We start from the raw sequence: 72,089 nt of genomic DNA, 5'->3' as shown, positions 1-72,089 counted from the left end.
TTCAAATTCATAGGCATGATTTCCATTGGCAAGTTTTGAATTCTCCCCTCCTATCATTGACTGCACAACCACAATCCATGCTCTAATTGGCTGCGAGCCCCCACAATGTATTAGATTGGCAGCAAGCCTATATACGTTAGAGCAGTGTAGCAGATAACTCTTTTCTGTTGGAGATGTGAAGAGACAAGCAGCTGCTGGCGGGCTTCTCAAATGTGCTTCTGAGTGATAGAGCTATCACACAGAGAAGCATGCAACATGCATATGGCCGAGTTGGATCCCGTGCCAGGTGGGCTGAAACTGTTGAGACTGGCTTGGGCACTGCAGTATCCAGGGTTAGCTGGGCAGGGGTGGTCGGGTTGGGCTGCTAAGGATACAGGGTGAGTTGAACACTGCTGGTAAGATTGGGCAATACAGGATCCAGGGCAAGTTGAGCAGGGGGGATCTGGTTGGGCTGTGCTGGATCCAGAGCAAGGTGAGCAGTGTCCAGAGCTGGGACTCATGGGGGGGACATATGTAGTTTCAGGTACAGTGCCCCAATAAATTGGACTGGAAATGTACAGTATTTGGGCATGTTCTTCCTTATCCATGTCGGTCTCGGATTCTTGACTTTAGGAGGTTTAGGTGCTGTTTTATTTTCTTTCCCCACTTTTGCCTTTCTGTCTCTTGTTGCTTCTGCTTTTCATTGCCTCTGGATTTTGGCTGGAATGGCAACAGCAAGCAGGTTCTTACGTCTATAGAAGTGATATCGATCCATTGCACAAGATAAAGTATTTGAAAGTAACGATGCAGCAACTTGTATCTCTAACCTGCTGCAACACATGATCTGGTGAAATGTGGACCAAATGTCAACAGTGCTTGGCAGGGGGAAATGGCCTATCACAATTAACACAGCGTGGGTCCCTGCTTCTTAATGGGACTTCTGCTGTGTTAGTCCTACCAGGCTTCATCAGTCTAAAAGGGACGTGCAGTGAGAGTAAACAGAATCAGTCACTCTCTCTGCACACCTTTAACAGGTGATTGTATAGATTTTATTTTGTTTTAATTACATAGTACTGAAGCAGGGGGTCTTTGGTGCTGAACACATTAATTTTAGCTCCAGGGACCACCTGCTTCCCAAGTTACAGGCTAGCCACAGGTAATAAAGGGGTTAAACCAAATGACCTGTTTTATTGGGAGTGTAAGGAGTGGGGGAATGCAGCATATATGGTCTGTGATGCCACATTTGATTGACAAATGGTACTTCCACCAATCCAATTATAAATAAAGAGATCAGGAGATTCAGCAGAGATTTCAGAAGTTAGAATATAACATTATATCAACAAAGCAAAAGAAGTTCCAGAGAGATAAGGAGGACAATCCCAGAAATAAAGTAAGAGACTGCCCACATTTAATAATAATGATAACCATACTGTGAATTCTAATAGATTTCAAAATAATGGTTCATCCAAAAGAACTCCATATAGGAACCCTAAGAACAACTATTTTAACTGAACAACTGATTTTAATGGCTATCACAAAGGAAGGAACATTATAAAGACACTAGAAGCCCTATACAATTTAGAAGGGATAGAGGAGAGAGAGAATTTACTCATAGAGAAAGAGATACATTGAAACACTTATATAGAGAATATGTAACTAAACCTCAAGAAGTTAGAAATTTCAAGTACCATTCTATGAGGTACCAAGATAGATCACATTTTACTGATACTAATGACAAGGAAAGGAAACCTTCCAATTCTGATTATAGGCATTTTTCTTTTTTAGGGACCAAACAATTGTATCCCCCAAATATGACTGTATCAGTGTGCCTCTTAGTTAATGCTTCCCACACCTTAGTGGGGGCTTAATACTCTTATATAATCATTGTGTAATTATATGGCTCTCTGTTGAACAAGTGCGATTTGGGCTTCTAACGTTCTTGTTAAAGCGTGGCATTATGTACACCTTGTTTTGTAGTAGGAGTGGTAACCCTTTTATTACCATAGAACATGCTCCTATGCTCTGTTATTACATTAAGGTCAATGCATCTCCAAATTTACTTTAAAAATAAATATTAGAATTTTTTTTTTAATAGTAGGATGGTACAACTAATTAAGACATCATCTTATCAAACTAACAGCATAATACATTTACATGTATTATTATTATTATTATTATTATTATTATTATTATTATTATTTGTTTTTAACATTTCCATTATACCACTTACATTGTTCTATAAAAACAAGTTTTCTATGGCAAAGTTGTGTTTTTTTTCCCCTTTAACTGTTTACCATGTTCACTGTATATTTTGATCTTGCCATTGTATTTTACTATTAATTTATATTGTGGTACAGATGTAGCCAGACTTCAAGTCCACACAGTTGTGGTAAGATACAAATATTGGATATATATATATTTTTTTGTTGTCTACTGTATATTCTACCATGCAAGTGTTCTCTGTTTTTGTACTGTAATCTTAGCCCATCACACCCCATTAACATGGAAATAGATTTTGTATATCATTTTCTTTTCTGCTATTGTATAACATTTTTCCTGCCATTAGAAAAAAAAATAACTGAAGACAAAGTGATGTTTTAATGTACTGTGCAATGCATTCCAACTGTGTTTATCATCATTCCGATACCGTTTAATAAAAACAGTATGTTAGCAAGATTTGCTTAACTTAACGTGAACTGAAAAACAATATTTGCTGTTTTTTTCCAATATCTAAATACATTTTGTTGTCTTAAGGATTGATTTGTTTTATGGGAAATATTATAACTAAAAAAAACATGTAAAATAATACCAAAGTTTTGAATACATAATCTATCTATCTTTAAAGCTATGAATGGGATTTATTTGGGATTTGCATAAAATAAATTGTGCTCACTGTTTCCAAAAGGAGATCAAGCCACATCCAGATAAATATAGAAAGCAACAACTAATACTGAATTGTTAACTCAGTACAGTGTTTATTTACTGTATATTACAGTTCAACATAAAAACCTTATTGAATATTGCCAATATAGACATTGTTTTAATTAATCATTTTAAATTGTACAGCACAAAGTAAGTTATGGTGTGTAAAAAGTGAAAACAACCTCCACTGAACAACAACAAAAATACCACTTTGAATGTGCTAATAAGACTTTGTGACCTCTTTGGTTGTGTGTTTGTGTTTATGTTCATGTGTTCTCTCTCCACAAGACAAACAACTTCACTAATTCTGATGAAACTTTCAGGGTTCTATGCAAAATCTAGGGTGGCGCTCTCACGTATTTAGTCAGGTGTGGCAAGGATAATTAGCTAAATAGCCCAATACAGTACATCAAACATTAAAGTGAACAATAAACAAGCTTTAGTGACCAATCGCTTATTCAGTGAGTAAAGATAAACAATGTGTGTTGCATAATATGGCAACGATAATCGTAACAGAAAAATAGTGACAAGATAACAATAATATGCAAGACATTCTATTACCAGTGCTTAAGGTGAACAAAGTGAAAAAATAAATAATGCCACACTGGCTATAATTAAAAATCCTCCACTCAACCCTTAAATATGAGACATGTGTTCCTCATATAGGTCCCTGACAAATCAGGACCTCAAACAAGTCCCAGGGGGGTCGGTCCCGGGAAGGGAAAGCCGGCCATTTTGGAAGGTCAGGCATACCGACCTGCCCATTGGGCGTCAGACTCCCACTCGGGGGACCCCGAGGGGAGCTCTGGTTTTTCTTTTATTTTTTTTCATTATTACAAAGCGATTTAACTTATGTTTCCAATTTTGCTTTACCCCTTATGTGTTTTCCCTTGTACTGTCTCCTCCCTCCCTACCCCTCCCAATCCTTTCCCCACCCGGCCGGGGAGGATGCCGACCTAGACGGAACACAAGAACTTTGCCGGATGGTAACACCAAAAACGTCCGCCAGTTGAACAAGGGACAAAGTGGACAGGGTGAGTCATCAAACGTTAGTTTGTTACACTTCTCACACATTAAGTGATGGCATTAACCCTTATATCACATAACGTTAAGGGCTTTATTAGCCCAACCAAGAGAAAAATAGCTTTCACTGACTATAAATGAAAACACGCAGATGTCCTAATGTTACAAGAGACTCATTTTAGCAAGACCAACGCGCCTAAATTCCTAGACAAAGACTATGCCCAGTTCTACCTTTCCTCCGCACCGGTTAAAAAACGTGGAGTGGCCATCTTGTTCCATAATAAAATCCCATTTGTAGCCCAAACTATTAAAAGAGACACAGAGGGACGCTTTGTTATACTAGTGGGCACGATACGGGAGCAATGCATCACAATAGCCACAATCTATGCCCCCTGCGAGCAGGACGCAGTCTTCTTTGAAGACTTTTTTCGGACTCTACGCACCGTCGCAAGGGGCGGCGTAATACTCGCAGGGGATATCAACATGGTCATGCAACCAAATCTAGACAGATCAGGGAATACGGGCACAGTACATAAAAAAGTGGGGACCTCTTTACGCAAGGGCCTCAAAGACAACCAACTGACTGACATATGGAGAGAACTACACCCGACTGATAGGGACTATACGTTCTATTCCCACCCACACGGCTCCTACAGCAGAATTGATTATTTTTTCGTCTCTTACCAACTGGTTCCTATGGTCTCCCGAGCTGGGATCCATGATATTTCATGGTCTGAACATGCACCGATAGAGCTAAGGTGCGAGCACATCCGAACAGGCAGACCAGGAGCGAACTGGAAGCTCAACGAATCAATCCTAAAAATTCCTGAGATTTATGAGACAATAAAGGAAGAAATAGTTCAATTCTTCCACACAAACACAGGCTCTGTAGATTCCCAGTTTGTATTATGGGAGGCTCACAAAGCGACGCTGAGGGGCATACTAATTAGCACCACAGCTAGGAGAAAACGGGAAAGGGACTCAAAAATTATGAAGCTTCAATCGAGATTACATTCCCTTACATCACTCCATAAGAGTAACCCAGACCCGCAAACCCTACAAGAATTGAAAGATACCAAAATTGAACTAAACATGTTGTTGACCTCCAGGGCAGATAACGCGCTGAGTTGGTCTAAGAGGAAATTTTACGAAAAAGCGAACAGGCCGGATACTATGCTGGCTCGAGCGTTAAGAGACAGACAAGTGAAGTTTAATATCCAAGCTATACGCTTAAAATCAGGTACCCCCACGGCCAACCCTAAGAAAATAGTAGAAGAATTTGGTTCGTTCTATGAAACACTATATAATGGAGAGAAAGTGGCACATAACGCTAAAACGAGCGAGAAGCTGAGAGATTTCTTAGCCAGCTCAAAACTAGGGAGATTGACAGAGGCAGAGAGAGAGGCCATGGGCGCTGATTTCACTATAGAGGAGGTGTCACAAGCCATTAAGGAACTCAAACCCTCAAAAGCCCCAGGGCCAGGTGGCTTCTCGGGGCTATACTATAAGAAATTTGCCAAAGTACTAGCCCCTAGGTTGCTCCACGTGTTCAATGCAATATTAGCAGGAGCCCCCATCCCCAGAGAGATGTTACAGGCGTCTATATCATTAATCCATATACCAGGTAAAGATCCGCTGGACTGCAAAAGTTATAGGCCCATATCCCTAATCAATACTGATATTAAAATATACGCTAAACTATTGGCCAATAGATTATGTCTAATCCTACCCAGACTTATACACCCAGATCAGGTCGGATTCATTAAAGGCAGACAGGCAGCGGACAATACCCGGCGATTTATTGATCTGGTAGAATTGGCCACTAAAAATAACACACAAAGTATGCTGTTAAGTCTGGATGCAGAAAAAGCTTTTGATAGGATAGACTGGCCTTACCTGAAGGAGACGCTTGCGGCATTTGGCTTTGGGGATCAGGTGAGTAGAGCGATTCTCTCGCTGTACTCAGGACCTACCGCCAGGGTAATACACCAGGGCTTTCCATCTCTCCCCTTTCAAATTAAGAGTGGCACGAGACAGGGATGCCCATTATCCCCTCTCCTGTTCGCTCTATGTATAGAACCACTGGCGGCGCAAATTAGAGGCAACACGGACATCTCAGGGTTAAACGTATATTCTCAAACACATAAAGCGGCCCTGTACGCAGATGATATCCTACTAATTATTTCAAAGCCCCTCACCTCCTTGCCAAACCTATTGGATTTATTGGACAGATTCTCGAGCATTTCGGGATTTAAAATAAATCAAGCTAAATCTGAAGCCCTCAACATCAATCTCCCTAGACACGTAGAGAAGTTATTGCAACTGAATTTTAACTTCCACTGGCAACAGAAATTCATAAAATATCTAGGAGTCCACATAGCCAAGAACACCAAAGACATCTACAATGCAAATTACCCCAACCTAATTCGGACGTTGATAGCTGACCTCCATAAATGGTCCTCTATACGAATATCCTGTATAGGTAGGATACATAGCGTCAAAATGAACCTACTCCCCCGTATCCTATACCTTTTCCAGACGTTACCAGTGCCACTCAGACTGAAGGATTTGCTCTCACTTCAGTCTGCAATCTCTAAATTTATCTGGGGAGGGAAAAAACCGAGAGTCAACAAATTAAATATGAAAAGATCTGTCCTAGCAGGGGGCCTAGCGGTACCCTGCCTGCTCTCATATTACAAAGCGGCTCAATTAAGCCAAATTGTTCAATGGCAATCCAGTCCACATTTAAAACGGTGGGTGGAATTAGAGAGTGCTGCCTGCGCTCCTTTAAAAATACGCAACTTGATTTGGCTACCTAAAACAGCACGACGATCTGCTAACATGCCGCTTTCCTCAATGACCAACTCGTTGTCTATCTGGGAGGCTAATAAGACTAAATACTCTCTCACAACGAGTAATTCTTCGATGTCCCCAATTTGGAACAATCCCAAGTTCGCTCCTGGCCTTCTGGAGGGAGATGCATCAATTTGGAAACATAAAGGTTATATACGAATTAAAGATCTGGAGGGTTACAATAGCAAGATTAAAACGTTTGATCACGTCAGAGAAGAAAAAGATATACCCCACTCAGAATTTTTTAGGTACCTCCAGCTTCGAGCATTTTATAACAAATTTGCCCCATACCCCCCCCTGACGTCATTCGAAAAGCTCTGTCTGGCAGAGACCGACACAAAGGGACTCACATCACAATTGTACAAGGAAGTAGTTGATTCTGCGAGCTTTAGACAGCAGCCACCGTCATTTAGAACCCAATGGGAAAGAGACCTGGGAGAGACATTAGAAGATGACGAGTGGAACGCTATATATATGGCCACGGCAAAAAGCTCCATATGTACCACACTAAAGGAGAACGCATATAAGGTCCTAATGCGGTGGTACCTCACCCCAATGAAATTAGCCAAGTTCGTGCCTGGATCCTCCTCACTATGCCCCCGGCAGTGCGGAGGATCGGCCGATCTGTTACATATGCTGTGGTCTTGCCCGCGGATCTCCCCACTATGGGAAGAAATTAGACATTGGATACAGAGAGTCTTCGACCTCACTATTCCCCCAGACCCATGGCTATTCCTCTTGAATAGACCACTAACGGGCCTGTCCAAAGCAAACAATAAACTAATAGCACATTTTGCAATAGCCACACGGAGCGAGATAGCAGCACTATGGAAACGCCCCGAAATTCCAAGTATCCCAAAGATTCGAAATCGATTGTGGTTTATCTGCCAGATGGAAAAGTTGACGAGTCTAGTTAACGACACTGGCACCAATTATCTCAAAGTATGGACGCCTTGGCTGGCGCAGACGGTTATCCCCGGGGTTGAGAGGAACACAATCTGGCTGTGATAGATGTAGGTGCGTTCTCCTTTAGGAGCGGAAACTCAGCTCACGACGACTACACAGACAAATAGACAGAACGCCTACAGAGGTGTTAAACTGGAGAGGACGCAACCCACAAAGAACCTTACTAGGAGCGGTGAAGAGACCTAGCACGAGTCGATGCTCCTCTTCCGGCCGCGCCACCCCTTTACCCCCTTCCTACCCACCTCCTTTTTTTTTTTTTTTTTTTTTTTATTTATTTTTTCTTTATTGATTTTGTGTTTGTCAATTTGAATCAATCGTACTATGTGAATTATGTTATTATCTTTATTGCTAGTCTACCCAAAACAATCCGGTCGAGTAGGGCCCGAAAAACCGGGATATGTCTCACAAGCTGACATACGGTACTGTCTATAGCGGAGATTAACACTAAAAATGAATGTAATGTATACTGTATTCTGTATCACTTGTTTGGAAAAATGCAATAAAATTTAAGTTACAAAAAAAAAATATGAGACAGCTTCAAATGTCTCCTCTTGCGTGATGTCTTCAAAGTATAGGGAAGCAGGAGACAGAACCATAAAAAAGCACACAAAAGGCACCATAGATTAGTGACATTTCAGACTGAATGTTGAAGAGTCTGATAAATCCCAAATTTTGTTAGACTTAGGTAAAAATTTCAAGTACATCGCAAAACATTTCAAACTGTTTGATGAATGCTCAGGTGGGTATAGTACAGTTTGTATGGTCACCTGTTTATCCTTGTTGACCAAATGCATAACCTTACATTTACCTGTATTAAACCTAATCTGCCTTTTACCTGCCCAAGTATCCTGTTCATGCAAGTACTTCTGGAGAGAAATTACATCCTGCTCTGATTTTACTACCTTACACAATTTAGTGTCATCAGCAAAGATGGAGACTGCTCTCTATGCCAACCTCAAGGTCATTAATAAAAAGTAACAAATTGATAGAATTTAATAAAAATGCTGGGAATGTTTAATAGGTTTTATGGTTCTAAAGTAGAAAACTCCATCACAGGAAGATAGCAACATTGTAATTACAGAATTGACCTTTCTCCTTTTATGTTTTTCACCTATATACCTCATTATAATTTTAAATATATTTATTATTCATTGATATACTGTGATGATACTGGCAACATATTTTTTTATTTTTCTCAAATATTCTTCAAATGTAATGTATTAAGAATGTTCATTTTTTCTTTTTTTGATTTTAAGTTTGATATAAATTTCAATAAACCCAAATAAAAAATGTAAAAAATGAAACAAAGCCAAGAAACACAGAAATTGGTTTAGCCAGGAATAACCAAACAATCCATTGAAGAAAAGCTTACGTACTGTATCAATTTAGGTTGTGGGAAAAAATTACATTTGAAACAGAAACAAGATGAACTAAAATGTTGATTAAGGAAAGGAACAATGCGAAATCCTCAAAATTAAAAAACCACGACGGGAAAATTCTGAATATTAACATAGTGTAAAAATTATCACAATTTTAATAACTTCTTTAAGAATAAAAAACATAAAATAAAAGAAATCAACTTAAATAATTATATTAAAATTACATTTAAGTTATTCCCCATATTTATTTTGTGAGCAGACGTTTTTGGCAAGGAACTTTGCTAAAAATAAGTACAGATCTATATTGCCAGATGCTCATGTGGTCAGTCTGCTTCTGTTATCAACCTCGAATATCGATTCTAATATTGAGACACAGTTGAATGAAATACAAGTTCAGAAATCGCATTACGACATTTCACATTCAGATTCTCCTTTTTATATGTAGCCAGGACTGGTTCCTTGGCTACCAGTCTGCCCCCTCCTGGCAGTAAGCCCAGGTAAGAGCAGGCTGGCCAGGAGATATCATGGGGTTTCCCCACTCATAGTAGCTTCTTGATTGACAGGGGAGGCGGTGGGACTAGGCCTGTGTTTATCCAATCATGGATTCAGACCTGGTACCTACTTCCCTTGTACTTAAGAGCTGCACTGCTACATTTAGTCAGTGCCTCTACCTCCTTGAGAGAGGGTGGTCTACCCTAGTACTGTGCAGGGCTCTGTCAGTTTGGAGAAGGAGACTATACCCTTTACTCCACCAGGGAGTAAGGGAAGAGCATGGACTGCTTCAGGTGCCCTTGGCCTGGAGGGGAGGTTGAGGGTACATCCAGAGGGTGAAGCCCCACGAAGTGAAGTATGCTGTGTATGCTTTTCCATCTGCCAGTGTACAGAATAAAGTGATCCTGTTCAAAGATGTCTTCCTGCCTGAGACTATAATCTATCAGGGGGAGAGGAAGTAAATTCTCCTGCAGTGATTGTCCCCACATCCCTGGGGCCTGCAAGAGATGGAAGCGCTGACACAGAGAGAAAGAATCAGATCTTATCCCAGAAGCCTATCCTGTTATCCTCCACAACTCAGATCAACTGTAAGCCAGCAGGTATGCACCACATCACACCATATAGTAGGGAGATCTCCCAGAGGGTGGGGGAAACACTGATTCATACGTATAAAATTAGGATTTCAATGTTTTTCTTCTCTTTTCAATGATAAATGTTTGTAATATTGTTATGTTTCTATTATACTTGGTTGCTATCGGCATTATTTAGTTTAGGTGTAGCTATTCATTTAAACCAGACCTATTTATTAAAGCAAAAATGATGCAATACTGATGCAAAAATATGCATAATATTTATTAAGGCAAAAGTGGTGCAATTCAGAGATTTGTGTCTTTGACACATCTGGTGCAGTTTATTTTCCCCCAAATTGCACATAATAAATAAACGGGGGCAAACTTGGAGAGGAAAAGGACCCAGTAATGAGCACTCTGTCACAACACTGGAAGATTTCAGATACATTTAAAACAATAGCTTTATTGAACCAATGGATAAACTAATGGGCATTAAAAACAGATTAAATGAAGCATAATACCCAATAGGAGAGATGACACTCCGGATAATGGACCATGCCGGATAAAGTATATAAGTATACACTAATTATCCTATATTGAGACCTTATGTGAAAGGATATACCTGTAATCTCAAGAGTAGGGTGGGAAGAGCAGTATAACGTGCTGTTAGTAGAGTGCCTAAAACTAATTGGTGATAAATAAACTATCTTGATAATATACTAATGCAGCGGCCGTTATTCGAACACTTCACGGGTCATGTACATCGGAATCCCGATTTGAAACCGCGGCATGAATTCCAGCCTTCCCGCACTAAGATGCGAGCGCAGCGAATGCAGAAAAACGAATGTTAGTGTTCTGGCTTTTAAAAACATGAAATTGACACAGTAGCACAGTAGCACAGTACTGTACACATTACCATTCATCCATTTTATTGCAAACGAAAAACAGAATCCATGAAATTCCAACAAAACATCCGTGATAAGCGCGGGTACCTGGGGCGATTGGCCGCGTTCATGCTGCTTGGGGAACAGCAGAGTACTCAAAACCGGCGCCGTGATGTGTTCGAATAACGGCCGCTGCATCAGTAAAGCAACAAAGTACTTAGGTGATCAACGGACTTGTTCGAGAACAAATATATCTGATTTTTTTCAACTGTTTATCACAAGGCCCGTTTGCTTAACGTCCATTGTAACCCTCAGCATCTTTTTACCACATATTCACCATGGAGGGGGCCTCTGATGCAATATTTACAAAGTTTTAGTATTGTGTTTTTTTAAACCACATGTTTTTCATAACCATATTTAGTGGCATTATACCATTCCCTATAAAAACATGCAATTTTCAGCCATTTTTGCAGCTAATAAGCTACGTGGATCTCTGAATGCTTCATGAATGAGAGAGAGGGAGACAATTTTCCATTCAGAGGAGGGAAAGATACAGGAACACTGCGACAGAGATCACCTAACACTTGTTCTAAAAAGTCTGGTGTGTACCATTAGACATTTTGGTAGTAAAAGGGTTACTTGCCATTAAGATCATTTTTTGAATAGTATCTCGCTGCGGCAGTCGAGTGGGTGTTCAAAATGGATTTCAATAGTGGTTTCACTGTGTGGAGAGTACCTAACGAAGACAAAAAAAAATGATAACTATTAGATGTTGAACATGGTGAGGGATTAGTCTGTGCAGTCTAGTGCACTCAAGACTACAATTTAATTCACTTTGCACCAGCAGGAGAGAGAATCATTAGTTTCAATAAGCATTAGGCATCAGATATTGTGGATGAAAGAGATGTTTTTCTAACAGCTGCTTATCTGGAGTGGGAGGGAGTAAGACTATTTTGAACAATAAAACATGTTGAAGAGATGGTCTTCATCAATATTTAAAACTGTATATGGGAAATCCTGCAGCGTTGTCTGGTATACTGTTTAAAAAAAAAAAAAAAACAACAAAAGATAAAACAGATTGCATCATAAAACACTAGGGTTTTCAAGAGGATAAGTACTGTAAATCTCTGCAAAAGAAAAATACAGTAGATTTAAAAAAAGGAACACAGATTATTTTGAAAACGTTGTTAGATACAAACTAATTATGCACTTAAATTACACTGTTCCGTCAATTTGTTATAACATACTGAACATAAAAAGTTAAAATATTACCAGATACTTCTACAGTATGGAATTATGTCTCTGCTCACTGGAACTTGCAATCTGAAGATTGAAATCATGTTTCTATTTTGTCACCAAACTTATTTTGGTGTTTGATATCTTAACAAGGTAACATAACTCTTCTTGAACCATCAGCTATCTATAGACCATTTTTAATATTATCTATACCTAACAAATATTACATATATCAACGTTGTTCCCCTGAAACATAGTAAATATTATTGCATATTAACTGTAAATATACTTATAGTTAGAAGATAAAGTCAAACCGCGCTCTTGCTTCCTAACACGATCTTGGAATAGACCAACTCTTCCCTTTTGCAGCTGATGTGGTGTGAAGGCACCCCTCCTCCACAGGTCCCGTCGCAGGATGGCTCCAACCGCCGGGCAGCAGCAGAAAATGAAACACAAGAGCGCACCAAGGGTCAAGATTTAATAAAAACAAATAAATAATAACAGTAAAAACTTACATATGGGGGTAAGTATATCCAGTAGAACAGTGCAGGGGAAACAGTCCTGGTGGTGTCCTGGGCACAGGGAAATGGTGCTGAGGCTTACGAGGTAGACCCGCGCGCTGGGGCTGCCTGGCTCGGCACCACGTTGTTCTTCCTTCCGGGTTGCGGCTTCTCGCAGGACCCGTGGATGGTTGCCCGCCTCATACGCCGGTTCACAGAAAAAAATTTTTTCCGGTTCACGGACAGTCTCTGGATGTTGATGGGACTACTGAGGCTTAGTACACCAGTCGGCTAATCTCCAATTGCACTGTTCTACTGGATATACTTACCCCCATATGTAAGTTTTTACTGTTATTATTTATTTGTTTTTATTAAATCTTGACCCTTGGTGCGCTCTTGTGTTTCATACTTATAGTTAGAATAGTGTTAATTAGATTTGGGTCAGCTTCTTCTCCCTAATTTTAGTGTAGCCCTTTTTAGGATCATGTCATTGTACAATGCTAAAGGGATATGTCCGAACCACACATATAAAATAGATTTTATGAGTATAGCTGATCTAGCTACAGTTAGTGAGGTGGAACCAAATACCTTTCACCCTGCTTAGGGGGTGAGGGAAGAGCTAGCCCCACTCTGGATGCCTTTGGTCCAGAGTGGCGGCAGGGACATCACAAGGGAGAACAGTTAGTGGACTGTGCATCAACTGTACCTGTCGGCTGCTGCTGCTGCTGCCCAAGAGAATAAAGAGAATGCTGCTTTTACAGATAATCCTTGTGTGAGACTGGAATCTCTCATCTAAGGATTCCACCCCGCATTCCTGGGGCTTATTATAGATGGAGGCGCTGCACCAGTGAACCAGAACGAAGGCATCCACCCCAGTAATCTGTTCCTGTTATCCCCCATGTCATCGCGGGAGACTCAGGCCCTCCTGTTGCCACCAGGTATGCACCACACAGAGACACCTAGCCAGACCCCAGAACACCTTAGGGGACCCGATCTGCGATTTAGGGGGGGAAGATGGGCTAGATTTGGAGGCACTGCTGAGATTTGCTGAGAGCAACAGGACAGGTTTTCAGAGAAGCAGAGCTGAAAGATGTATGTACACTTTCAGAGCAAGTGCTGCAGAAGGAAGGGCATTTCTGAAGACTAGGGGTAGTCAGGAGAGACAATCCTCTCGCACAGTACACCCTAGGAGGATGATGTAAATTTGGGTACACTTGGATATAGCTGTTCTAGTCGCCTTGAGGCAGATAGTGTAGGATTCCTGTGGGGGTAGCCTGTTAAGTAGGTCAGGGACTTCAGCATAGGGTCTGCACTATGAGTGGCCAAAAGTAGGTTGACGCCCAGTACTTAGGAATGCCAAGTACACTAGCCAGTATCCAGAAAACACACCACAGAGTGCTTGTAACAAACCGTCAGCGAGTGCGGTGTACAAGGAGAGAGTTCTGCTTAGCCTGGGGTATGTCATGCATTATATTCATTGGTTAGAGCACCATTAAGTGTAGTAAGTGTCTAGGAACGAGTTACACCATAGACACTGAGAGTAGCGCTATTGTGCGTTTTGAGGACTCACTAAAGATGGCGGCGAGAGATACATGTGCTCTGCGGGGCATGGAGGAGGTTAAAATGGCAACAGCTGCGTCATTCACTGCAACGCGGGTGTTGCAGCGTACATGCAAGGATACACGCGGGGTCTCTTGACAAGGCTTATTTATTCAGCCTTAAAACATACAGCACACAAAACAAAATAGCTTTTCTTCAGCAGACAAAACAAAACAGCTTATCTTCAGCATGGCAAACAAAACAGGTTTTCTTCAGCATGCAGGACACAACCGTTCATAAAAAAAATGTACTTTGCAAACAGACCTTATCTCAGTAATCTCTTCAGTAACTCACTCCTGTCTCCTGACCAGCTAACTGCATGTGTACACATCCTGGGGTTTTTAAAACACCTTGATTAGGCAGCTGGGATTCAACTAATTGCCATGAGCTTCCCAGCTGAAGTTAACCTCACCACTGCTGCACTGCAGACTAAACATATGTCTGCCAGGCATATAGCTGGTGGCTTTAATTTACCCTGTCACATTCCTCCCCTGTTAGTGCGTGGCTGGGGCTATGTACGGCTGAAGCCCGACCATCCACCTCTTCTCTAGAAAAGAAATCAGCATTTGCGTTCTCTTTTCCCGGCCTGTGCTGAATCTCAAATGAGAAGGGTTGGAGGGCCATATACCATCTAGTTAACCTAGCATTGGAATCTTTCATACTATTTAACCACTTCAGTGGAGCATGGTCCGTCACCAGAGTAAAATGGACTCCTGCCAGATAATGCCGTAAAGCCTCGATTGCCCACTTTACTGCGAGGCACTCCTTCTCAATCACTGAGTAGTTTTATTCCCTCAGGAACAATTTCCTACTCAGGAAAAGGATAGGGTGTTCAACTCCCTCAAACTGTTGTGACAACACTGCCCCTTGCCCTATCTCTGATGCATCTGTTTGAACTACAAAAGGCCTGTTGAAGTCTGGGCTTCTAAGGACGGGACCCTCTGATAGACACCTTTTTATGTCCTCAAAGGTTCTCTGACACTCCCTTGACCATACCACTTGTGTAGGGGCACACTTTTTGTGAGGTCCGTTAAAGGGGCTGCCACTTCCGAGTAGTTGGGGATGAACCGCCGGTAGTATCCTGCTAAACCCAGCAGAGAGCGTACCTGCATTTTTGTTTGGGGGGTCGGAACTTCTTTCAGGGCAACTACCTTGTCGACTAGTGGCCTTACTTTTCCACCTCCCACTGCATACCCTAAGTATTTGGTTTCCGCCTTACCCAAGGCACATTTCTTATGGTTGGCTGTGAGCCCTGCCTCTCTTAGAGATTTGAGGACCGCTTTCAGCCTATTTACATGGGCCCGCCAGTGTTTACTATAAATGACAATGTCATCTAGGTAGGCCGTGGCATAAGTCCTATGGGGTCTCAGCACCTTATCCACAAGTCTCTGAAATGTGGCTGGGGCTCCATGCAGTCCAAATGGCATTGTCACAAACTGGTATAAACCCATGGGAGTGGCAAAGGCTGTTTTGCACTTGGACTTTTCCTCTAAGGGTATTTTGTTAAGTCCAGCGTGGATATATATTCCGCGTTACCAAGGGCGTCAATTAACTCGTCCACCCTTGGCATCGGATATGCGTCAAACTTGGATACCGCATTGACCTTTCAGAGGTCCACACAAAATCTTACCTTCCCATCGGGTTTAGGGACCATAACTAATGGACTACACCACTCACTGCATGATTCCTCAATCACTCCTAAGTGTAACATTTCTTGTACCTCCTTCTCTACCAGGGCCCTATGACTTTCAGGCAACCTATAAGGACGGGAACGTACTTTTACTCCAGGTGCTGTCTCGATCGCATGTGAAATTAAGTTAGTTTGCCCTGGTAAATCAGAAAAAAACATCATGGAATTGTGTAATTATTGCTAACAAGTCCCCTTTTTGTTCAGAGGACAACTGTTTACCCATTGGGATTTTATCATCACCCATGATGTTCTCCCATGGAGGCTGAGGACCCAAGTCCGTTTCCTCCTCCACCGTGTGGATGAATAGAGACTGCTGCATCTTCCAGGGTTTCAGCAAGTTCACATGGTAAATTAGTTTACACTTCCTGGACCCTGGTGAGCGATCTCGTAATCCACATCACCCGTTCGGCGGAGTACTTCGAATGGGCCCTGCCATTTGGCCAGGAGTTTACTCTCGCAACTGGGTAATAACAACATCACCTGGTCTCCCGGGTGAAACACTCTCATGCGAGCATTCTGATTGTAATGTCTCTCCTGACTGTCCTGGGCTGATCTAAGATTCTCCCTAGCAAAATAGCCGACCACATCTAGGCGCTTCCTAAGGTCTAGTACATATTGCAGAGAATTTTTAGAAGGGGACCGCTGTTTCTCCCAGGACTCCTTTAGGAGGTCTAGGATACCCCGGGGTTGGCGGCCATACAGCAGTTCAAATGGAGAGAATCCCGTAGAGGCCTGGGGAACTTCCCGCACTGCAAACAACAGAAAAGGGAGAAGTTCCTCCCAAGCTCTCTTCTCTGAATCTACAAATTTCCTCAGCATCCCTTTTAGAGTTTGGTTAAATCTTCCACCAATCCGTCAGTCTGTGGATGGTAGACCGATGTCCGAATAGACTTGACCTCTAGTAATTTTAAGACATCCTGCATCAGTTTAGCCATAAAATTTGTTCCTTGGTCTGTCAACATAACCTGGGGAAGTCCAACTCGTGAGAACAGTTCCAACAACTTGTTGGCTACTTGCTTCGCCGTTGCTGTTCTCAGGGGGAATGCCTCAGGATATCTTGTTGCATAGTCAACAATTACAAGAATAAACCTGTGCCCTTTGACAGAAGGTTCTAGAGGTCCTACCAAGTCTTCCATAATCCTCTCAAAAGGAACTGACACCAAGGGTAGAGGAACCAAATGGGCTGGTTTTTGTCCCTTCGGACTAGTTAGCTGGCACTCCGGACATGCCGCACATAATTAGCAATATCACTATGCATCCCTGGCCAAACAGAATCGGGACGAAATACGGTCCAACGTTTTATCCCTGCCCAGGTGACCACCCCAAGGGACAGTATGGGCTAGAGTGAACACACATTTAACAAATGCCTTGGGAACCAATATCTGTCTGGTGACCTCCCCTGTTTGTGTCTGCCTATTCACCCTATACAGGATATCATTTGATAATTAAAAATGGGGGAATACTATCACCCCCTGTGCATTTAAAATTTGCTCATCAATTTTCACCACCTTGTCATACTGTCTAGCAAGGACTGGGTCTTCCCTTTGCTTCTGGCGAAAGTCAGGGAGGTACATGTCTGGTAAATCTCCAGGGCCAATATCCCCCTCCCTCTGGCCATCCCCAGCAATCACTTGTGACCTCTGGCTACTAGAATGGTCACCTTGAGACCCAGATTTCTGCAACCAGTCCTGTTTGTCAGAGCGTCTTTGCTTCTTAGTCTTTTTAACCCTGTGTCTACTGGGAAAAAGGTCTGCCAAGAAGTGGAACAGTTTGCCAGGGTTCTTCTGAGCCATAGAATAAGGCTCCTCGTGAGAGACTGGAGCCATTAGGTCCGAAAAGAAACGCCAGTCCCGGCTGAGCACAACGGGGGCAGGGAGCCAAGGAGCGACTCCTACTTCGAGGCAGGCCTCCTGACTTTTTACCTGTAGCCGGATTTTGGCCGTCGGATACCATTTTACATCGCCGTGTATACATTCTATACTCCATGGGGAGTCAAAAGAACACACGTTAGGTGGTAACAATTCCTGTAAGACCAGAGTTTTCCCAGAGCCCGCATCTACAAGAGCCTGGATGGTTTTTCCCCCAACCTGGGCTGGAAGTATCCAGGACTTGTAATTTTCTCCAGTGAAGGCCGAGGCGACGGTCCTGCTGAAGGAACAATCCATCTGTGGTCAGTCCATCTGCCTGTGGCCTTGTTCTCCGCAGGTGGAACATGGAGAGGGTTCCCTCACAGGAGGGGGCCGTGGATAGCACTCCGCTAGACCGGATACTGGATACCAGGCATCTGGTGGGTCTTGTTAGCGACGTCCTCGGAAGTTCCTCTCATTTTGCGACGAGCCGACATCAGGAAGGAGATGAGGGTCTCGGTGGGGACCAGCATTTGGACTCCGCCCTTGCTGGAATGACTGCTCCTTCCGTTGGACTTGGCGGTTGCGCGTGGACGGGCCGTAGGTTCCCCGTTGATCCAACCTCCCTCTTTGGGCGTCCGCAAGTTCCGGTGGAGTCGGATCCATCGGGTCCAGGACACTCGCCTGCTCCTCAGCCCCTAGGAAGTTCTCCACGAGTCAGACCGCCAAAGCTAGGTTTTCAGCAGCGTGGCGTTTTACCCACAAGCGTGCGGAAGGGGGTATTATCTGTAGGAATTGTTCCAACACCACCTGCTCAAGAATTGCCTCCTTAGTGCACTCCTTGGTTTGTATCCAGCACGTACACAAGTCCAATAACCGCTGAGCGAGGACCCGGGGTCTCATCTTAGCAGAGTACTTCATGTTCCGGTACTGCTGCCGGTAGGTCTCTGGAGTCAGACCTAAGCGATCCAGTACGGCAGCTTTTACTTGTCGGTAGTCCATTACCTGATCTGCAGGGAGGTCCTGATATGAGGCCTGGGCTTCTCCTATGAGGAGCGGGGCCAAAGCAGTTGCCCAGCGATCTGCAGCCCAGCCCTGAGGTTCGGCAACCCTTTCAAATGTCAGTGAAAAAGCCTCTGGATCCTCGTTTGGAGCCATTTTCCTCAGGAGTATCGGGGGTTTGTTTGCAAGTTCTGGACTGGCAGACCCCTGGGTCAGCAGCTTGGCCATCCGCTCATCCTGTGTGGTCTGCTGCTGGGTTAGGAGCTAGGTTTGCTGCTGCAATAGTAGTTGGGCCTGCTCCTGCATTAACTGTCCCTGCTGTCTGGTCTGTTCGCGCAGAAACTCTTTAAAAAATTCTTCCATTTTTCTCATTCTTGATTGTGTGTGTGGCCCTTCTACTGCAGGAGTCTTTTGAAAATCCCGGCACTTCTGACACCATATGTTGCAGCGTACATGCAACGACACCCGCGGGGTCTCTTGACAAGGCTTATTTTTTCAGCCTTAAAACATACACTGCCGACACAGTTTATCCGAGTGCGGCTCATTCCGCAAGCCGGGAAATGTCCCGGCTTGCGAGCCGCACTCCCTCAGCGTGCCGCGCATCACCGATGCGCGGTCACGCATCCTCGGGTGCCAGCGCCCCCTGCACGCGTTTCCAGGGCTCCCTGAGGGAGCCCTGGTGTCCCGCGATCGCGGGACGGCGGCAGGGGGTTCCGGGGGACCCGGCGGACCCGGCAGCGGTAGGGAGAGCGCCCCGATCGGAGGGCGCTCTTCCGCTGCTTCGGCGCGCGCCCGTCACCCTGCGGCGCGCGCTAGGATACTGCTGCGGCCAAGAACGGGCAAATGCTCGAATAAACTTGGCCGCAGCAGTACAGCACACAAAACAAAATAGCTTTTCTTCAGCAGACAAAACAAAATAGCTTCTTTTCAGCATGGCAAACAAAGCAGGTTCTCTTCAGCATGCAAACAAAACAGGTTTTCTTCAGCATGCAGGACACAACTGTTCATAAAAAAAATGTACTTTGCAAACAGACCTTATCTCAGTAATCTCGTCAGTAACTCACTCCTGTCTCCTGACCAGCTAACTGCATGTGTGCACATCCTGGGGTTTTTAACACACCTTGATTAGGCAGCTGGGATTCAACTAATTGCCATGAGCTTCCCAGCTGAAGTTAACCTCACCACTGCTGCACTGCAGACTAAACAAATGTCTGCCAGGCATATAGCTGGTGGCTTTTATTTACCCTGTCACAGCGGGTTACAGCCGATCCAAAATGGCAACTCCCGCCAAGCCTAGATCGCGCACGTGCTGCGTGCAAGCAGGCTGTAAGAGAAATGTGGTGAGAGATGTGCAGGGGTTTGGCGCCAAACCCAGATCCCCAGCCAAAAGAAGGGAGCGGCGCGAAAGCCGAAGCCACACCCACCTGTGCAGTGACTGGCCGACGGACGAAGACACGTCACACAAAGAAAGAGAGTGCCCCTCCTCTGGTTTCCACCAGAGGTTGGGGGCCACACCAAGAACCAATCCCCACAGTCCTCCCCAGCGGAAGGAGGACAGGAAGTGAGGCTGAGGAACTTCAATTCTGCTTGACTGGAGAAGGAGCTAAGTGTGAGACCAGTAATCTGAGCGAATCAACCCATGCGCAAAAGATGGCTGACTTAAGCGTGACCACTTATCAGCTTCCAGGAGGCTTCCTGGTTGTGGAGGTTGATGGCCGAGAATATCTGCGGTGCCTGTGCGTCCAATGCAGGTCACCCGGACCGGCCCCAAGTACAATGGCACGGTGCCAACAGTGTGGTACATTCTACCTCTGGCCTATCGAGCCATGCCCTATTATAAAGACCCCACGAGATGCCTCTCCAGCAACGCTGATCGAGATAGAGGAGGCGGAGGCTAAGGCTGCCCTGGTTCCTTGTGTCACCCGTGCGGTAGGGACCCAGGCTCAGGCACCAAGAGATGTCCCGACGGAGGAGAGTGCGACTGCAGTGGAGGTACCGGAGCGGGCCATTTCGTACACATACCTACTGGCGGTGCCGCAAGGACTCGAGGTGATTCCCCAGCGGAGGAGCCATTGCAGTCCTGTCATCGGTGGTGATGCGTCGGCCGACGGACCACCCCAGCTGTAAAGAAGAAGTCCCACTTACCCGTGAGATGGAGCAGACGAGACCGGAGACACCCCAACAGCGAGCGATGGTGCAGCCTGAACCACGTAGAAGTCCCACGGCCGTGGTGACTCCCTGTGTGGCGGAGATGGGATCCGAGACAGCTCCGGAGGTACCGCAGAGCATCGCTAGACAGCGGAGTGGTAAGAGGACACCACCACCCCCTTATTCCCACTAGGTGAAGGAGGAACCTGTGGAGAGAGAAGGGCTTGAGGCCTACCTGCCCGCCCGCGACCCTGATGGTCCACCATCGCCCCTTCCGGTCCTCGATGCACTTCCGGTGCGAGACCAAGGAGCAGATGGAGATTCCGCGATGACCAACGATGACGTCACTTCTGGGTCAGACTGGTGCAGAGGCCTGGAAACTTTGTTTGCTTCCATAAGGAGAACTGGGCTGGAAGCCGAGTTCGAAGAGTTTAAAGCCCAAGTAGCCAAGCGAGGAGCCCGAAATTCTGCCAAAAGAGCCAGTAAGAAAATACCTACAGGTCATGGCATCGCCCGAATCAGAGACACTGTAATGGACTTTGGCAATCCCATGGTCACCGCCCCTAGCGCCATTGCCCCGGCCACTGCCCCTGCCCCGTCACATATCGTGCCACCGGGTCCTAGTGGGAGTAAGCTGGATAAGACGCCCAAGTTTTCAACTGATTGGTGGGATTGGGTGACAAGTGATGAGGGTTCTGATGGGAGATACCATTGTCAAGTGTTGTGCATGTACCTAACCTCACTGTGTTTAATCCTGTTCCTAGAGGTAGGGCCCGAGGGTCCCAGTCTACTACAAAAGCAGGTCCCATAAGTCCCAAACCACGTAAGATGAACCCCACAGTCTATAAGAATGTCCTTAGAGGTAGGCGTAAAGGCTCGCACTCTACAGAGGCAGCGACATCCGGTATATCTTCCAGAGCAGATCTGAGGAAGGTATGAGTGTGTCATCCTCATATGAGCACCGAGATAAATGGTGGGCACCGTTATTCACAGGGTATCATGAGGGGGTGGACCGCACCAGATTTGTGTTAATAAAGAAAGATATTGTAGATCACGGGTGGGACGTAGGCACCTACTCTCCACAGGAGGATGCCGACGAGTTAGGTAACAGGTGGAGAGAAATTATGCAAAAGGTGATTACCCCCAATGGTTCATCTATTCTGTACGATGATGTTGCGCCTGAGGAGCCAAAGTTCTGGGTACTGCCAGAAAAGGCTGGGAACCGGAACCTTACTAAATTAAGTAGGGCAGACAGAGCCATAGCGGCGAGATACCGGCAATCTCATGGATATGAGTTTCAATACGTGCCAGAGCCGATAATGCAGGAGATCGAGGACCAGAGAGACACCTGGCTCAGAGATGCAGTCCTTGGACACTTGAGGATTAAGTTTGGTAGCACTACCTACATAAGGGAGGATAAAATATGTTCTGTGATAAAGGCTTGGAGTACAGGCAGGAATATATTTATGCATAACATCCTGTACAGACCGGAGAATGGGTCTGTACAACCCTTCTTTGTTAAAATTGTGGATCACAACGGGCAGGAAGGGAAGAAGCCTGATCCCCGTCATTACTATTGAGTTAGGGTTCTCCATGTTGGGAGTTTCCCATTGTGTTATGTCACCATCGTGGGTGTTACAGTCTAGTGTACACAATATTGATTAACTATGTTTTGTATGTTCACAGATTTTTCACCTGCAGGATGGTCCAGCAAATTAGATCCAAGTGGGGACCATTGGATTCCACCTGAGGGAGAGTGTAGCCCTGGTAAGAAATGGGGCTATAGTTCTATCCTCCTCCTGGTATAATCCCTGGTAAGGGCAAGTTGCCAGGAGTTATCATGGGTTTCCCTCACTTCAAGCACTGCCCTGAGTGGTGGAGGTAGGTCACCTGACCCTCTGTCAAAGCAAGCGACACAGGGTGCCTGCTGAGATCATAAAAGAGCAGTGCATTTCCGATTTAGTTTGTGTGTGTTCTGTCAATCTGACAGTAGTGATAGTGAGTTAGGAGGAGAGGAGTGATCAGCTCATGAGTAGAGCTGATCTAGGTACAGTTAGTGAGGTGGAATCAAATACCTTTCACCCTGCTTAGGGGGTGAGGGAAGAGCTAGCCCCACTCTGGATGCCTTTGGTCCAGACTGGCGGCAGGGACATCACAAGGGAGAACAGTTAGTGGACTGTGCATCAACTGTACCCGTCGGCTGCTGCTGCTGCTGCCCAAGAGAATAAAGAGACTGCTGCTTTTAAAGATAATCCTTGTGTGAGACTGGAATCTCTCATCCCTGTGGGGAATCTCTGTGGTAAGGATTCCACTCCGCATTCCTGGGGCTTACAATAGATGGAGGCACTGCACCATTGAACCAGAACGAAGGTATCCACCCCAGTAACCTGTTCCTGTTATCCCCCATGTCATCGCGGGAGACTCAGGCCCTCCTGTTGCCAGCAGGTATGCACCACACCGAGACACCTAGCCAGACCTCAGAACACCTTAGGGGACCCGATCTGCGATTAAGGGGGGGGGGAGATGGGCTAGACACATATAGTGCAAAAAGGTTTTGATGAATGTGATATCAATAAATTATATATAATATCACTCAGTCATTCCTACCACCCATTGTAACCAAGCACTGCATTCTACAGCACTTATTCCCTCACCTGCTGTCTCTGTAAGTCTCCCATCATGTCACTTATGCTGCGTCCATAGAGGTACAGCTATGCGGAGGCGTGCAGAGGCGCGCAGAGGCTGAGGGAAAGCGGGTGCTTTGTATGCTCGCCGTCCAGGGGCGTGTCTATGGTCGGGCCAGTGACGTCACAGAGCAAACCACGGTTGGGTACGGTTGGGCGAACCACTCACGTGATCGGCCTATTGCACGAGAAATCAGTTTTGACTGATTTCACGCGCAGCACACGCCCCAACCCGCTTCCGCGCCCACATGCTGTATAGACGCGATCACTGATCGCGTTTGCGTGGTCTGCACCTGTATGGACGCAGCCAAAGATTATAAGCTCTTCGGGGCAGGGATTTCCTTTCCTATTGTTTGATTTTTCTGCGCTTATTGTATTATTATAACTCCCCATACTGTATTCTTTGTGAAGCGCTGAGTACACTTTTGGCGCTATATAAATAAAGACATACAATACTCACGTTCTCCGTGAATGATCACGGCTTTTTTGTTATCAGGAGTGAGCATCTCAGATGCAGGTTTCAGCAATGATGTCCGCCACCATACAGTCGTGCAGAGAGACAGGGGGAGGAGAATCCCATACAGATGCTGTAGTCGTTATTCGAACAAATCTCGAAATGAATTTCGAGATTTGTCCGTGATCCTAACTAGTTTTGCCGCAGCAGACATCATGGCCCATCGGATTAACACAGCAGGGGTCCCTGCTTTGTGAGTCTGACAAGGGTCTGCCTTTCTGTAATAGAAACGCAGTAACTGTGCGCATTTCACTGGCGATTGCGGGGGTTTTATTTAATTTTAAGCATTACAGTAATGTAGCAGGGGGTCTCCAGCGCTGAACAGCATTGATTTCACCCTACTTCCCAAGATACAGGCCCCGTTACAGGCTCCCGATCACATGATGCGAGACATTTCCATGCATAGTAGATACCAGCATCCCATAAAGTGGCCTATATCTGGGGGAGTAGGGGGTCCCTGGCCCTGCAACCAACGCGGTTAAGCTCCAGAGACCCCCTGCTACATTACTATAATGTTTAAAATTAAATATCTATTAAGCATCAATACACAACCCACCCCGTGCCCCAAATACTGTAAAACCAATATTTATTTTTATAGACACAGGATTAATACAACAGGCTGGCGTGGGTCCCCGGGTGGTCCCAACAGGTGTTCGCAGGAACCACAGTGCACCTTGGGGGGTACTCACAGGTGTTGAGGCCTCCAGGTGGTCCCCACTGGGCACGGTGGCCACCAGGTGGTCCCTGCATGCCCCAACAGCGTCCATGGGTGATCCCTGTGGGTGTCTGGGAGTCCCCGGGTTGTTCCCACAGGTATCTATGGGCCCTTGGGTTGTCCACGTGGGTCCCCGGGGCCCCCACAGCTTTGGGGCCCCCGGTTCGTCCCTGTGGGTGTCTCCCATGGGTCCTCAGATGGTCCCTGTGGCAGTCGTGGGTTCTCGGGTGGTTCCCATGGGTCCCTGCTGGTCTGCGGTACCAATCCTGTATTTAAAAAATAAGCATGGCCTACTGGACATAACAATAAAATATGGAAGGTGTGTGGTGCTTCAAAAACAGCCTATTATCTTGAAAATAAACTTGATTGAAGATTCCTGCAACTGTATACTCCCCAGTGGATAAACACAACAAACTATGTCCCAGATGTGCTAAACATTCAAAGCTCCATAATAAACCGAATAGTGGACTTTTGTCCCCACATGCACTGTAGTAAGGGATCTCACAGTGTCATGTCATTTTACAAACTGTAGAATGGGTAGCATAGACACATTTAACTACATGGGTATAGAACATGTGCCAAGTCTGGTCAGAGGTGGCAATAGAGTGGAGCTCCTAGACAAGCGTGAATTGTACTGGATTTTTACGTTAAAAACTAGAGTTCCCTCTGGCCTAAACTCTGATTGGGACTTGGCACCTTTTCTACATTGATTCAGATATTGTGATATTGGGATAAGAATATATCCCTTCTTTTCCCTCTTTTCCCCATTTCATACATATCTGTGTATATGTTAACGAAATTTAAATTTGCATTTGTGAATCAAACTATTGTTATTGCTATTGTTATTAATTTTTATGAATTAATTCAATATTTTTTCATGGGCACAATTTTTTCCCTAATTTTCCCTCATTTCAGCTTATCTCAAATAACATCTTAAGTAATTTACATCATTTATATGTTATCCAACAAGATGAAATATTTTGATTATCTCAATTTGTTATCCTTTATTTGAGTATAACAATGTCACTTCCAAGTACATCACATTATACTATTTCTGTCTCTTCTTTCTAATGGATTATGACGTTTTAGTTGCATAAAAACTCTTTGGGCCTCATGCTGTAAGCGGCGGAAAGGCAATTCTCACCACTTTCCCACCTAAAAAGCCTATCCGTATTCAGAAAGGGGACAGAAAGTGGCGAGATTAAAAAAAAACGCCAGTTTGGCTGGCGTTTTTTTTGTTTCCGCCGGTGGCGGGGCGAAAAGGCACTTTCCGCCTAAAAATCCAACTTTTTCCGCCACGCTGTATTCTAGTAGAGGCGAGTAGCTAAGCGGAGCTATTCGCCTCTCTAGAATACCGTTTTGCTGGCGGATCAGCCACGCAAGAAAAAGATGGCAAGTTGCTGCTCAGAGGCAGCGGATGAGTGGCGGATCGGCACTTAGAAAAAATTCAGGCCTTTTTCCTGGCTGGGATTGATGCCGGGGGTCTCCGGAGCTGATACCATTAATATCAGCACCGGACCCCCCCGGCATGCATCCGAGGCAGGAAAAATGCATTTAAAGCCCACTTCATTACCTTAGCGGCTAACCGCTAAGGCAATGAAGGGATTAAAGAGCTGTGCCAGGTTTATTGTGGGTAGCGGGGGTGGGTGAAGGGGGTATTTGGCCCTTGTTGTTTGTTTAGGGCTTTCGGGGGGGTTGCGGGTGCACTTAACCCCTTCACGACCGTAGCAGTTAATACCGCTACGGTCATGAAGGGGTTAAGGTCTCCCGCTACCAACTCGCAAGCCCTAAACAACCACCGTTGGGGCTAATACCCCCTTCACCCACCTCCACTACCCACAATAATAAAAAATACACACACCAGCCCCACACTAACTAAATAAATATATATATATATATATATATATATATATATGACCCCAACAACACCTATACCCCCCTAACATACAGTATAGTAATGGGCACAATCACTATTATCTACAAATGGATAATAGTGCAGTTGTCCATTTAAATTCATACACAACAACAAAGACATTAAATACATATAGCACTCACCCATATGCGGCTGCCACGATGAAGGCCATCCTCATCTTCATCCTGCCCATGCACCATCCGCTTCTGCAAAACAGACACAAGAATTAAAACATCCAATGTTATGTCCCCTAACCCCTTAATCACCTTAGCGGTTATTAACCACTACAGTCATTAAGGGGTTAACCCACCATCACCCACATACCCTCCCCCACTAACCCCCCCAACCCTGAGGCCTAACCACCCTCACCCACTACCCACAGGGGAGTCCTACCAAATACCCTTGGGGCCAATACCCCCTCCCCCAGCACATACAGTACAATAATGTGCCAAATAACTATTATCCACATAGGGATAACACATTATTTGGCCATTATTAAACACATTAAATACCGTAATAAAGTAAAGAAAATTGTACTAACCTCATCAATAAGAAGGCTCCGTCGCCAGCATCATCCTTGGGGTCCGTTGCCAAAATAATAAATAGCCAATACATGTCAATTACATTAACATACCAATGAACCCCTTAATCACCTTTTCGGGTACTAACCTCAAAGGTAATTAAGGGGTGAAGCCATCCTGCAATGGCAACACCACTTATGCATAACATCCTCAATGAATTAAAAAGCAATTTCCTACACAAATCTCATGTAATCATTCAATCTGAAGCCTCAAATGCCACTTAAAACATTGCATTTACAGTGTATACATGAAGCATAACATGTAAACTACATGTACACGCTGCAAATCAATGTTAACAATACAGTAATCCAACTCAAATAGCCTGACATCACAAGAAGTATATTATGTAAGCAAATAAAGTCACCATCAATGAATAAACACACATGAATTACATCCCTAAACAATTAAAATACCATCCATACCAATTACACAATTAACTATAGCTATCGTAACAGAGAACAAGTTCAAAACATACAAAAAAGGACACCAACAATTACAATGTACTAAAGCAAGCCTCTCCCTAACCTACAGTACAGCATAAAGCCCAAAACTTACATCTCTCTAATAATAAAATACATTTAACACACATCTATGCATAGCAGCATAGCCACAATCATTTATAATACAGAAAATCAAGCTTTAACAACACTATTATTTCTTACCCTGTATGTATATATCTCTCTAGACATACATACATACATACAGTGGCAAGAAATGATATGCATAAAAAAAAATTAACACATGAAAAAGCAAAAAAAAAAAAAAATTCTTCTTTCTTCAGTAGGAGGTCCTTCCTCCTCGGCGTCTGGCTTCAAAATGAGACGACATAGACTTTTAAAGGCCTATGACGTCACATTTTCATCATATGGTTCCCACGGCCCTGATTGGGCCGTGAAAACCATGTGTTTTGGCCGATGAAAAAAAAAATGATGATGTCACTTAAAAGCAATGACAGCACAGCCAATCAGAATGGCTTTGCTGCAATTGACTTTAAGATGACGTCATGAAAAGACACATGGACTCAAATGGTAAGGCAGCCAATCAGAGCGTGGGAAGTCTATCCCTACTCTGATTGGTTCAAGTACCATGTGACCCTGCAGAGGGATACCGGCACCTCATAAAGGGGGCTGTATCTCGGGGAGCAGGGGGTCCCCGGACCTGAAACCAACGCGGTTCAGCTCCGGAGACCCCCTGCACATCTACACTATGAATAAAAATGTATTTTAAATGTATTTATTTATATTCATTTATTTATTTAGATTTATTTATTTATTTTTTGGGCGGCTGCTGTGTGTGATTTTTTTTTATTGTGGGTAGTGGGGGTGGGTGAAGGGGGTATAAGCCCCAACGATGGTTGTTTAGGGCTTGCGGGGGGGGGTAGCGGTAGGGGTTAACCCCTTCATGACCGTAGTGGTATTAACTGCTACGGTCGTGAAGGGGTTAAGTGCACCCACAACCCCCCCGCAAGTCCTAAACTCACACCAAGGGCCAAATACCCCCTTCACCCACCCCCGCTACCCACAATAAAGCGGGCACGGTGGGTTAACCCCTTCATTGCCTTAGCGGCTATCAGCTATGGTAATGAAGCAGCATTTCTGTATTTTTAATAATATTATACAGGAGCAGGGGGTCCCCTGAGCATTAATTTCTGGCTCAGGGAACCCCCTGCTCACTGTATACTGTATACTGTATATATATATACTGCATTACAATTCATGATTTTATGCCATCTGGCAGACACGCGAAGCATTGCAGCCTTTTAAATCCTGAACCTTTATAAATTAACACATCAGCCGCGCATCAGCCGGGCATGACCCCTGGCTGGGAAAGCAAATGCAACACGGCATGTTCCGGGTGAAAACTGTCACATTCCAGGAACCAGCCAGGGACAAACCGGGTATTTGTTAGAATAAAGTTGGTCGCAGCAGTAGTGCTGTTGCTTCTCCCAGTCGCCTTGTCGGACAGTCATATTGCGTAACGTTATGCATTTCGTTGCAACAGTATTGGCGACTTCATCAGGGTTACGCAATAGGAATGTTCACCAAGGAGTCTGGGAGATGCAAACAGCACTATATTGACAGGAGCTGTGGAACCAGCAGAGGTATTGTGATTGTGCTGCGCATATTCTATCTACTTTTGTGAGTGGCCTTATTTTATCTTGTTTTTATTAAAATATTGTACTGATTTATGCTATGGAGGCTGCAATGTCCTTTTTTGTTTTATAGTGAATTGAGGAAGGTGGTTGTTCATGTGGTTAGCTGTTCGGTATCACCAGTGTTTTTATTATCATTTTTGGGCATTTTTTGCTGTTTGCATTTTCTTCCCCTCACATTTCTGTATTCCCCCCTCCAACTCCTCTCTCTTTTGTCCACCTTCCCTTGTCTTACATGGTTGTCTGTCTGTTTGTCTTGTGCTGTTTGCATCTCTCAGGCTCACATACCTAGCCATTGTGATTAGATCCACTTTGATATTAACACCTTTCCTACCTCTCTCATTTTCCCTCTAAAAGCTATATTGATATATATCCATTTATCTTGTTTTGGCGCTGAATTTTCGTTTGTTTTAATATATTGAGATATAGATGGAGAGGGAGAGGGAGTGATGGAGAAGGAGAGTTAAAGGGAAAGGGAGAGATAGAGAGACATATGCTAGCTAATCAATTTAAGGCTTTAACATAAATGTTATACTATTACCTATTACGTCCTAAAACCTATATTGGTTAAAACATATTTGTGTTTAATCATAAATATTATATTAATAAACTTTTAACATGGTTTTTTTTATTACAGCTTCACATCCACCTCACGACACAGTTATACATGCACCAACTATGATAGGGTTGTCCATGGCAAGCTAATTTATACAATCTAATTACTCCTCATTTGCATAAACTTAGCATGGTAAATGTATGTCAGAGTTCATTGTCTCTAAAGAAAAAAAATCTATGCAAAAATCAATGTCTGTCAACAACAATGATAATGTAATAATGAGCACTAATTAAGTTCTAGCCAAATTGTGTGCAGAAATAGAATTTCTTTCACAAGCATTGAAAAAACAAAAGATACCGCAAACAATATACAAAAGAGAAAATGTAAACATTTGCATGGGATATCAATACAACAGTACAGTGAGATAATGTTGAGATACAGTGAGATAATGTTGAAATATTGCATACAGTACACACAATATGGAAATCTTCATACTGTACAAAATCCTCAAGAGTTTCCTTTGCATGGTCTTTGTTACCTGATATGACAGATGATACAACATCTATACATACTGATGCTATGAGACACCTTCAGTGTCCAATCATTGAAATTTCTCAACCACAACTGATGAAGGCAGTGCTAATCTCATGAATTATACAACACAAAAGAAAAGAGTACTTCTTTCATTGTGAGAATTAAATATTAATTGAAGAGGTCTTACACAGAAATATTACTTGTATAATGTATATAATAACCATTAAGTAAACACCAAGAAATAACAGTCTCAAGATTGTAAATACACAACATTTAGGTACCACTTTATGAGCTATTTATAAATGACTATTGTCATAATTGATGATAGCTAACATAATTAGACCGTACAACTTGTTACAGTAAATTATCTTGCCTATCCTCGCCCCTTCCTAAAGTCTCTCGAAACCCTCCAAAGTCACCCACCTCACCAGTCCAATTTCCCCCACTGTAACACACAACACCATGCCACGACAAGACTAAATCCAGATACCTGACTCCAACCCCTGACCACCATCCAAGCAAGCTTTCAATGCATCTAACCCATAGCCTGACCATAATGTTCCCACCCCAACCTACCACAATGACATTTTTAAAATTACTCTATATTCTGATCTATATGTAACCACACCTTTATTTTACTAACTAATGTATATCACCCCGGATAAGGGCGCTATATAAATGTTGTTATAAATAAATACTAAGAGCAAGATTGCTAATACTTGAGCAATGTACTGTAGTTATGGCACACAACACTTTAGCAATAGGTAACATTAAAAGAGGTTGTGTTTTTAATTCGATTGTATGAAAGTAATTGTGGCTATTTTTTATTTCATTCATAGGTGACCAAAACATTATAGCAAACTTTTTGGCGACTTACAGTAAATTCAAAAACAAGTATGCAGATTAAGACCAATATCTGGCAAAGGAATATTAGAGTGAATGCAATTGGAGTAACCAAGAGAAAAATAATTGATTTAAAAAAAAAAAAAAAGATGGAATGACATGAAGAAAAGAACCAAAGACTACAGTACAACCATCATGAAACTAGACATAATGGTTAGTAACGTCCAACCTCACAAGCTCTGACTCTCCATGAGCATATCATTCAAGTAAAGCTCCATCTTAACCAAGTAATTGGTGTTGGTACTGTGAATACAAATATGCTTTGACAAATCACTCAAGGTATTTAATTAATACGATACATTTTGATACATTATTTTCTTCATTAAATTTCAGGAAATAAACTATATAATTGAATACATATTGGTTTTAGAAATGTATGCATTATAACTGTAGCAGGGCCACCCCTGACTACTATATTGCCCTAGGGCTGGCAGTAAACCCTGGTACTATCAGGTTGCCAGTAGTTGTATGGGGTTTTCCCCCTCACCTTTGGTACTGCATTTGAGTGACAGCAGGGGGTGGTACATCCTGTTGTAGCTGGGACAACGTGGTGTCCGCCTCTGTCTGTACTTAAGGGCAGGACCGCCCTAAAGTTAGTAGTGCCTTCCCCCACTTGAGGAAGGCAGGTCACACATTAGAGAGGCTGCATATTGGGCCTACTCTATTCCTCTTCCTCCTAGGGGAGAGTGAGTGTGTACCTTACCTCTGCCTCCGCTAGGGAAGTGGGGAAGAGTAAGAATGGCTGCGGGTGCCGTTGGCCTATAGTGACGGTCCAGGGACCATCTTCAGTGATAGCTGACCTGACAGACTGTAACCGGCAGAAGACTGCTGTGTAACTGTTACTGCAGTGTGTAGTAATAAACCCGTTCCTGTTTTGCAATATACCTCCTGCCTTGTGCATGACCGCACTGGGGGGAGAGGTAATAAGTTCTACTGTGGAAGGTCACCTTCAGTTCCTGGAGCCTACGGCAGATGGAGGCGCTGCACTGCTAAAGAGATATGTGGGGTATGAACCCCAGAAGTCTGATCCTGTGTCCCCACTACCATAGGCGGACGACTCAGCCCTCCTGTTGCAAGCAGGTATATGCACCATACACCCTGTAATGGCCCCTATCTGTGATTGGGTGGGGGAAACACTGTTACATAATACTTACCTGTTGAAAAATGAAAAACAATGTATAATCAAATATTTAGGAGATAACATTGCAGTTTAACATATATACAGGCATACCCCGGTTTAAGGACACTGACTTTAAGTACACTCGTGAGTAAGGACATATAGTCCAGTAGGCAAATGGCAGCTCATGCATGCGCCTGTCAGCACATCCGGAACAGCAATACCGGCTCCCTACCTGTACCGAAGCTATGCACAAATGGGGAGACTATAGAGCCTGTTACAAATGTGTTATTTACATCAGTTATGCACGTTCAGTATATGACGATTGCAGAACAGTACATGCATTGATAAGTGGAAAAAAGCAATGCTTCCCTTTAAGTACATTTTTGCTTTACTGTACATACATGCTCTGGACCCATTGCGTACGTTAATGCAGGGTATGCCTGTAATATAGGAATCACAATTCAGCAGCACCCCATTGTAAAAAAATACCTCTTCAGATAATTGTATTATCCAAACTATAGATCAGACTTCTTTAAAAACATCATCATAATCATCATCAACAGCAGCAAAAAAGAACAAAACCACAAAAAGAACTGAAATGTTTCCGGCTAACTGCTCAAGTGATCACGATGTGATCTAAAGTGACATCATGGGCAAAGACGCACTTCCTGTCATTCCCATGGCAACCCCCGACAAAACATACTGTAGGAGGAGCCTCCTCACTATGCCGATACCCTATGAGACCTCCTCTATTCAACATCTCCCACTGTTGCTAGGCAGCAGATGCCATAAGATCACTATAGAATCCCAAGGCCGAGTTCAGGTTGCCAGAGACAGGAGTTGGAGGGCGGGCGTTCGCGTTTGCGGGCGTCAGTCTGCTAGGCGATGTGTGCACATCATCCCCAGCAGCCTTTTCAAGCTTTCAGGATGCGGGGCGACAGACAGCAGCTTAGGGATCGGTGTTGCTGTGTTTAAATCATTTTCAAGAATGATTTCATTGGCTGCCGAAGTACCAGTGACGCTGCTGCAGCTTCAAAAAACAATTTGGGTTATTTATTGAAACTGTAGCAAGCGTCAACTCCGTACTTCGGCGACAGGGCAGCTCCTACCCTGACAACTGCTATTCAGTTGAAACAATTTGTATCTAACGTCCGCCCGCACGTAAGCACGCCCCCCCCCCCCCTTCGAAGCCGGCACCCTGAACGAAGCCTGAGTCACAGAAATAGTACTACACAGTTGACCTTATGATATACAGTCAAAAAACAAACAGTACACTGCTAAACATTTCTCTTATATACAGTAGGAACTCCACTTCGAACACCAGACCCCGTCCTAAAAGTCAAAAGATAAATGCATTTTGGTACCCTTAACTCCTGTGCATTTTCCAATAATAATTGTGGGCGTTACTTTACTAGGAAACTAATTGGTCATTATTCATGAGATTAATGTTTCCTCTCTCTTCGTGTAAATAGTTGCAAATATGGGTACATTACTGTGCTGTTGCAGGTTGAGTTTCTCTGTACAGGAAATAATTCCCTTTACTTTTGCAGGACAAAAACATACGTATAGCGAAATCTTTGGTGCCTGAAGCATCACAGAAGGTCACAGTATTCTTCATAAAGTGACAGGCTCTGCAGTTGCCACATTAAAAAAAAATATATATATATATATTTTAGCTAAGAACATTCTACAGCTGGATGAGGTATAATGGTTTGTGAACCAACATATCATGTAAATTAGGTATTTACTGGTCATAGTAACACTATCACCAAGAAGTGATTGTAAATCCACATCTGAGAGAAAGATATGGCAGTGTTTCTGCAATATTCCAGCAATTTCTGTCACTGTGTGTTATATGTCCCAATAAATCTAATGACCCATTCACCTGTTGTCCGTTTAGGGTCAAGAAACTTTCTATCTGTGCATTTTGATCTCTGTGAAGGCCATTATTAATGCAGATATTACTGTAACCTCTAGCCTGTAGTCTGATTCTGAGTTCAACAGCCTGACTCTCAAAAGTATTCTCCCCCAATCAGTTTCTCTTGGGTCTCAAAAACTGACTAACAGGAATCTCATTTAGCTGTGGGTACGGATGTGCACTCGCTGCATGCTGCAAAGAGTATGTAGCGGTCTCTTTACGTTGGACATCAGTATCCAGCTGACCATTAGAGTTGACTGAGATCCCAAGATCAGGAAATTCCACATGAGTAAAGCTACACTATACTGTATGATACAATACAGTACACTTGATTTTAAAATCTCTGTGGTTGAAATCATCGACAAAACCCGGATATTTTTAGAGCAATGCTGTGATTCATGTTGTCAATGCGGTCATGTTTTGTTGTGGTTTAGATACTTCGACAATATCCTGATACTGTGAGATGGCAGAAACTACCTGTAATATTGCAGAAACACTGGCATACCTGTATATTACTCTCGGATGAGGATTTACAATTAGCTCTTGATAATAGTGTTACTATGACCAGTAAAAGAGCACCTAAATTACATGATATGTTGGTACAACTTCTTACCTGACAGAGAAATTTAAAAAATGTCAATTACAATTTATTTTACTCATCTTGTGTGCTCCGTCCAGAATCCCAGTATTAATGTGTGCATAAGTCTTGGTCTCCTGTGACAATAGGCCTAGCCCAGGAAGCACTGTTCCCTGGATACTACCTTCTCCTTTGCCTCCTCCGTCAGGACTGACTCGCAGGCTTTTCGCACGTGGAGGATATCCTGTTGCTCGCATCACATTGGCTGTACAGTCCCATGTGCTGCAGTCCCTCCTTCTAGTGATTCTGGGACTTGTAGTCCCACAGCTGCATCTGCAGAGCTGTCCAAAGATGGCTTCCATACACTGGCGACACACTTTATTCGAGCTTGGCTAGTCCCACGAATTCAGGTATACCCGGGTGTATTGAGGTTTGTGACTGTTTTCTGCCCGAGTACATTGAGTTATTTTTCAGGCAGGGATTGAAGCATTTTATTCCCGCTGGCTGCAATACTGCACAGTATATATATATACACTGCATTACAATACATGAATTTATGCCATCTGGTAGACACGCGAAGCATTGCAGCCTATTAAATCCTAATCATCCTCATTTAACAGATCAGCCGCCCATCAGCCAGGCATGAACCCAGGCTGGGAAGGCAAATGCAACGGGGCTTGTCAGAGGTGAGGAGCGGCGCATTCCAGGTATCTGCCAGGTACATACCGGGTATTTGCTCGAATAAAGTGTGTCGGTGCAGTACTCCTTTCACTGCGCATGTGCACCTCGTTGCATTGTGCATGCCCGATTGCCAAAAGGACCGCCCCCACACTCCCGATTGCACGGAGCTCCGGCCAACCATTTGACAGCTCCCCCAACCGGTGGCAGGGTAGGGGGGCTTGGCTACATCCTACCCCTGGTGAAGACCTCAACATCCCAGCTTGAGAACACATATACAATGCTTTACATAATGGAAAATGCATATTATACACAACTTAACTTTGTACAATACATCTAAACCAAATTGAATAGTTCATTTAGCATGGTCATTACAGAGGCAAACCAGCTCTGAGACAGCTGCTGAGACTCATAGTGAAATGCCCCTAACGAATCATACACCAGTCTCGTTGGAGGGTGTCTCACTATTTGAATCCGTCAAGTCTCTTCTTCAACGTCTTCTTGGGTGGAGAGGCTACCATCGGCTTGAGGCCCTGGCCCTCTCATAGGGTGTGAATCTTGAGCTACACAGCCTGTAGTAGGAAAGAAACTCTGACTATTTTGTTAGAATGGTCGGCTTATTGAAGCTGCTGGGGATGGTACATGGAGGACAGGCCCATTACACACTACTTCTTCTGGTGATGCCCACCAATCTCCATTTGCAGTGGAAAACATTACAGCAGTCAGAATTTCGCTGGATTCTTCCTGTTCACTGGAAGTCATTATTGGGGGTTGTTCAGGTTCATCTTCTCCTACTTGAGAAATAGTTAGCAAGTGATTCCCATGCCAGAACTTTACCCTTCCCTCTGAATATCTGATGTGATATACTGTACAGGGAGGCCAGGCATCTGTGACTCCACTTCAAAGGGAGCCTGTCACCAGCGGTCTGCTAACTTGTGCTTCTCGGGGATTCCTAAATTCCGCAAGAGAACTGTGTCTCTGGGCTGAAGTTCCCGATTGCATACCTTATTGTCATACATCAGCTTATTTTCGTTCAGCTTGGCGGTGGTTCTTTCCGCCAGCTGATATGCTATACAGAGGTTATACTGGAGCCTTTGCACATATTTGTAGTGCGTCATGTTCGGTAAACCGTTGGAGGATAATCGGAGACAAATGTCCACAGGTAGTCAAGCCTGTCTGCTTAGGCTGACCATATTTCTGTGAGACAAAAACGGGACATTGGGATGGCAAAATGGGATGGGGTTATGTAATATTCTGTATTCACCCCAAGTCCAATCATACCTCACCAGTCCCATTCAGATGATCTCCCCAGTCCCTTTCAGTAGTCCCCTCATTATCAACCCCCTCCCCCCACCCATGCCTACCTGATCGCGGCAGCGGTGGCTACAGAAGAAGCGGCGGTGGCAGAAGAGGCGGCGGCGATGGCTGAAGCATTGGCGTATAATCTGCTGGTGTGGGCTCGGGGGGCGGGGGGGTTCGGAGCACTCCTTCCCTACCGATGATTGGGGGGGGGGGGTGGAGGGGGGACGAAAATGGGACAACATAGACATTTATATTGAAAAGACGGGACGGTAAGGAACTAGGGAAAAAACGGGACTGTCCCGTTCAAAACGGGACGTATGTTCAGCCTATACTCTGCTGAACATCATACAGTAAAATAGGGTGTGTACCCTGTGGATTCGTGCCTGGTGCAATTGTAGGCATGTACTAAAGGATCTACATGCTTGCTCCATACGGCCTTCTCTGAGTCTTTCAGAGTGCCCAACATATCCAGTAGAGTTTGATTGAACCTTTCCGGAAGAGCATCTCCTTCAGGATGGTAGGGAGTCGTACGAGACTTCTCGATATTGTGCAGCTTTAGGAGTTCTTTGATTAACTTGCTCTCGAAGACTCTCCCTTGATCAGAGTGCATCCAATTAGGTAACCCCTAATGGATAAAGTACTTCTCCTACAGTACTTTTGCTGCCATGAGAGCTTTCTGGTTTTTGGTAGGGAACGCTTGAACGTATCGAGTGTAATGGTCCGTTACTACGAGAACGTTCCCAATACCTTTCGAGTCTGCCTCAATGCAGAGGAAATCCATGCAGACTAGGTCTATGGGACCAGAGCTCTTTAAGTGGCCCATTGGGGCTGCGCTTCTAGGCAGTGTTTTTCTCTGTATGCACCAAAGACACCTCCGGCAATGGCGCTCCACCGATCCCTGCATATTGGGCCAGAAGAACCTATCTCTTACAACTACTAATCTTTTGTCCACTCCCAGGTGTCCATGATCATCGTACAGAGATCATAGGACATGATACTGCAAGCTTCTGGGCAGGACGAGTTGTCTCCTATTGGGATGGCATCCTATTGGGATGGTTGTGATAGGGTATATCTCGGTAGAGGAGGTCCGATCAATGTGGAGCTTGTCCCATTCCCTCATAATAACAGCGACCGTGTCAGTAGGAGCACGCTTCACTAAGGAGGGGTTGTTTTCTTGGATGGCCTTGCATATGGCTCTAGCCACCAGGTCTCGCATATGGTGTATCACTATCTCTTTTCTTCTCATTATGGTATCTTGCATGATGGACATGCCTTTGAGGTGGTAGTATGCTACTGGAATTGCTTTTTACTGACATCCCAATGAGTCCACCACTCTGAGTTAGGAGAAAAGTACCTTATCCTCCACTATCGCCACTGTGGAGGACATTGCCTGAATCCTGGGACCAGGAATTTCTTCCCACTGGCCATCGTCTGGTGTTGAACTCAGTCCAGGCCTTCTGGACAGAGTGTCGGCTCCGATGTTCAAGGGCCTGGCTTGTATTTTAGGGTAAACTAATATTTAGACAGGGCAGCCAACCATGTGTGCCTGGTGGCATCCAACTTGGCGGCGTCAAGATGTACGTCAATGGGTTGTTGTTGGTTCGCACTTTGCAGGAGACCCCTTATAGATAATCATGTCGTTTATCGACTACAGCCTACTTGAGCATCAGAAAGTCCAGTTTTTGAACAGGGTAGCTTTGTTCACTTGCCTTCAAGCTGCGACTCACATACGCTACTGGGCAGAGACCGGTAGGGTATTTTTGATGTAACACGGCTCCCAGCCCGTTAAAGCTGGCATCCACATGCAGGATGTATGGTTGCTCTGAATCGGCATAGGCCAAGACAGGGACTTCAGTGAGGCTTTTCTTATGCCGATAAAGGCTTTCTTGTAGGCGGAGGTCCATTTGTCCACGAACGGTGTTCACAGATTTTTGCCGAGGTTCCTTTGGGTAGATTTTCAACAGATTTTTGAGGACTTTGGCCTTGCTGGAGTATCCCTCTATAAATCTTCGGTAGTAGCCACAAAACCCCAGGATGGTGCGCACTCTCTGATGTGGTCTTAATCGGCTGTGTAATTGTGAGGATTCAGGGATCGCGGCATCCGCGCCCTGGTCCCCCTTCTCCTGCGGTTACTCCCGCTACCGTGGCGCGCGCCTCTCGCTGGCGTCACTCACCTTCGGCGGTCCTGGGGGTTCCCCGCCGTGCTCTGCGTCCTCGGATGCCCGCGGGGTCTGCAGTCCCGCATGCGGCCGCCGTGTTCCCTAACCGCGCGCGAAGGACTCTCCCGTTGCCTTGGTCGGGATTGATAATCGACCTCCCACCCCGGCTTATATCTCCTTAGAGACCGGACCTATCACCCTTTCTACTCATTCTCACAAAGAGACTCTGGGTTTTGATGTTATTCATGCCCCAGGAACACCTATCACGCTTGGCTTGCCCTGGTTACAGAAGCATAATCCACTCATCGATTGGGTTTCTCCTAACCCTATTAACTGGAGGTCAAGGTCAGAGAAACCTTTTTCCTCTATAAAGCAACCATCCTTTCTATTAGCCAACACATCAAGTTCTCGGAGGGAGTTACCTTCTCCATACGCCGAATTCTTGGACGTTTTCAGCAAGGCTCAGTCTGAACTTCTACCTCCTCATCGTTCCTACGATTGTCCGATTGATCTGGTACCTGGTTATACCTTGCCTAAAGCCAAATCTTATCCTTTCTCGTTGCCCGAGACCAAAGCTATGGACGAATATATTCGTGAGAATCTTAAGCGGGGTTTCATACATCATTCCAATTCTCCTGCGGGGGCTGGATTCTTCTTTGTCAAAAAGAAAGATGGTACTCTCAGACCATGTATTGATTACCGGGGTCTGAACCATATCACGGTGAAGAATCGTTATCCACTCCCACTTATCTCCGAACTCTTTGATAGACTTCAGGGGGCCAATCTCTTTACTAAACTGGATCTCCGTGGGGCATACAACCTCATCCGCATCCGGGAGGGCGATGAATGGAAGACTGCCTTCAACACCCGTAGCGGGCACTACGAATATCTAGTGATGCCCTTCGGGTTATGCAACGCACCGGCAGTTTTTCAGGACTTCATCAATGACATCTTTCGAGACGTTCTTAATATATTTGTCATTGTATACCTGGATGACATCCTTATTTTTTCTCAAAACTTACAGGATCATATCATCCATGCGAAGTTTGTGCTTTCACGCCTCCGAGAGAACCGGTTGTTTGCTAAAATGGAGAAATGCATTTTTCATCAGTCTACCACTTCTTTTCTCGGATACATCATCTCCAACACAGGTTTGGCCATTACCCAGAGAAGCTAAAGGCCGTCGTGGATTGGCCACAATCCAATTCCCTCAAATCTGTTCAACGGTTTTTGGGTTTTTCTAATTATTACCGGAAGTTTATCCGCAACTTTTCTACCATTGTCGCTCCTATCACGGCACTGACCAAAAAAGGTGCGGACCCTTCATCTTGGTCTCCAGAAGCTGTCACGGCATTCGAGACACTGAAACAAACTTTTGTCTCTGCTCCCATCCTTCGACACCCTAACACGAATTTCCCCTTCACCTTAGAGGTTGACGCTTCGGACTGTGGGGCTGGGGCGGTTCTGTCGCAGAAATTTTCTTCCCAGGATAAACTTCATCCTTGCGGGTTTTTCTCCAAAAGATTTTCATCGGCAGAGAGGAATTATGACGTGGGCAATAGGGAACTTTTGGCCGTCAAGATGGCTCTTCGGCGGTCCTGGGGGTTCCCCGCCGTGCTCTGCGTCCTCGGATGCCGGCGGGGTCTGCAGTCCCGCATGCGGCCGCCGTGTTCCCCAGCCGCGCGCCTGAACAGCGCGCGCCGGGTGAGGTTAATTTATTCACTGCTCTTGCAGTGAAGACCCGCCCCCAGCACACTAAGAGGACCTCCTACCAAGACAAGAGTCCTCACCTGCCTGCCAATCAAGGGGACCTATCTAGGATAGCTCCACGCAGTCCTCCAGGCCTGCCCCAACCTCTGATTGGCCAGTCACACTTTATAATGCCAGTTCTTCCTCTCACTCATTGCTCGACATAGTTTTCACTTGGATTACTACTCTGGCGTTTTCTCTCTTATTCTCTCAGGTTACGACTTGGCTTGGCGGACGTCTCTCTCTGGCGACCTTCCGGAATTCTCCAATCCCAGACTTTGGCTAACGGCAACGACAACGGCATTTCTACACCGGTACCGGCAAGTATTGCTAGCTAAATACACCTGGCCTGGCAACGCCAAAATCACCACACTCCGGACACGCTCCTTTTGCTGCGGGTGCGTGCTTCTATACGTTCTTCACCTCAGTGAAAGGAACGGGTCTGGTCTGCGGGCAGCACCGGCGTAACATTATGTCGAGCCCACAAGACGCAGACCATACTGTGGACTCTATGATGACGGCCATGTACCAACAAATACAGGCCTTAACGGATCAAGTGGCTCTCCTCTCCCAACAGGTATCGGACCGCCCTTTACAGGCTCCGCCTGCGGCTGCACCCCCGGCGCAGCCTGACTTATCTTCCACTTCATTTTCAGTTCCGAAGATTCCGGCTCCAAGGCCCTACGCAGGGGATCCACACGCCTGTCGTGGCTTTCTCAACCAGTGCGAGATCCAGTTCGAGATGGCTCCCCAGTTGTATGCTACTGGCCGGAAAAAGGTAGCCTACGTATATAGTCTGCTCACAGGTAATGCACTGGCTTGGGCCTCTCCGATCTGGGAACTACGCCCTGATATTACCCGCGATTACGCGGCCTTCAGACGGGACTTTCGACAGGTTTTTGATATCCCCGCACGTCAAGAGACTGCTTCTGATACCCTGCTAGAGCTTACACAGGGACGTCGGCCTGTGGGTCAATACGCCTTGGAATTCAGAACTGTAGCAGCTGAGACTCATTGGGGTCAGGAGGCTTTAATCGCCGTCTTCTGGAAAGGTCTATCGGAGTCTCTGAAGGATGAACTTGCTTCCCACACCAGGCCAGAGTTACTGGAGGGTCTCATCACCCTGGCTACTCGTATGGATCAGCGCCTTCAGGTACGCCGCGCTCAGCGTCAGCTTCCCCAGGCTACGCCTTTCCGTGCTTCCTTTTCCAGGTTCTCTACTAACCAGAGACCCGTCGTATCCCCGTTACCGGCGCTGGAGGCTCCAGAGCCGATGCAACTTGGAGTTCAGCAACCTCGGGTACCGTCACGACAACTTCGCTCTACTGGGGAATCGTGCCATCATTGCGGAGCTTCTGAGCAGCGTACCCGTAACCATCCTCCACCTCCGGGAAACGACTAAGCCCAGTGAGTACGAAGGGGCGCTCTCTGGGTACTGAATCTCCTTGTCCCCCTCCCAGAAGGGAACTTCCCAAAAGATTGACTATTCCCGTCTCCCTTTCAGGACCGACTTTCCACACCTCCACTGCTGCATTTATCGATTCCGGCGCAGGAGGGAATTTCATAGATCAAACCTTTTCTGAGCAAAATCAAATTCCGCTTTCCAGGAAGGACTCTCCCGTTGCCTTGGTCGGGATTGATAATCGACCTCTCACCCCGGCTTATATCTCCTTAGAGACCGGACCTATCACCCTTTCTACTCATTCTCACAAAGAGACTCTGGGTTTTGATGTTATTCATGCCCCAGGAACACCTATCACGCTTGGCTTGCCCTGGTTACAGAAGCATAATCCACTCATCGATTGGGTTTCTCCTAACCCTATTAACTGGAGGTCAAGGTCAGAGAAACCTTTTTCCTCTATCAAGCAACCATCCTTTCTATTAGCCAACACATCAAGTTCTCGGAGGGAGTTACCTTCTCCATACGCCGAATTCTTGGACGTTTTCAGCAAGGCTCAGTCTGAACTTCTACCTCCTCATCGTTCCTATGATTGTCCGATTGATCTGGTACCTGGTTATACCTTGCCTAAAGCCAAATCTTATCCTCTCTCGTTGCCCGAGACCAAAGCTATGGACGAATATATTCGTGAGAATCTTAAGCGGGGTTTCATACATCATTCCAATTCTCCTGCGGGGGCTGGATTCTTCTTTGTCAAAAAGAAAGATGGTACTCTCAGACCATGTATTGATTACCGGGGTCTGAACCATATCACGGTGAAGAATCGTTATCCACTCCCACTTATCTCCGAACTCTTTGATAGACTTCAGGGGGCCAATCTCTTTACTAAACTGGATCTCCGTGGGGCATACAACCTCATCCGCATCCGGGAGGGCGATGAATGGAAGACTGCCTTCAACACCCGTAGCGGGCACTACGAATATCTAGTGATGCCCTTCGGGTTATGCAACGCACCGGCAGTTTTTCAGGACTTCATCAATGACATCTTTCGAGACGTTCTTAATATATTTGTCATTGTATACCTGGATGACATCCTTATTTTTTCTCAAAACTTACAGGATCATATCATCCATGCGAAGTTTGTGCTTTCACGCCTCCGAGAGAACCGGTTGTTTGCTAAAATGGAGAAATGCATTTTTCATCAGTCTACCACTTCTTTTCTCGGATACATCATCTCCAACACAGGTTTGGCCATTACCCAGAGAAGCTAAAGGCCGTCGTGGATTGGCCACAATCCAATTCCCTCAAATCTGTTCAACGGTTTTTGGGTTTTTCTAATTATTACCGGAAGTTTATCCGCAACTTTTCTACCATTGTCGCTCCTATCACGGCACTGACCAAAAAAGGTGCGGACCCTTCATCTTGGTCTCCAGAAGCTGTCACGGCATTCGAGACACTGAAACAAACTTTTGTCTCTGCTCCCATCCTTCGACACCCTAACACGAATTTCCCCTTCACCTTAGAGGTTGACGCTTCGGACTGTGGGGCTGGGGCGGTTCTGTCGCAGAAATTTTCTTCCCAGGATAAACTTCATCCTTGCGGGTTTTTCTCCAAAAGATTTTCATCGGCAGAGAGGAATTATGACGTGGGCAATAGGGAACTTTTGGCCGTCAAGATGGCTCTTCGGCGGTCCTGGGGGTTCCCCGCCGTGCTCTGCGTCCTCGGATGCCCGCGGGGTCTGCAGTCCCGCATGCGGCCGCCGTGTTCCCCAGCCGCGCGCCTGAACAGCGCGCGCCGGGTGAGGTTAATTTATTCACTGCTCTTGCAGTGAAGACCCGCCCCCAGCACACTAAGAGGACCTCCTACCAAGACAAGAGTCCTCACCTGCCTGCCAATCAAGGGGACCTATCCAGGATAGCTCCACGCAGTCCTCCAGGCCTGCCCCCACCTCTGATTGGCCAGTCACACTTTATAATGCCAGTTCTTCCTCTCACTCATTGCTCGACATAGTTTTCACTTGGATTACTACTCTGGCGTTTTCTCTCTTATTCTCTCAGGTTACGACTTGGCTTGGCGGACGTCTCTCTCTGGCTCTAGACCCCTGCTTGGACAAACGACCTTCCGGAATTCTCCAATCCCAGACTTTGGCTAACGGCAATGACAACGGCATTTCTACACCGGTACCGGCAAGTATTGCTAGCTAAATACACCTGGCCTGGCAACGCCAAAATCACCACACTCCGGACACGCTCCTTTTGCTGCGGGTGCGTGCTTCTATACGTTCTTCACCTCAGTGAAAGGAACGGGTCTGGTCTGCGGGCAGCACCGGCGTAACAGTAATAGAACGCACCTGCGTGATCCAGCAGTCTATCAGAAACAGCAGTTCTACTTCCTGGATACCTTCCATTGGTGGGAGGCCCTTTAAATATGCTCTCTGGACTCTCAGACCTCGCTGAGCATAACTTTTGTGTGCGACGCTGAACCACTCTACACTGTGCCTGTCTGCCTTTACCTTGCTGCCTGACATTGCCTGGAACCTTGGACCGTGTTATATTCTCCTGTGCTGACCTTGGCTTTGGATACGATGACTCTACTCTCTCCTGCACTGACCCTGGCTTTGGCTCTACGACAACTCTACCCTCTCCAATCCTGACTCCGGCTACGTACCCCAATGATCCACTACTCTACACACCTAGACCCGGCAAGTACCACGGTTACGCTCTCCTCTATTACCCTGACCCGGCCTGCAAGATTATCCTACACTCTACACGCACCCTCGTGGTTGTGGTCGGCGTTCAATACCAATCCCTACATCAGCTCCGCGGTTGCGCCTCGTTTGTGTTGAGCTACGCGTTACAGGTATACATTATATGCATGTTAAAGATAATATATTATAGGCCTATGTAACAGTTACAGACCAGATTAATATGTGAGAAAGCTTTAGTTTTGAAAGAACTTAGACTGGTGATGGCTGTGAGAGTCTCTGGTAGACTGGTCCAGTTTTGGAGTGCACAGTAAGAGAAGGAGGTGCGGCCGGATACTATCCGATATGGTATTATGTGCGAAGCAGTACTATATTCGGACCAATGCAACATCTCATTTCCATGTCTATCCCCATCTCCAACTGTCCATCCGCCATCTCTATCTCGAAGTACAGTAAGTGTTCAATTTGCTTCCTTTAAGTTGGTATGTCATTATGGCACATTACTTTAATAAATGAAAGGTGTTAAATTCGAAATCATTATAACATGATATTTTTATAACTTGTTGTGTAAAGATTCATATTCCTTGTCTAGCCAAAGTAAAAAACATGTTTATAATGCCATTAATTGTCACATACGCAACAATCAGCAATCGGAGTTGCACTAAATCACTTAAGTATGTTGACGTGTAAAGCTGCATTTCAAACTAACATTTTTACGAGATACATCATTTGATTTTTCAATTCAATAGTAGGGAAACTACTTGAAGGTTTAATACGGGATAATATTCAGGAATACCTATTATTAGTAATTGTCAGCATGGATTTATGAAGGATAGATCTTGCCAAACTAACCTTATTTGTTTATTTGAGGAGGTAAGTAGGAATTTAGAACAGGGTAATGCAGTTGATGTGGTCTATTTAGATTTTGCAAAGGCTTTTGATACGGTTTCACACAAGAGGTTGGTGTACAAAATAAAGAAAATTGGACTCAGTAATAATATATGCACCTGGATTGAAAACTGGTTAAAGGACAGACAACAGAGGGTTGTCATAAATGGAACTTTTTCAGGTTGGGCTAAAGTCATGAGTGGAGTACCTCAGGGATCATTACTGGGACCCCTGCTTTTTAACTTGTTTATTAATGACCTTGAGGTTGGGATCGAGAGCAAAGTCTCCATCTTTGCTGATGATACTAAATTGTATAAGGTAATAGAATCAGAGCAGGATGTAATTTCTCTTCAGAATGACTTGGAGAGACTGGAAACGTGGGCAGGTAAATGGCAAATGAGGTTTAATACAGATAAATGTAAGGTTATACATTTGGGATGCAAGAATAAAAAGGCGACTTACAAATTAAATGGAGATATATTGGGGGAATCCTTGATGGAGAAGGATTTAGGAGTGCTTTAGACTGCAGGCTTAGCAATAGTGCCTAATGTCATGCAGTAGCTGCAAAGGCAAACAAGATCTTATCTTGCATCAAACGGGCAATGGATGGAAAGGAAGTAAACATAATTATGCTCCTTTATAAAACACTTGTAAAATCACACCTTGAATATGGAGTACAATTTTGGGTAACAATCCTAAGAAAAGACATTATGGGACTAGAGAGAGTGCAGAGAAGAGCCACCAAATTAATAAAGGGGATGGACAATCTAACTTATGAGGAGAGGCTAGCTAAATTAGATTTATTTACAGTAGGAAAGAGGCGTCTAAGAGGGGATATGATAACTATATACAATATATTCGGGGACAATACAAGGAGCTTTCAAAAGAACTATTCATCCCACGGGCAGTACTAAGGACTCGGGGCCATCCCTTAAGGTTGAAGGAAAGGAAATATCACCAGCAACAAAGGAAAGGGTTCTTTACAGTAAGGGCAGTTAAAATGTGGAATTCATTGCCCATGGAGACTGTGATGGCAGATACAATAGATTTGTTCAAAAAAAGGTTGGACTTTTTTTAGATGGGAAAGGTATACAGGGATATACCAAATAAGTATACATGGGAAGGATGTTGATCCAGGGATTAATCCGATTGCCAATTCTTGGAGTCAGGAAGGAATTAATTTTTTCCCTTAATGGGGTTTTTTTGTTTGCCTTCCTCTGGATCAATAAGTAAGTATAGATATAGGATAAATTATCTGTTGTCTAAATTTAGCATAGGTTGAACTTGATGGACCTATGTCTTTTTTCAACCTCATCTACTATGTAACTATGTAACTATGTAATTCAATATGTGCACCAATACAATCTGCACAATGACAAGAAATTAGATAAGTTCAAGATCGATCCGTTCTCCTGTAATAGATCGCTTGACCAGTGTTATTACAGTCAATTATTGCACAGCATTGTGTCAATGTAGTCCTTGAATCTGATTGCGTGGGCAGTTACTAGCTACAATTTCTGCATTGCTAGAGAGAGTGTGGGGTGGATGAAGAGCCACAGCCTATCAAAAGGATAACAGGGCTGTCACTTTGTAAATGCTTCCTACATTAGAAACATTCCAAATGTTTCTTTTTTTAATTGTTTTTTTTAAATGCTACAAGTATTTTCACTTACTACAGAACTGATGTTTTTTTTAAAAAAAATGTAGTATATTGTTTCAACTGCTGCTTTAAATTCACACACAATGAAAACAGAAATATTAATTTTGTCAAACAAAAAAAATGTACATATGAACGAATCTGGAATAAAAAAAAAAAGCCTATTCACCATAATACTAAAAACATAGCACATTTATGACACAATCTAACAGGTATTGAATATGTTACACATGTTGGTTAAAAATGTACATTTAAGTAACCTGTGACAACATATGTCAACACTGTCAGACAAATTAAAATTATATGTTAAAAGAGCTGGTCAAAGTGACGTGTTGAAAAATTAGAATTCATTTTATATCATTACATATGTGCAACAATACTAGGTGCACACTTACAATTGATTATAAACGTTGCAGATCTACAGATTGTCATGTACTCGTTCTATTGTTCAATGGCTATTTTTGCTCTTATCGCCAGTTTATCGTGGCTTACTGAATCGCTGTAGGATTTTTGGGCGATAAGCTGGCGATAAGGGGCTTATTGCTGCTTATAGCATGAGGTCCTAAGTCTTACTACATCTTATGTTGTAAAATGCAATAATGCTAAGTAATTATTTTAAATTATACTGTAGGATTTGAAGGAACTCATAAACCTTCCCTAACGGACAATGGAATACACAGAACTCTTATGTGGTAGGAAAGTGAGAATAAAGTTTTTTGCCGACATTTGAGTGTAAACATTTTGAAAAATCAAAAATTTGATAATTTTCCTTGCAAGTACTTCCAAAATGCTTTCCATCAATATATAGCATGGCCAGGTAGTAAAAAAAGAAAACAAAATGTTCTAGAAGATAGAGAGTTAGACAGATGGATGTACAGTATATACACCACGACTGGCTTCTTGCAAAAATTGGGAACCTACAGTACGACCCTTTAAAACATTTGGCAATTTTCTTCACACCAGGGTATGTTGAACAAATGATTCTGAGTTTGACATGAATATATTTAAGAACTGTAAACCTTGTGCACTGTTATTAGAGTCATCTGCTAGTATAATTTAAACTACAATTATCATTTCACTAATGTAAATTGAGATAAAGTGTAAGGAAGTGTGAAAGCTTTATGTCTTTTCATTTTTGTGGTACAAGCCTTGGGAGCACTTCACTATATAACAGTTCTTAGAATGCTTAAATATTTGTATTACTTGAGAAAACGATATTGCAGCATTCAATTTCTGTGAGATATTTAAAGCACTGTTACCTTCGTCAATAATTAAAGCTTGTTGTAGTTGTGCATTTTATAATTACTCTTATTACTTTATGCTTCATTGAATTTAAATGTCCTGTTTTGTACTAGATCCAAATATAAAGCAGCGCCTTTTAGCACTACACTTTCTACATTTTCTTTGGCACATTATATCAAATTTTACTTAAGTGCAAGTGAATATTTGCAAAGAGATGTTTTTAATTATTGGTTTGTAATCTACTATACATAAAAAAAACTATAAGAACGAGATAGCAGCTGTATGAAAATACAAACTAAAGGTTAGCATTATCAACAGGATTAATTAAGTAAATGTTGGATTAATTTAGATTAATAAAATAAAACTTCAGTCTGCGTCTCAATCTAGACATTCCAATGTCCACCAATTTATTATGGGTTGTTGTGTATATAAATTATTGTGAATCAAAAATGCATAGGACTAATACAACCCACTAGTGTAATCTTAGTTTATTTTGACAAAAAGTCCTCAAGGTTTGTTGTAGGGTCAGAATATGAAGGCACAAGTTACTCTAAAATGAGCACCAGAGAACAGGACAACTGTAAGATTGTGAGAAATCAAAAAGAAAATGTATAATCAATCTTAGAGCAGAAAGTACACTGTGTTCTTGTAAGAGAGAAACACATAAGCACATAAGGGAAACATACCTTAAAAGGACTGCCGCTGTATTTACAGAAGTGGGCTCAACATGAGGAGCACCATTTAGTGTGTATTTGTGGCACTCTAATTGGATCTGAAGCAAGAACCTTCGTTATTATAGTCAGCTGATATAGTAATGAGCTAGTGTAGTAGCTGAACCACTCTATTGCAAGGCCTATTGCGGCTGGCAAACAGGCCATCATTGGATCAAGCTGTTTCCTCCATTTGGCAGGAACCCTCCCTCCCAGGTCCCAGTTCTTTTACCAGTTACCAATTTCCTGTCGATTCTCCAATAAATGTCCTGTCCAATGAAGCCTATTGCTGACATTTGTCCTGTTCTGCCTGATTGCTAGGACCTCATCCAGTTTCTGGTCTTTTCCCCTTGTTCTACCCACCCTGAGTCTTTTATCTTGTTCCTTTGGTACCAAACACACAGTCTCCTTGCATTGCTTGCAACTTGTTTTCTCCTTACTGTATGCCTCTCCCTACTGTTCTGTTTCTCCATTTTGTAGCCTCATACCCAACTTATGGATCTAAACATATCTTAGACTGATCATAGAAGTCTATTAGAGGGAATTAGTGTTAATTCAGAGTAAATGTGGAGTAGTCATCATTCTTATTTCCTCTGCTATAGCCAATATCTCAGTATTCCTCCTTTACTCACTATACAGCTGAAAATGCACATCATCAGCTGAATATGTATGCAATTTAATTTTTCCTTGGCATAGATGTCTTTAGCCACCCTCATCAAATTGTCAGCCACCAAGTGACCTTAGGTATTGTTATTTATTTGATTACCACATGTATTACTACTGTGAAGCGCTATGTACATTAATGGCGCTATATAAATAAAGACATACAATACAATACAATCTCTGTACTGTAAGCCCCATATTTCTTGGCAGAATGACAACATCTAGTAGCATACTGTAGGGTTTTGCATATGAACTTCAAGGCTGTGTGAAATTCTAAATCCAATGCAGGTGGAGGGGTGACATGTAGTTTAATTATGCAGAAGGTGTCAGTATCTGTAGCTCAGGGTTCTGTGATTCTACATCAGCCTCCTGTATTTCTGTATTGAAAACAGAAGATCCAAAGCACAAGAGTCTCAGGTTATATACATTAAAAGAAATATAGAGCAACATGAAAGCACTAATGCAAAGTATCACATACAGTAGATGGAGAAGAGGCCCACTCACATGCTGCTTGACAAATGGAGGTGTTTCTGGATTAAAAATCCAAAGTGTGAATAGGCAGAGATTCTGCCTCTCATTGTTTGCTAGGATTTGTAATTAAATGGGTCTCATCAAAGATTCACAGGGGAGAAAGCAGACATAATATATATTGCTTTAATGAAAAAATATAAAAAGAGGCTCTCACACTTTCCACTAATCAATAGCGCATTTCTCTCACTAATGGAACAGAACAAACGAACAAAAGTAAGGAAGCTCCCAAACCTTCAACTTTCCAGCTGTGTTCTACACATGCAGCGGCCGTTATTCAAACATTTCACGAAGCTGTCTTACACACGGTATTTGCGCCTGTGTTTACCGCAGTTGAGTTGTTTGAATTTCATGGATTATGATTTCTTTCAGTGCAATTCTTCACATATCCATTGCAGAAATTAATGAATTGTGATGTGTACAGAACCGTGCTACTGTGTCAATTAGCAGGTGTTTAAAAACCAGAACACTAAGATGCCATTTCCTGCACTCGATAAAACGAGTCAACATGCGGTAAGGTTGGAAGAAATCACGTGCCATGACATGGGTATATCAACTCTTTTGGAATGTTAGATCACCATTGGAGGTGGGGGAGATCTCAGCTGGCATCCTCAATAAGGGACATTGGGTATGCTGGTCACCATATTAGTCTCACTCGGCTTGGAGCATCCTCAGAGGTGTGCCTTAGGACACTTCTATGCCATTTTTTATACGGGCTAATTCACATTATGTAATGGAGCAAGTGTGTATATTCATTGATGCTTACTAAAAATAGTCAAAATTCACTACCAAAAATATACATCCTAAATAACTGTGGAAAATCACCTAAATAATGAACATTGTATATGCATGTGTGAGGGAGTGAAAGGGTTAACTCCCTCCCTGTTCCAGAAGACCACACCCAAGCTGTCTGGTCTGTTATGGTGTTTCAAATAAACTCGTGATTCAGCAGGGTTTAAAAGGCAGGAAGTTGCTGTCTGTCAGTGTACCTGAACCAGCAAAGAGAAGGGTCACAGAAGGATTGTCTGACAGCTGGGATTCAAACCCAGTACCCAGTGACCAGCAACGGGGGCACAGATAGCCAAATTTCCATCAATAGGCATCCTACTTCCCTCATCACCCATCTCTTATAACCTCAACACCCCCCTCCTCCCCCCCACCACCCACAAACACAGTAATAATGGACAAAAGCTCTTTTAGCCAGATTTGGCTAATAGCACGTTTGCCCATTCAAAATCAATCTAAACCCACCCTAAAGTAATTAAAAGTAGTCCTTACCCCTGTCTCGCCCTCCTTCTCAGTGGCACAAACATTTAAACCACTATCTACTAGCCCGTAACCTTTTCATTACCTTTGCATGTACTGGTGGTGGGATTTAACATTTTTAGCAACAGGTTCTCTCTCACGGAGGGGGGAGGGAGTAGGGGGAGAGAGTGTGGGGTGAGAGAGACGGAGAGAGACAAGAGGGAGAGAGAGGGGAGAGAGAGAGAGAGAGACGGGGGAGAGAGAGAGAGACGGGGGAGAGAGAAGGGGGAAGAGAGAGAGAGAAACGGGGGGAAAGAGAAACAGTGGCACCAGGGAGGGGGGGGAGACCACGGAGGGGGCATGAGAGACCAGGGAGGGAGAGGAGAGAGACAAGGGATGGGCAAGAGAGACCGGGGGGGGGAATAGAGACCAGGGGGGGGAAGAGAGACCAGGGTGGGGACAGAGACCAGTGGGGGAAGAGAAACCATGGGGGGGAAGAGAGACCGGGGGGAAGAGAGATCAGGGAGGGAAGAGAGACCAGGGGGGTTAGAGAGACCAAGGGGAACTAGTGCAAATAAGTGCAGCCTGCAACCAATGCAAATACAAATGTTAACGTTTTACATGTGACATTAAGTAGTCAAAGTAAACAACAACATGATTATGCAAAGCCAGCCCTTTGCACCTATTGATCAAAAGCCCGAGCCTGCAAAACAATCCTGACCAATACAAATGCTAAAACAGCACCATGAGGCAGGACACAAACAGGCAGGCAAACAACACAGGACAAAAGAAGGCACATAACATAGGACACAAGCAGGCAAACAACCCAGGACACAAGCAGGCAAAAAACACAGGACACAGACACAGGCAGGCAGGTGACACACAGAACACAACCATACCTCGCTCTGCTCCATGCAACACAGGACACAGGTAGGCAAACAACAAGGACTCAAGCAGGCAAACAACACAGGACACAGACACAGACAGGAGATACACAGACCTTCCCTAACACAACCTTACCTCTCTCTGCTCCATGTTTTTTCTCTGCTCTTTGGCCCAACTCCCAGGTACCAGCCACCTCCTCCTGATTGGCTGCTGATGTGTAATGCAGCCAATCGGGATGGAGCAAGCTGCCCAGCCCCTTAGCAGAAGCTCTGCTCTCTTCTTTCTCTCACCGGCTCGGCGATCAGAGGAAATTTTATATATAGGTTCGCACAAACCGGTGCGAACCAGCTGAATCCCTATACTGGCAATAACCCTATTAGCCAAACATGTAACGCATACAAAAAACATTGTAATACAAAAAAATACAATAAAAACACTAGCCAATAAATCAATTGATTATCATTGTGATTACCTATGTCCTCAATGGAGGCACAGATAGCCACATTGACACTCAATGGACACCCCATAGATAGTAAATATGTTTCTTATCCTTGCCATAATGAAGGTTCATCCTCCTCATCCAGATGACTCCTCACTCCTGACGAAGTTTAACCATTGCGAAATGCGTTGAGTCCCTGAGAAGAGCATCTGATTGGATAGTGAACTGCTGTTGGGTCTGCCGAAGTTCCCGGGTGGCCGCTTCCAGAAACTACACCAACCGGCATCCCACAGCTAACTGCATCGGCATCATGGAAGTGGTGAGATCGCAGCTATGTAAAGATCGTGATTTTATTGTTATTTGCCTTAAAGAATAGCCTTCTTGTAGGTGTGCATTCTGTAGGTTTGACCAATTATTTATTTTTATAAATATTATTTCGTATATCTGAACAATGGTGTTTTATTTTTCTCTTCCGAGATAACCCGCATCCACCTACTACCCATCTGCATTTGCCACCGATTGTGTTATGCCATAAAAGCTCACAGACCACTATATGCTGGTGGCTATAACTACTAATGGGCACCACACTGAAAATGATCTAGAGTCTACAAGGCTTACTTAGCACTATAGCAGGTGCCCATGGAGATGCTGGACTAAGCTATAACAGCTACATGAGGCCCTATCATGTACTCTATTAGAGTGCAGCAAAAAACTCAAAATGCTTAATCTCTGAGACCTGTGTCTCAGTCGTGCTAGTGACGTTACAATGACTGACGTCCCAAAAACCTGACGCATTTCATTCAACAGAACTTATTCAATGAGGTTTTTAGGTGCATTATAATGGGATCCTTTTGTAAATAAATGTCCATCTTCTTATAGGATACACAAGAAATGAAGAGATGGGGCTCCACGGATTTTATAAATGCAATATTTTTTTTAAGCCAAATAATGTGTCCAACGTTTTGGCTGTCACAACAGCCTTGTCAATATCTGTAATCTACAAAATTGTGGATGTAGTAAATTTCTGTAAAATTTTGTTTTTTTGTATGTTTTGCCTGGATAAAGGAACAGGCTCAATAAAGCCAAGATATAATTTCACCCAAATCGGTCTCCATTATATGCACCTCTGCACACACTCCCCCAATTTATCTATCAGGCTTTTTGCATTGGCATGCATGCATGCACTTAAGGTTGTTGCCAGTCTGTGATATTGTTATCTTAACTTCTCCAATGGGATTTACTCTTTAGAAGTTTACTAGTATTATCTTTTTTTTAATATGGTGCCTCCCTGCTTGCCAACGTATCATTTCCCCCAACTCCAGCCCCATGACCCATAGCTATTTCCCTATTCCTATCTATTCAGTCTGGTCCATAACCGCTTGCTTTTCTCTCCCCCTCCTATAATTATGCCTTTTGCATAAAGGTAAGCTATAGCCTCTTTAAAGAATAGAGTAGTATTCAAACTAATCAGTGTGTGGATGATTACAATGGAATTAGCGTATTTAATGGTCAATGACAATTCTGACATCTGAAACTAGAAATGATGATGGCACCTGTTGCTGACTAAGCTACATTGCAGTACTACTGTATGTGTATTAGGTGAAGGATTCATTATCAATAATTGTATTATTTTAAATGTGTTGACTTCACCTTGATTGTACTGTTAACAAATATTGTAGGTAGCTCCTTAGACATTTATTGATTATTGTCCTTGAGACAATAGTTGAATTTTCAGCATACTAAGTTTGTACTGTATAATAAAAAAGGAATACATAATATTTACAAAAATAATATTTATTGACCTTTTGACCAATGTTTACTTTGATGGAATGTATAGTATGTGTTTTGCTACACAGGCATTTTTGCAGAAGATGGAACAATGAGCCAATATGTTACCCAACACTGTCAATCAAGACAATCTCTTTTACATAATTGTGTTATGTCAGATTAATAAACTCTCTTCACTTTAATATCTGCCAGTATGTTTACATAATTGATCATATGAGCTGCCCTTGGGTTCTATAAAAACAACAATTATGTATTCTCCATCCAAACACAGAAGCAGTTTAAATAGCTTTTTTCTAAAAGATCATGACTTTGCCGCTTAAACCCAGTACTTTGAAAAGTATCACATATAAAATATAGTGCATACATGTTTATACTGTATATGCTAATACCCAACATATTTTCCAAACTAACCAAACCCTTTTAGGGCCAGATCCACAGAGGTTTGTTAACTCCGTGCTAATAACACATCAGTATCACAATCATTAACGGCTTTTATTTTCCATGAGGTTAACCCATACAAACCAAGCCAATTATTTGCAAAAACAATCGCCATAGTTTAACTCATAGAATAGACCTAACGGCATGTTAAGTTAGCCCTTCTTTGCATTAACGTGAAAAAACATGGCTCGCAATAAGTACAGTATGTAGGTAGCGGTTTTCCAATCCAGACCCTGAAATATGTGTTTGCTGGAGAGTTCGGCCACGCTTATAGTCCTGGCTACGGCGGTGGCGACGTGACGGCGGGACATCATCTGTCGCCGTTATAGCACTGATTTTTGCTTATAGTGTTAGAGACAAGAGACGGAGACCGGGGGGCATGGCGGGGCCATGACCGGGTTTCCCTCATTTGCTGTACTACTCGCTGGCCTGCGGACGTCACGCTGTAGTCGATGAAAAATCAATTTTCATTGACTTCCAGCAATAGCGACGAAGCCGTCGCTCCGTCGCGCCTTCGTGTCGCTCCTACTATAGGTGCACGTGATGGATTCAATGCACTTGTTTTGACGCAAAGTCACATCGCAGAGCTATAAGCGAAGCCTAAGAGACTTATTTTACTAGACTCCCCAAACACATCTCAAATATGTCCCTTTTTGTGCACAGGTATCTTTCCACATATTGTACAGTATAAAGGTGAGTTTTGGGAGTCACTTGGGACTCTTGTAAAATTGGACTCCTTTTCTGCCTATCTCATTTAAAAAATCATGTACAACGAGTCCAATGGTAATTGTGGTTAAAAAAAAAATTAGTGGAAAATACGAGCATCAGATTTTGACACGTTTACTTAAGTGACTTTGTATTGTATTGTATGTCTTTATTTATATAGCGCCATTAATGTACATAGCGCTTCACAGTAGTAATACATGTGGTAATCGAATAAATAACAGATAATATAAATAACAGATCATGGGAATAAGTGCTTTAGACAAACATAACATTAAGGAAGAGGAGTCCCTGCCCCGAGGAGCTTACAATCTAATTGGTAGGTAGGCAGAACATACATAGACGGGAGGAGGGAGTTCTGGTAAGTGCGTCTGCAGGGGGCCAAGCTTTATGTATCATGTGTTCAGAATGTTCACAGTGCTATTCGTATGCTTCTTTAAGCAAGTGTGTCTTAAGGTGGGTCTTAAAGGTGGATAGAGAGGGTGCTAGTTGGGTACTGAGGGGAAGGGCATTCCAGAAGTGTGGGGCAGTCAGTGAAAAAGGTTTAAGGCGGGAGAGGGCTTTAGATAAAAAGGGGGTAGAAAGAAGACATCCTTGAGCAGAACGCAAGAGTCGGGATGGTGCATAGCGAGAAATTAGGGCTGAGATGTAAGGAGGGGCAGAAGAGTGTAAAGCTTTAAAAGTGAGGAGAAGAATGGAGTGTGAGATGCGGGATTTGATTGGAAGCCAGGAGAGGGATTTCAGGAGGGGAGATGCTGAGACAGATCTAGGAAAGAGTAGAGTGATTCTGGCAGCAGCATTTAGGATAGATTGTAGGGGAGACAGGTGAGAGGCAGGAAGGCCGGACAGCAGGAGGTTACAGTAATCAAGACGGGAGAGAATGAGGGCCTGAGTCAGAGTTTTAGCAGTCGAGCAACAGAGGAAAGGGCGTATCTTTGTTATATTGCGGAGGAAAAAGCAACAAGTTTTAGAAATGTTTTGAATGTGAGGGGCGAATGTGAGAGAGGAGTCGAGTGTGACCCCTAGGCAGCGTGCTTGGGCTACTGGGTGGATGATCGTAGTTCCAACAGTAATGTGGAAGGAGGTAGTAGGGCCAGGTTTGGGAGGTAGTATGAGGAGCTCTGTTTTAGCCATGTTGAGTTTAAGGCGACGGAGGGCCATCCAGGATGATATAGCAGAGAGACATTCAGAAACTTTGGTCTGTATAGCAGGTGTAAGGTCAGGTGTTGAAAAGTATATTTGTGTCGGCAGCATAGAGTTGATATTTAAACCCAAAAGATGTTATTAGGTCACCTAGAGAGAGTGTGTACAGAGAAAATAGAAGAGGTCCCAGGACAGAGCCCTGGGGTAACCCCACAGAGAAATCAATAGAGGAGGAGGAGGTGTTGGCAGAAGAGACACTGAAAGTACGATGGGAGAGGTAGGATGAGATCCAGGATAGAGCTTTGTTCCGAATACCAAGAGTATGGAGAATGTGAAGGAGAAGAGGGTGGTCCACGGTGTCAAATGCTGCAGAGAGGTCGAGTAATATGAGCAGAGTGTAATGACCTCTGTCTTTGGCAGCATGGAGGTCGTCAGTTTTTTAGTGAGGGCTGTTTCCGTGGAGTGAGCAGTGCGGAAGGCAGATTGTAGAGGGTCTAGGAGAGAATAGGTGTTGAGAAAATGGAGCAAGCGAGAGAATACAAGACGTTCAAGGAGTTTAGAGGCAAAAGGCAGGAGGGAGACAGGTTGATAGTTAGAAAGACAGGTAGGGTCAAGCTTGCTGTTTTTGAGTAATGGTATGACTGTTGCATGTTTGAAGGAGGATGGAAAGGTTCCAGAGCAGAGGGAGGAGTTAAAAATGTGTGTGAGCGTAGGGATTATAGTAGGAGCAAGAGGTTTTAGGAGATGGGAGGGAATGGGGTCAAGAGGGCAAGTGGTAGAGGGAGAAGTGGCGATCAACAGCGACACATCATCCTCTGAGACAGTGGAAAAAGAGTCAAGGAAGGCAGGAGGAGAGTTAGGAAGAGGTGTGGGATGGGAAGAAGAAACAGAGGGGATGTTCTGACGTACAGCAGCGGCAGCTCTTATTCGAGCAAAAGCCGCTGGCTGTATGCGGCTGGGAAGCGGGTAGCCGCGGCGCGTGGCAGCGCACTGTAACGTCACAGTCACACGCGCGCCCGGCTTCCCCGTCTTCCCCGGCTTCCGCAGGCTTCCCCGACACCCCTGGAGATGAAATTAAGGTAAGCGGGGTTGCGGGGAAGCAGAGGGGCAGAGCAGAAGCCGGGCTCGGGGTCCGGAAGGAGAGTAAATTGCGCGCGAGGTGGAGGGGGTGTGCATGTGGGAAACGCGGCGGCGCGCGGTTATTACTGGCGGCAGCTGGGGTAGATCCCGGCATGCCGCCGGCATTTAGTGCGATAAAGTATGTCGCTACTGTATGGATTCCACCTTTTCCTTAAAATAGTCAGCAAAGTCCTGAGCGGAGATGGAGGAAGGAGAGGCAGCTGAGGGTGGTTTGAGTAGAGTATCAAAGACAGAGAACAGTCGGCGTGGGTTAGACTTGTGCATGTTGATTAGTGCAGATAAGTAGGCTTGTTTAGCTTGCGAGAGGGCAGAGTTGAAACAGGATAGCATAAATTTGTAATGAAGGAAGTCTGCGAGAGTGTGAGACTTCTTCCAGAGGCATTCAGAGGAACGAGTGGAGGAACGCAGCATGCGTGTGTGGGAATTTAGCCAGGGTCTAGGGTTAGAAGGGCGAGTGCGGCAGAGAGAAAGTGGGGCATGTAGATCAAGAGAGGAGGACAATACAGAGTTGTAGTTCCTGACCAGGTTGTCGGGGTCTGTAGCAGAGCTGAGAGAGGAGAGGGAGGAGCGTAAAGTGGACTCAAAGTCAGGTAAGTGAATAGAGCACAGGTTTCTGCAGAACCGGGGTGTAGATGGAGGTGGAGAAGGGGAGAAGCGAGATAGAGAGAATGAGATGAGATGATGGTCAGAGAGAGGAAAAGGGGAAATGGAGAAATCAGAGAGAAGTTCTTAGTGAAAACCAGGTCTAAGTAGTGGCCATCCTTGTGGGTGCTGGCTGCAGTCCACTGTTGAAGGCCAAAAGAAGAGGTTAGAGAAAGAATGCGGGAAGCCCAAGGGAGAGAGGGGTCATCAATGTGGCAATTGAAGTCCCCAAGGAGAAGAACAGGGGAGTCTGAGGAGAGAAAGAAAGAGAGCCAGGATTCAAAGTGAGAGAGAAAGGCAGAAGGGGGATGAGTAGAGGTAGGTGGGCGATAGATGACCGCCATATGAACAGGGAGCGGAGAGAAAATCTGGATAGTGTGAGCCTCAAAGGAGGAAAAAGCAAGAGAGGGAGGAATAGGAAGGGTTCGGTAACGACAGAGAGAGGAGAGCAGGAGCCCCACGCCTCCACCCCTGCCATCAGTGCGCGGAGTGTGGGAGAAGGAAAGGCCACCGTAGGAGAGGGCAGCTTCCAGAGCAGAGTCAGACTGAGTGAGCCAGGTCTCAGTTATAGCAAAGAGAAGCAGGGAGTGAGAGAGAAAGAAGTCATGCACAGAGAGGAACTTGTTAGAGAGGGAGCGAGCATTCAAAAGGACACAGGAGAAAGGGAGAGAGGAGGGAGGGTGGCAGGGGATGGGTATGAGGTTGGAGGGGTTGACACCAGAAGGAGTAGAGGTTGCAGTTGGCAGGCGAGGACGAGCGCATGTAGGAATAAGACAGGGACCAGGATTGGGAGAGATATCCCCAGAAGCAAGGAGGAAAAGCATGGATAGAAAGAGGATGTGTGAGGATGATTTGTAAGGGTGTTTTTTAGTGCAGGGGATATAGCTGTGTGGTGTTAGAGGACGCAGGTAAGAAAGGAGTTCATGTGAACAGAGAAGTGGGAAAGGAAGGAGAGATGGAGATATATGAATGGAGACAAAAACAGGACTTGCGCTCATGAGTGATTATGATAGGAAAAGTGATTTAACATAAAGGTATGTAGAAAATATACAATACAACCTTAACGAGTGAGGTTTTGTGCAGCTGGTCTGTGGGGATGGCTCAAACACCAAGGCTACATGGAAACAAAAAAAGAACAGCGCAAAAAAACCATTGTGTAGTGTATTAAAGAATTATTTATAATATAAAGGTGAGTATTGCACGTACATCAAAAATAAGGGTTAATAGCATGACATGTTAGGGACATGTTACCACTCTGCAGGCACAGCAGGACTCAGACACCGGTTGCAGGACGTTCACCCTCAGAGTGCTGGTGTAAGATTCCAAAGTAAGCAGCTCAGCGTTGGGGAACCTTCCCACACCGTCACGGAGCTCTCAGCAGCGTTGGGGAACCTTCCCACACGGTCACGGAGCTCTCAGCAGGGTAGATCGCCACGCTGCTTCCGGGTTACTCCACGCAGGCGTGTGGCGTCATCAGGCAGCGTCTCTAAGCCGGTCGCGTCTTTGATGCGTCACTGTCTCACATTCAGCAGTCCAGCGGCACACAGAGTCCCAAACACGTCCCGTAGCAGAACAAATGTTCAATTTAAAACCGCAATGGGGATGCAAATAGTAAGAATAAAGGAACGCGCCCTCTCCTACGCGTTTCGTACTTCCGTACTTCGTCAGGGAATGAAGGAGGAGGTTCCGAGGGCGGTTCTTATACACACAGCATTACTGCTATTGGCCGGGCTAATTGACTTCAACTCCCCCCACCTGGAGAGACACTTAGTCATCCCGTGGGGGCGCTCGAACAACAATTAAACAAACATAAGATAAACACTAAAATTAATAAACTTTAATATCATATATTAATGCAGACAGGCTCTAAAAATAAAAATAAAGAAACAAAAGTTAAACACACCAAAATATCACAATTTAAAATGATGTATATTGCTATCTCGCAGTTTAAAAATAAACCATAGATTTACATATGACTTCTAGCAAATGTATATAGCTTCATAAGGAAATCTATATGCTAATGAAATGGTGAAGGAATAGATCTTAGGGGATGGACATAGTTAGAGAAATTCAGAGAAAGACAATACCTAAATTTTTATAGTATAAAACTCGCAATTGAGTAAAAATAGTATATATAACTAAAAGCACTGGTATTTAAGGATTAATTAAAAAAGGGACCATACGTCAATCTCCTCATTGAGACCTGATGGAGACAAAGTCTGGAGTTTATATATCCACAAACTTTCTTGTTTGGACAGTTTTTTATCTCTGTCTCCACCACGTCTTCCTGATTGTACAGTCTGGATACCTATATATGTTAAGAGTGAGGGGTCACAGTCATGTTTGATCTTAAAATGCCTAGACACGCTATGTTGTTCAAATCCTAGTCTAATATTTCTAGCGTGTTCTAGAATCCTCACTCTTAGAAATCTTTTGGTTCGCCCTACATATTGATATCCACAGGGACACTGTAATAAGTAAACCACATATGTGGTTTTGCAAGAAATACAATCTTTTACTGTAAACTTTTCCTTTGTTGCATTGGATACAAATGATTTACGGTTGGAATTTAACATTGAACAGGCTTTGCACTTCCCGCAGCAATAGTTGCCGTTTGGTTTGCTTGGCATCCATGGTACCGCTAATGATGTATTCAGTGAAGTACCAATATCGCTGGGCGCTAGGAAGTGTTTGAGCGTCTTTGCCCGACGGTAAATAAAGCTTGGATTTTTCTGGAGGGAGGGGCCCAATACGGGATCATTACAGAGAATATTCCAGTTCCTGTTTATTATTTTTTGTACGCTAGTACTGACTGAGCTAAACTCTGTAATGAAAGGGATTCTGATTGTTGCATCTACTTCATCATTTATAATTCTTTTATTCTGAATCAGCAGTGAGTCCCTATCCATTCTGACAACTTTTTCGAGTGAGCTGAGCAAAAGAGCCTTATCATACCCACGTTCCAGGAATTTTTCAAAAAGGGTGACCGATTGGGTTTCAAAGTCAGCCTGGAGACTGCAGTTGCGTTTGATACGCATAAACTGACTTTTGGGTATGTTGTCAACCCAGGATCTTTTGTGATTACTGGATGACAAAAGGAAGCTGTTGCAATCCACTTTTTTAAAGAAAGTCTTTGTATTGATATTTTCACAAACCCTTGACATTAAACTAAGGTCTAGAAAGTCTATCTGACTAACATGTGACTCAGATGTAAATTTCAAGTTGTAGTCGTTTTGGTTCAGATAGACCTTAAAGAGCTCCAAGGTGTCCTCACCACCCTCCCAGACACACAAGACGTCATCGATATATCTTTGCCATACAATAACCCGATTGGCGAATGGGTTATTATGCCAAATGAAGTTAACTTCCCATATCCCCATGTATATGTTCGCATAACTGGGAGCAAATCGCGTCCCCATGGCTGTGCCACACAACTGTAGATAAAACTGATTTAAAAATAGAAAGTAGTTGTGTGACAATATAAAAGTGATGGCGTCGATAATAAAATCACAATTTAGAGGGTGAAGATCCATGTCTTTAGATAACGTCTCTTTTATTGCCTCAATCCCTTTATCATGGGGAATACATGTATAAAGGGATTGGACGTCAAACGTTGCCCATCTGTAACCTTCCTGCCATTGGATTGTTTTGACTAGGTTTAGAACGGCAGTGGTATCTTTAATGTAAGATGGCAGTATTTTCACATATTTTTGTAGGAAAAAATCCACATACTGTGACAAGTTTGACGTTACGGATCAAATTCCGGAGATTATGGGTCTACCCGGTGGATCGATAGAGGCCTTGTGTATCTTAGGAAGGTGGTAGTACACTGGAATGGTGGGAAATAAAACATTCAAAAATTGGTATTCAGATTTAGACAATGCTGTGCATGCAACAGCCTCATCAAGAAGGCTCTTTAGCTCAGAGACAAACTTATTTGTCGGATCCTGACTTAATTTACTATAGTTGCCAGGGTCATTCAGAATGCGCATGGCCTCCTTTTCATAGCTTACACGGTTTTGGATCACTACTCCTCCACCTTTATCAGCCTGTCTTATAATTAAGTCCTTTCTATCCTGAAGTTCTTTCAGTGCCAGATGTTCTTGATAACTGAGGTTATGAGGTATGTCGGATGGTTTAAAATTATTTACCAGTGATATAAATTCATTATTAACTATATTAAAAAACGAATCGATAAAACTCCCTTTGCTTTGGGCTGGATAAAACCTTGAGGGTGGTTTGAAATCACTATGTTGAAAAAGTGTCACAAGTGGGTCTGTATCAATGGGATCTATAGCAGTACTTATATTACTCAGATCGTTTCCTATCTCTTTTTTAAGGAAATGCCTCTTCAGTGTCAAGTTCCTAGTGAACTTGTGCAGATCTGAGAATAATTGAAAACCATTTGGACCACTTGACTGTGAAAATTTAAGACCTTTACTTAGAACCAGTTTCTGACATAGAGTGAGATCAACATTAGATAAGTTAAAAATACCTTTAAAAGATTCGTTATTAATTAATTCGACTCTCTTCTATGAATGGAGTTAGAGACATACTGAGGCTGGTAAAAAGAAGTGCATAATTTGAGAAGAAGTGAAGTCACAGCAAATATAAATGGTAAAGGCAGCATCACAGCAGTAATGATGCAGTCTGGTATTGATGATATCCTCCTTTCCAGCGTAGTTCAAATGCAGGAATCAGGGCCTGATGGGGTGTCCACTTCTTCCTCACTTCTTTTAAACTTCCTTTTAAACTTCAGTTGTTCAGTAGTCATGCCACTTATAATGGGCCACTTGGATATGGGCTGCAGGCAGACTAGCTGTTCTGACTGGGTTTATATAGGCCTAAAAAGTCACCTGACAATGTTTTTCTGTCTGCTTAATTAGCACATCTGAGGCACATTCAAACAAATGGTTTTCTACACAGGGTGTTCCCTGCCTAGGTGGCAACACTTAATTTGATTAGGGGTAGACAGAAAACAGCATTCAAATATGGTTTTTACCTAGCATTGGATCACTTGCATATACTATATAATACACACAGCAAAGGCTTCAATGATGATTTAGAGATGGTTTTTACCTAGCATTGGATCACTTGCATATACTATATAATACACACAGCAAAGGCTTCAATGATGATTTAGAGATGGTTTTCACCTAGCAATCTACTATGTGCTCTCTACCATGTGCTCTACTTCCTCTAATTAACAAAAGCTTAGGGGGAACTGTCGAGTGGTACAAATGTAGTAAATCTTACTACTGTTTTCCGGGATGCAATCACAGCCCCAAGAACAGAAAGGATTAATGTTGTGGGGGTCCATGCTTCTGAATGAGACCTCCACAGTGTTACTTCAGCACTGACTTCAGTACAATTATACCCCTACCTGATCTTCATTCACTTATATGTCGGAGAGGAGGTCTGGGGCTTTCACTCATTCCTGCAGCACTTACTGATCTCTTATGCTCTGCGATCTGTCATCTCATCCCCCTGCTGCCAGCAGCAGTTGCCAGCACTTACTCTCCCTGGTCCAGACCCTTTCTGATGTAGATACCCATTTTCGGGCATCAATGTCATCAAGGGGTTTGGAGCAGGGAGAGTGTTGGCTCCTGCTGTAAGCAGCAGGGGGACGAGATGGCAGTGCGCTGAACAGAAATCAGGAAAGTGCGGCATAAGCGAGTGGAACCCCCATACATCCTCTCCATTTGCTCATACAAGAGTGAATGGAGATCAGATAGAGGGGTTTTTGTACATTTGGAGGATTATAGCTGTGCGGGTGTAGCATTCAGAAACATGGAGCCGCCACAGCGTGAATCCTCCTGGGCAACAAACTAAATTGTCCCCGGCGCCACAGACTTTTGATGTTTGTCCATGGTGTTGGGGACATTAAGTCTTGCTACATCTGTAGCATTGGACATTGCAGGGATGACAACATCATTCTTAGAACTGTAACCTCAGAGTCATAGGAATAACAGACTTGGAATGTGCTACTAGCTACTAGTTGTTTCTACTACTAGTAGTAATTTATTTTAGACAAAAAATCCAGCCAATCAACAATCAACATCTGGTTGGTTACCTCTAGAGGTACTAACCAGAAAATAGTCTGAAAACTGATTATAACAGAAATCAAACCAGTGCACTTATAAATAAAAATAAAGTGCACTTAAAGAAGAGGAGCTCCAAGGAAAGCATATCGAGGAATACCAAGCAGAGGATCCCGCTAAAATGTCACTGGGAGGTGAACTCTGGTACCTGCCCAATGGTCATAGCAGGGGTGTAACGCTTGACTGCCCGCAGACCTGGCCAGTCCCCAATACTGAGGTGGGTAAGAGTATAACACGCACCCACAGCAGTGAGGGCGTGCCCGGAGTGTGGTATGATGTGTTGCCGGGCCTGGTGAGAAAGGGTTAGCCTGATACTTGCCGCGTCCGTGGTGCCAGAGATCCGAGGGTAAAGATCTGAATGCCGTAGGTCAGGGGCAGGAGAGAGCAGTGTAGTGAGGTTCAAAGCCAAGTCCAGGGAGTAGCGAGGTAGACGAAGTCTAACGAAAGCCGAGATCAAATCCAAGGGTATCAAATGAGGGCCGGGACTGGAACAAGAGCTGCAACACAAAAGAGAGCCAGGCACAGACCTCCGTACAACAAGAGCCACAGGAAAACTTGCAGAGTGAGGAAGGAGAGGGCAGACAGGAACTATAAATGCCGGAGAACCAATGGGAGCAAAAGGCGGAGCGGGGGCTCGACTGAGCGGTCCCAGGGATAGATTAGGATGCCTGGTGTGGTGTTCCCTAGTGGGAATAGCTGGGAGGTGGAGCCAAGGCTGCAGGAGGAGTGTAGAAGAGGACGGGTGCGAGCGCGCCCTGTAACACTCACGTGCGCACGCCCCTGCAGCGTGTGGGTGGAGGCGGCGTGTGCCGCGGAGGAGCCGTGTGGCATCCGACCTGAGCGGGTAAGGAGCTGACGGGGAGGGGGCCTGGGACGAGCCGCAGTACTGGGAGCCGGGGTGACGGGGACCCGCCACGAGGTGCGTGTCCCCCGGTCCCTCACAATGGGTGTACTCTGCTCAAATATCAGGACCTGGAACAGAGCTATGGTGGCACCCCAGCCAAACACTGCTACAGTACTTGGACTTATATATAGCCAGCTTGGCTAATTGCAGGAGCCATATTGTTCCAGGACACTTGGAGCCTAAAAATAAAAAGATGAGAAAATAAATGCAACAAGGACTGCAGAAGGAGGCCTCTTTAGAGTGGCTCCAATCTGGCAGAGAATGTTTTTATTTGAAACTCAGACTCCTCAGTGCTGCACAATGAGCATGCGGCCAGGGAGTCCGTGAAATTGACAAAGTACTCCCTCGTGCTTAGTGCACCATGGAGAATTGTCCATACATAAATCCCAGTGGGACAGAGAACCAAGGTAGACAGAAGACAAAACAATTGAAGCATAGCCAAAAAAAACAGTTCATAAAAAAAAGAACCATATTGTGCAAATATCAAAGATATATATCTTATAGACTCTCTGACGAAGCTCCGTTTAAGGTGTGAAACGCGTAAGAGGAATATTTTTACCTTCCTGCACCATGCTGTTGCTTATCTAATGAAGAGTTTTTATCAGACATGCTGTAGCCCCGGATTAACCCCTTATATGCATGGCTGTGATCCGTTATCTCTTCCCTGCTGGAATTTTCTACTTTCTGACACCACGTGATGCACGCCAACGGAGACAGAATGGGTCACCAGATGTGAGTAATTTACCATTTTAGGTTTACTGCTGTGGTTGTTGCTGGGAAATTATACACAAGGATTATATCGGCTTTTGAGATGTAGTCCCAATAGGAGGAGGATTAGTGGGATTCTGGTTATTATTTCCCATCTACACCACCTATCAGGACTTCATATATGCTTCTCACTATACAAAGTCCATACCTGTGTTCACCAGCACTCACTGACTTTTTGGTTACCTATATCATGAACTTTCTTCAATCAAAGTCATGTATTCAATTGTGAATGTGATTAGTGACCTGATCCATTAGAGCACTGCATATTACAGAATATTGTTCTATATATATAGCTACTTCGGAGGAGGATTAACTCTCTGAGAGCTGAAAATGTCCCTTACTGCACTGTTCCAGCACCTAGAGGACAGTGATGTATCACAATATATATATAATATATATATATATATATATATATATATATATATATATATATATATATATATATATAAGAACAAAAAAACAGAGAGCGCACGCCCCATAGTGTAACACTGTAACATTTAATATAGGGAGGGAATGGTGGGGGGATTAAAAACACCCTAAGGGACTTACCTCGCGACATCGTGTCATCACGCTGTGTGCACTCTTTACGGCCGGAGAGTGCAGGATTCAATATCGAGGCCTGCTCTGATACCACATTATATGGAGGACTTTGAGTGATCTTGAAAGCTGTCGGGTGCCTTGTTCCAGTTGGTGTTGGACTGCATACCTGTCATCAGATGTTACCTGCCTCGGTGGTGATTATATATCACAAATTGCCTTAATATCACTTATTTATTGTGAGTGTTTTTAATCCCCCCACCATTCCCTCCCCATATTAAATGTTACAGTGTTACACTATGGGGCGTGCGCTCTCTGTTTTTTTGTTCTTATAGATTTCACATTGGAATTGGTTCTTCCATTTGAGAGCTGCCGTGGACCCTTGGATTCTTTACATCATCCTGTTGTCACCTTTCCGGACTTACCTTAGGGTTTGGACATTTGCACTTGGACTATTTATTTTATTTTTATATGTACACATTTTTTGTATTAGAGTGTATATTCTAGTTTGTATTTAATTTATAAGTTTTGGAATCATATTATTTTAGTTTTTAGGTTATTTGAATCAATTTGATATTATCTTATATTTATTATTGTTTCACGATTGGCGCTTCTTTTCACTCCTTATATATATATATATATTGTGATACATCACTGTCCTCTAGGTGAACATATATATATATATATATATATATATATATATATATATATATATATATATATATATATATACCCCGCTGCATCATTTGACATTGCTATGGCGACGGGCATCAAGTGATGCCGTGGGGTCATTTGACGCCTGTCGCCATGGAGACGCGTGGACGAAGCCTGGTAAGTCAGTTTACAGTGGCTCCTGCAACCGCCGCACCACCCAAAAGACTTTTGTGCCCCCCCGGGGGGCACAACCCCCCATTTAGGGCACCCCTTTCCAACTTGCTGTTCTTGTGGCCATGAAGGGGACAGTTTTTCATGGCCACAAGAACAGTGAGTCTTGCTATAACTGTAGTATAATCTGGTATAGCCACTGTATGTCTCAGTCCTTAGTGTCCTTGTACCATATCTCACTAATAGCTACAATATTATATTTGTCCCGTGGCATTATTGTGTTTAGTTTTGACATTTTATTTCCCAAACTACAAGCATTTGTACACTGTCAGGAAATAGCCCTGACATATATGTTCCTAGTTCTCCCTCTCCTCCCAGTTCCTTTCTCTGTCCACCAGGTGTGATGTTGTTTCTGTCTGCTCTTGATGTTCCTGTCCTCCTTCTCTGTCTGTCTTTAAAGATTCCTGTTTCCCCTTGCCTTTTGTTTGCGTCAGATTCCTTATGCCCATGCTTCTGCCTCAGCTTCTGTTCCTGTTTCTGTACCTCTTCTGTGCTTGGAGTCCTGTACCTTTAATAAAGACCCTTGCTGGTAATATGCCTTGTCCCTGTTTGTTCCCTTCTCTCATTCCCTGTTCCCTACTCTCAGCCCCTACTCCCCTTTTCTGCTCCTGCCCTCCTGTTGCCGAACCCTGTTTGTGACCCAGACGTTCCTGCTTGCTGCCTGCCTCCGACCTCAGCCCGTGATCCCAACAATCTTTGCCTGCTCTGCTTGTCCAGCCACCGAGGTCCTACCCGCTCCAGGAGTCCCCTGTGTCAGAAAACAAAAGGTTACTTCTGGACCTCCCTGGAACAGATCCTTTTTCTGCCTGCACCCTTTCCTGCCTGCTGCAGCAGACCCCACCCGCTTAATTGAAGATTAGTACTTTTGTTTATGTTTTGGAAATCGCAGTTGGGATCTTGAAGGTTTTTTTGTTGCTGCAAAGTATTCTGCAAGATTTATTGCGTTCATAAAGAAAAACGTTTTTGCTGAGACTAGAACTGTTGCTGCTGAAACCAGTGCACCTTACTTTGAGGGTTTTTTGTTGTTGTTGCAGTGCCTGGGTTAACCCTTTCAGTACCTGTTTCCACCATTTTAGACTCTGACTTTCATTCTCTGGACAAGGCTTGTCTCTCTCTGAATTTTTGGGTGGGCCACTGCAGATTTACAGACTTGCTTGTGATTTTTTTTTGCTTGGGTATACCACTATTGGTTCTCGGGGTCCATTAAAAGAAATAGAAAAACAAGAGAACTCCCATTGTTTTGTTGCTTACAGTATGTTGTGCTTTCCCTGTTTTCTATGATATTCCTATGTCTAATTTCAAAACTTTCAGACCTAACTGCAAGTTTCTCTGTAATAGTTTCCTACTGTCTATGATATTCCTATGCCTGATTTCTAAAGTTTCCGATGTAACTGTTAGTTTCTCTGTCTATGGTTTTCCTTGCAATTTATGATATCTCAGTGACTTGTGCTAAAGTCTCAAATCTAAAAGTCAGTTCTCTTATCTTTTTGTCTCCCTGTTTGTCTATTTCTGTATTTGATTCCTATGTTTCTGCTTTAAAGACACATTTCCTCTTTTCTGGTTTCTTGGGAAGTTTGGTTTCCCCATGTCTGAAGCTATAGCTCCCATTTTGAAAACAATCTGAAGCAATAAATGTGAGCACAGAACCACTGATTCTTCAGAGTTTCTCAAGGCAAAAAGACAGAAAAAGAAGAAGATTGGCTGTTCAATTATAGTGCATACTACCAAAGGAATTAAAGATGTAACTTTAATCTCAGGAAAGCCTGCATTAGAAGAAAACAGATAGATGCAGTAGCCTAAGGCAATTCACAGAATCATCCCAGGAATAGTGGAAAAGAAAGATTATGCCCTTAACCAAGGTAAAGATGCCTTAACTCTGGCACTTCAATCTGTATGGAAAGAGATTGATTGCCTCCATGAACTCTTAGATAAAGAGCAAGTGGCCAAACCTGCACTACAAAGCGGTGTGTCCTCAACAATTGCTAAGTGTGTACTCCAGGAGAAAGAAAAGGATCAGTTGGAGAGGGACAGGGTGATCTTGTCAAGTAAATTGGAGAAGGCATGCGCTGATTCTGCCCGAGACCAGAGTTTCATTGATCAAGTTGGCACAGCACTGGAAAACTCTCAGAAGGAAGTTCACAGGCTAAATACAGAGCTTAAAGCCTCCCGGGAGGAGATCTGCTACTTTAAAACAGAGATAGGTGTCTCTCGGGAGCAGAGTTGCAACTTAAAAACAGAAATACATTCTATGAGAGAGTCCTTCGAAGAGTTAAATAGAAGGTTTGAAACTGTAAACCAAATGAGTAAGAACTTCTTTGCCCAAGGCAGTGAAGGAGATAAAAGACTCCATGAATTAGAAGAGGAGAAGAGACTATTGATAGAAGAAAAGTCAAGGATGCAATTAGCACTGGAAAAAGCAGAGTGACTTGGAAAAAGAAAAGGATCAGTTGGAGAGTGACAGGGTGATCTTGTCAAGTTGATCTTGTCAAGTAAGCTGGAGAAGGCCTACGCTGATTCTGCTGAGTACCAGAGTTTCATGGCTCAAGTTGGTGCACCGCTGGAAGCATCTCAGAAAGAAGTTCACAGGCTTAGTACAGAGCTGGAAGCCTCTAAGGAGAGGAGTTGCCACTTTAACACAGAACTATGTTCATTGAGAGAGATCTTTGAAGGGTTAAATAGAAGTTTTGAAACTGTAACCCAAGAGTGCAAGAATCTTTATGTCTGAGTCAGTGAAGGAGATAAAAAAAAACTCCATGAATTAGGAGGGGAGAAGAAATAATTGGCCCAGGAAAATTTAGATGTGCAGGCAGCACTGCAGAATGTAGAGAGAGTGCTGCAAGAAGAATGTGTCTCCTTTGAGCAGCGCACACAAGCAGAATATATGCTGCAGTGTGAGCTGCAAGAACTGCGTACAAGTCTGCAGGACGCCAAGGAGAAACAAGTGCTGCTTCTCCTAAGCATTCGAGTTCTGCAGGAAGAAAGTTTCCAGACTGCTAACAAAGTAAAGATGCTGCAAGAGCATTTGAATACCCAGTGTGTCCACAGAGAGCAGCATGAGGAGCTGAAGGCCACACTGAGCATAACCAGAGCTTAGCTGGAGGAGGAGTTTAGAGGCCAGGAAACCCTGTATGAGAGGGAGCACAAGACGGTCCAGAAACTGTAGCAAGAGTGAGAGGAGCAGATACACTGCTCCATCCCTAACAGTCAGTACACCCAGGAGAAAGAAACCTAGAAAAAGCAAGCTGCTGAGACCCTAGCAAAGGAATTGGCAGAGCTCCAAGACGTAATGACGGATGTGTGGAAGCAAGCTCAGAACGATCAAAGTGAAGAGATGAAGGCCCTGAGAGTAGATTTTCAGGATGCACTCAACCAGGTGTCTCTCGCCGTGGAGTGGAAATTGCAGCAAAGCATAGAAATGGAAGAGCTAAATCTGGCAGCTGAATACACATCCAGCAACTCACAGCACTGCAGACGCAGGTCGCTGAGCTCAAGATACAGCTCGCCAAAAATGAAGAGA

This window comes from Ascaphus truei, chromosome 5, assembly GCF_040206685.1.
Source record: "Ascaphus truei isolate aAscTru1 chromosome 5, aAscTru1.hap1, whole genome shotgun sequence".
NCBI classification, from domain to species: Eukaryota; Metazoa; Chordata; class Amphibia; order Anura; family Ascaphidae; genus Ascaphus; species Ascaphus truei.
Note: the sequence above shows the minus strand (reverse complement) of the source record.